Source organism: Eleutherodactylus coqui, chromosome 1, assembly GCF_035609145.1.
Source record: "Eleutherodactylus coqui strain aEleCoq1 chromosome 1, aEleCoq1.hap1, whole genome shotgun sequence".
In the NCBI taxonomy this organism is placed as follows: domain Eukaryota; kingdom Metazoa; phylum Chordata; class Amphibia; order Anura; family Eleutherodactylidae; genus Eleutherodactylus; species Eleutherodactylus coqui.
The window spans coordinates 468446999-468519087 of record NC_089837.1 but is presented as its reverse complement, the minus strand read 5'-3'; the positions used below and the strand labels follow the sequence as shown (position 1 = coordinate 468519087).

At 44.2% G+C, this 72089-nt stretch overlaps 1 protein-coding gene across 2 annotated transcripts; it reads right to left on the bottom strand.

Annotated features, from left to right (window-relative positions):
* Positions 1-40516: 40516 nt before the first annotated feature.
* LOC136585097 (chymotrypsin-like elastase family member 1) lies at positions 40517-66143 on the bottom strand. Of its 2 annotated transcripts, XM_066584365.1 has the most exons (8): positions 66096-66143; positions 61388-61479; positions 60017-60117; positions 51790-51915; positions 48357-48493; positions 46416-46561; positions 41996-42145; positions 40517-40626 (listed from the first exon to the last, which is right to left on the bottom strand). In XM_066584365.1, exons 1-8 carry the CDS (start codon positions 66133-66135, stop codon positions 40618-40620), a joined length of 801 nt encoding a protein of 266 aa, XP_066440462.1. In that variant the 5' UTR covers positions 66136-66143; the 3' UTR covers positions 40517-40617. The 2 variants fall into 2 exon arrangements, with proteins under 2 accessions (XP_066440462.1, XP_066440461.1); XM_066584364.1 differs by lacking the exon at positions 40517-40626 and having other exon boundaries at positions 41981-42145.
* Between the last annotated feature and the right edge of the window lie 5946 nt (positions 66144-72089).

The following is a 72089-nucleotide window of genomic DNA, read 5'->3' as shown; positions in this document are numbered from 1 at the left end:
GAAGCATAATGATACAACAAGGAGCTAGATACAAAAAAGAAAAAGCCTATATACTAAAAACTCTTTTACAACATATCAAAAACTTGGAACAAATAGTTCAAAACGACTCCACTGATAAAGCTCGTAGAGAACTACTGATACAAGACAAGACCTTAGAGACCACCTCCTTCTGGAATTTGAGAAGCATTTAAAATCCCATAAAGCTACATATTACACGGCTAACAATAAATTTAGCAAACTTATGGCGAACAAAGTGAAAAAAAAAAGAATAAAATCTAAAATACCATATGTAATTGAGCCAGGGACAAACCACAAAATTACTAACCCTCTAGAAATAGCTTCTATGCAAAACTGTACAATCTCCAAGATGACCGCTTAACAATACAACCCCACGAAATTAAAATAAAAGAATTTTTAAACAGTATCAGCCTCCCGACGGTGCCTCTAAAACAATTAGAAGACCATAACTCACCAATCACAGAACTGGAAGTTTTAAAAACAACAAAATCCCTCAAAAAAGATAAAGCACCTGGTCCTGATGGATACTCAAATGAATACTACCAAATCTTCAACAAAGAACTAATCCCACACCTAGTCAAAATTTTTAATGAAGCCATGATAAAGGACGTCTACCAAAAGAAATGCTCCAAGCCACAATAGTGGCAATACCCAAACAGGATAAAGACCCCTCCTTGCCAGCAAATTTTAGGCCCATCTCACTCTTGAACAGTGACACAAAAAATATACGCATAGCTCCTAGCCCAAAGACTTCTAAAAATAATTCCCCTACTAGTACACAGCGACCAGGTTGGCTTTACCCACGGTAGACAGGCACCCGACGGCACGAGACGAGTCCTGAACCTGATGACTCGAATGGTGGGTTCTGCAAACGCCTTCTCTGCTCCTCACTTTGGATGCAGAGAAGACGTTTGACAGAATACATTGGGGCTATGCATTTTCAGTTCTAGAAAAATTCGGACTTAAGGGGAGCATACTGAAAGCAGTCCAAGCCCTATACTCTTCTCCGTCAGCGAGAGTACTGATGAACGGAACTCTCTCTAGTTTCTTCCAAATTACTAACGGCACCTGCCAAGGATGCCCCCTCTCGCCTCTACTGTTTGTCTTGACCATGGAGCCATTCGCTGAAAAAATTTGGATTGACCTGGAAGTAAAAGGAGTCCCCCTCTCACTTAGACAACACAAAATAGGACTATTTGCAGACGACGTGGTATTGTGTCTGAATCAACCGATGCCCTCCCTTAGAGCAGTAACAAGAATAATTGACTTTGGACAAATCTCATTTTATAAAGTTAATTCCCATAAATCCCAGCTCCTCTGCCTTAATATACCAAAACCCCTGGAGGAAAGTATTAAGAAGGAATTCCCCTATGCATGGACAACAGAATCAATCTCATATTTAGGACTAAAACTTTCCCTCCCTATTAGCAACATGTCATCAACAAACCTTAAAATATTACTAGATTCACTACAAAAAGACCTAGCCAAATTCGATAAAACTGAACCCTCTTGGCTAGGAAGAAAATTATATAAAATGATGATAGTCCCCAAAATCTTATACATCTTTAGAACCATGACGATCCCCTGCTCCAAGAAACATATAAAAGACCTTCAAAAACACGTTAACTTTTATATGGAGGGGGAAGAGACCTAGGTTGGCTGCCTCCATACTGTACGCATCCAGGGAAAGAGGAGGAATGAATGTTCCAAACCTTATAGCATACTACAACGCTAACCTAATCCAACAAATCAGAGCCTGGTGATTTCCTCCAGAAGATATAAACTGGCCGTCCATTGAAAAAGCCCTGGGAGGAAACAAGGACCTACGAACAGTGTTGATAGTAGCCTCTCTCAATCCAAATATAAATTTACCAAATCACCCTACCATACAAGCCTCAATAGAAGCATGAATCCGCTCAGAAATTTCGAGCTCTCACTCCCCTAGGACTCAAGTCCCAATTCCAATTGAAACACTAGAATTGTTTATTCCTAATCTAAAAGTAAAAAACTGGAAGGAGAAGGGAATAGAGCACATTTCAGACCTCCAGGACAACACAGGCCTCAAACCATTCAACACTCTTCGTGAGGAAAAACAACTAATCAACTCAGACTTCTTCTAGTATATGCAAATTATGGTTCAAGATATCTTTATTGATTTTTGCATTATATGTAAAAAACTTTCTTTTCTTATCAAAATAAATCACATTTGTTACAATGAAATTGTTGTTAAACTATATGCTTTAAATCTCTTCAGACATCTATATTCCCTTGGTGGGCCCCTCTTTGGCCACCAGGGTTGATATTATTGCTGTTAATTACACATTACAATCTACCGCAACTATTAACCTATGAAACAGATACTGACATGTCTGCATAATCTGCATTTTCACTCTAAGAAAGGAGAAGGAAGAAAGAAAAAAGCAAGAGGGGGGAAGGAGGTGAGGATGAGAGAGGGTTAGGACGAGGGAGGGGGCGGGAGGGACAGACCTGTTCTGCTTCTGTTAATTTAATTGGTTTAGGTGGCAGCTCTCTCACTCCTGAGGGCCTGCAGCAACCAGTTGTGGGCGCGGTCGGGGAGGCGGGGTAGTTCCATTTGCCACCCATGCGGCCACTTCCTGTGAGTCTCGGAGCTGATTCCAGGTGTACCAAACAGCCAGATATTTGTTAGCGTATAGCTCCTCTAGATGCCTAATATTATCTAATGCTTCTAGCCACATTGTCCGAGAAGGCGGATCTGTGGATTTCCATTTTCTAGGGATCACCTGTCGCGCTGCTAGTATAAAGAATCTTAATAGTGAGCTTTTAGCCTGGGTCAGTGACCCAGGAAACATGGATAATAGTGCTAACTCCGGGGTTAAGTGTGTTTGGTTGCCACTGACCCACGCATGGCGAGCCCCCACCTCCCGCCACAGAGGGCCTATCAGTACACATGCCCACCATATGTGAGTAAAGGTACCTTTCTCAGATAGGCATCTCCAGCAGACATCCGGACATTGGGGGCAAAATCTGGCCAGTCTCTCCGGGGTCCTGTACCATCTCATGATGACCTTGTAATTTAGTTCTTGCAATTTACTCGAGATGTTTATTTTGAAAGTCAGTATATAGGCCTTCCTCCATGACTCTGCTGTGTATGTGACTCCCAGCTCTCGCTCCCATACCCTCTCTAAGTCCTTTCCTTTATCTCGCTTATCCTCTTCTAGCAAAAATTTGTATAGTTCTGAGATTGTTTTTTTTTTTTTCCGATTATGGATAAACTGCTTCTCGAATGGTGTCAGACATATTTAACTCTTCAGGCCTCCCTAGGGATCTTATGTAATGGCTTAATTGGAGGTACTGGTACCATGCTCCAGCCGGGGGTCTCCGATCTCCAATCACCTCACTCAGAGGCCTAAGTCCCCCCCGCCCCCAGCATGTCCCCCACCCTAGGAATCTCTGTTGGCCGTATGTCAGTCATAATCTTTGTAAGGGATGAGCCTTTGAAAAATAGTGGGATACCTGCGTTACCTACCAGGGGTGTCCGGGGGCCCGGTCTCGCTATTAGTTTTGTGGCTGGGCCTATCCAGGTCACCATGATATTTTCCACAAAGGGCGACAGTGCCAAGTTTCTCAAGTCCTTATATCCCGGTATCCATAGCAGGCCCTGTCCTTTATATGGTACCGCATCTTGCTCCATTCGCACCCAACGCTTTTGAGGGTTCCTGTGTGTTAGTTCTAAAATGCAGCGAGATAAGGTGGCCTTGTAGTATAATGCTATGTTTGGTATTCCCATCCCTCCTCGATTCCGCGGGCCAGTGAGTGCCCTCCAATTGCGTCGGTGTTGTCTGCCCCCCCATATAAACCGCATTATCGCCTTCCTAATTCTGTTTAGATATGCTCCCGGTAGTTGAATCGGGACGGTTTGGAGGGTGTATAATATTCTTGGTAGTATGTTAATTTTTATCGTACTTATTTTGCCGAACCAGGAGAGGGGCACCGTCCGCCATTTGTCCAGGTCCTCCTCTAGTTTAGTTAGCAATGGCTTATAATTTTTCCAAAACAGGTCGGCTATGTCAGGTGTGATTATAATTCCTAGCTACTTAATGCTGTCTTTATTCCATGTGAATGGGAAAGCAGACCTTATTGCCTCTGTTTCGTCTTCTGGGATGTTTACATTAAGGATCTCGGACTTGCTCAGATTCACCTTAAAGTTTGAAAGTCGGCCGAATAATTGGAATTCCTTTAATATATTTGGGAGGGCAATTCTAGGATTGGTCATGTAGATTAGCAAGTCATCGGCATACAGGGCTGTTTTCTGCTCGTCATTATTCATCTGCACTCCCTTAATGCTCTCATTTGCCCGTAGGGTGCTCGCCAGGGTCTCCATAACAATGATGTATAGATAAGGGGACAGTGGACACCCTTGGCGCGTGCCGTTTTTAATCTGTAGCTGTTATGATAGCTTTCCATTTACTCTAATACGGGCCGAGGGAGCGGCATATAGTGCCATTACCCATCCCAAGAACCGTGGGCCCAACCCGATTTGCTCGAGGGCCGCCTCCAGAAACCCCCACCCCACTCTGTCGAACGCTTTCTCTGCGTCGACAGTTAAAAGGCATAATGGCTCTCCTGTGTTCTTAGCCAAGGATAGGAGTGATAGCGTTCTTATTGTATTATCTGCAGGTTCCCTGCCGGGGACGAATCCCACCTGGTCCCCATGTATCAGATTGGGGATATGGGGCTGGAGGCGGCCCGCGAGCATCTTAGAGAATAACTTCGTGTCGACGTTCAACAACGAAATCGGCCTGTAGCTTCTGCATTGGGCCGGGTCTTTCCCGGGCTTGGGCAGGACCGTGATTACTGCCTGCAGGGCCTGTTTCGGGAAGGGGCAGTCCCTGGAGATAGCATTAAAGGCTTCTAGCATCATGGGAGCCAGTTGGTCATAGAATACTTTAAAGAAGCGGGGTGTAAAGCCATCTGGGCCTGGGCTCTTACCTATCTTTAGTGACCTTACTGCCTCCTTCAACTCCTGTGGCGTAAAATCGCTTTCAAGGATCTGTTTGTGGGGGTCCTGTATCTGATTACCCGTGTGCTTTGCTATGTATGTATTCCTTTCGGTTACTAGTTCCTGCCCCTCTTCTCCCTGTCTCTCTTCTAAGTTATATACAGTAGGTCCTGATAGAAAGTTTGGAAACTTTCTAGTATGCCAGTATTGTGGTGAACCAACCCCTCTCCTGGTTTGTTAATTGCAAATACATACGACTGCTGTGTCCTAGGATTCAGGGCTCTTGCTAGTCCCTTTCCGCACTTATTCCCAAATTCGTAGAACCACCCTTTTGATTTGTCTCGCTGACAGAGAGATGCTTGGTCTAGTATGCGAAGTATTTCCATCCGCTTAGAGGATATTTCCGAGGCGATGTCTGTCGGCAGTGACTTGTCAGTGGTCTCTAATTTATTGAGGTCCGCCATTAGTACCTCGAGCTTGGCCGTTCTAATTTTCTTTAGTCTTGCCCCATGTGCTATAAATATTCCCCGTAGAACGCACTTAAGGGCCTCCCATTTAATAGGGGTTGGGGTGGTGTCTGTTTCATGGTTAGTTCTAAATTCGTCTATGGTTTGTTGTATCTCCTGTTTACAGGCTGCGTCATCCAGCAGGTTGTCGTTCAAACGCAAACTGAATGACGTACTGTCCCTTCTGCCTATCCCCAGGGAACCCCAAACTGGAGCATGGTCCGACCATATGAACGAGCCTATTGTTGAGGAGGGGGATCTATCTAGTAACCCATGCGATATGTACAGATAATCTAATCTGTGATAGCTATTGTGTGCACCTGAGCGGTAGCTATAATCTTTCTCCCCTTGATGTAGTGTCCTCCACATATCTATCAGTCTAAGGTTTGCTAGTTTTGTTCTGAGTTTGTGTGTGGATGTTGGGGAAGTCCCCGACTCCCCCCCCCCCCCCCCCCCCCCGGAAGAATCTCGTGCTGGATCCATGCTGAGGTTAAAATCGCCTCCCAGGATGGTACTGGATCCGTCTGCGAATTCCGCCAGTGCCCCCAACATCCGGATGCCGAACTGCTGCTGACCCTGGTTGGGGAAGTAAGCATTTGCCACAGTTAAAACTTCATTGCGAACCAGTATCTTTATAAATACAAATCTCCCGACTTCATCCACCTTTGAAGATATGAGTTTGTGAGGTAGACTTTTATGGATAGCGATTGAGGTACCGCCCGCTTTTTTAGTTGGGTGTGGGCTATGGAACCATGTGGTATAATGTCGATGCTTACATTTGGGGATTTTCGTCTCCTGAAAGTGAGTTTCTTGAAAGAGGGCTATCATCGTTTTTTCCTTATGCAAGTGGTCAAGGATTTGCCCCCTCTTGGCCGGTTTGTTCAGGCCCCTCGTGTTATACGAGCAGAATTTTAGGTCCGCCATCTAGTTTCGATTTGAGTGGTGTTTCTTACTAGTCGGTCTGTAGGATTAGATGGGTGTTTGGAGATCAGGTGGGGGAAGACGACAGAGAGAGGTGAAAGTAAGAGATGGGGGTATGAAGAAAAGAGGGGAGCTGCGGGGCAGCCCCCGTGCAGCCTTAGATCGCTGCACGTATAGGGTAGGTGAGCTACTGGCCTAACATTTGCCAGTATGTGCACTGAGTGCATTTGGTCACCTAGGATGCGAGGCGTGAAGGAACAGCTGCGTGAGCCGCGCTCTCCCGCGTCCCACCCCAGGCGTGGTAATTTTTTAATATTCAATAGGCCTCTGCTCCGGGCCTTGTTTGCTAACTACTGAGACACCAATGTTACTGTTAACATCATCTCTAACTGCTACAACATTTTAACAAAAACTAAACAACTTCTTGCTCCACGAGCTTGGTTTGGGGAGGGTCGGTGGTGCTTAGGCTGTCGTGTTGTTATCCTGAGGGGAGGGGGGGCAAGTAGGCCCCGTAATATCCCATGTCCATTGTTCGTTCTTCCTTCCTCCCCGCCAACGGTCCCCTTGGCCATTACTTAAAAGGTGGCACAGAATGAAACAAAAGGGAGAAGAGCTTTGCTGCTGTAGACGCTGAGCCATAGCACGTATGAAAAGTGAGTCAACTAGGAAGCAGCCACTTCTTGTGGCTCCCGTGGTTGAGATTGTTTCAATAAGGTCTGAGGCTCTTAAGTCAGGTGGTGTTGTCTGCTGGAGTACGCCTCTCTTGGCGTGATCTTGTTAGGATGGTTTGCCACTGTTCCTGGGCCATGGGTGCAACTACTGTCAGTTTTTCAGGCCACTCTGGCAACGCTATCATTGGCAGGTTCAACGTGCCTAGGAAGTTTGGTAAATCCCCTAAAGAACAGAACGTGGCCGTCTTCCCGTCCTTCCTGGCCGTTAGAGAAAAGGGGAAACCCCATCTATATGGGATTCCTTGATTTTTCAGGGCTGTTAGGATCGGTCTTAGGGCCCCTCTTAAACGTAGGGTATGTCTAGCCAGGTCCTGCAGAAGCATGATCGGTTTGCCTTTGTAGTTCAGATCCCCTTTTTCTCTGGCCTTACGGAGAATGATATCTTTTATTTTGAAAAAGTGGATCCTGCAGATAATGTCTCTCGGCCTATTGGGATCCGTTGGCTTGGGGCCCAGGGCTCTATGAATGCGGTCGATTTCGATGTGGCGCTCTGCTGGGTAGTCTATTAACTGCGGGAAAAATGATTGCGCCCATGCTTCTAGGTGTTGCCCTTCTATTTCTTCTGGCAGGCCGCGTATTCTTAAGTTATTCCTGCGGTTCCTGTTTTCCAGGTCATCAAAATGCATAATAATGCTTGTTATCTGGTCGGCTTGTGCCTGTATAGCTTGCCTGTGTGTTTCTAAAATGGCCGCCGTACTTTCTTGTGTCTCCTCAACCTGCAGGATTCTATGGCCCAGGTGCTGCATGTCTGCGTGCATTTGTTCCATTACTTGCTTATTGGAGACTTCCAGCCTCTGGAAAAGACTGTCCAGCTCTGACCGTGTGGGTATTGCCATAATACGGCTTTTCCACACTTCCTCTCCCTCTGCTGCTGGTGGGGTTCGCACCCCTTTTTTGGAGTGGTGCCTGTAGTGTGGGGTTCAGGGGTCTGCAGAGCTTGGGACCATGTTTGTGGCTTATGATTCTCCCCCTCCATGTGGGCTGGGGCTAGAGGGGAGAGTGCATTGTGTGGGATGCTTGGGCTGCTGCCCGCACTACTCACGCATCCCCTGCCTGGGGGGGTGGTCGGCGGAGCTTCCCCCTCTGACTCCGATGCACTCCTGTGACCTTCCTGCTCCTTCGCTCTGCTTCCCAGCTGTTTGCTCTTATTTGCAGCCGGTGAGGGCTTGCCATGCCGCTGCTGCTTGTCTCCTGCAGGAGCCGGGGCCGGCGCTGCGGTCTCGTGCTTCGGCGCTCCCGCTCTCGTGAGAGCGGCCGCCATCTTGGAATTTTCGGGGCGCTTCTACCGGAGCGCCGAGAAAACGCTCCAGGGCGCCTTTTTTACCGCTCGTCGCGGGTCCAGAGTTTCACGGCTGCCTCCTCTGCATTCTCCTGCGTCTGTGGGTTCTTTCTGGTCGCTGCCTCAGAGCTGTCGACTGGGTGGTGGGCGCGGGAGCTCGCTCTGGATGCGACTCACTCCGCCATCAGCCAGGACACGCCCCCCCCCAGTATATGCAAATTAAAAGCTACCTAGCAACTCGCCCACAGTGTTCACTTTCAACGTCCAACTACATGTACGAACTATTATTCAAAAAAGAAATTCCTAAAGTAAGAATCAGAGGCATATATATCTTCAACGGAGAAGCGGAAGAAGAAACCAAATACAAAAAAGCACACCTTCTTAACTGGGAAAAAGATATAAAGACCACCTACAAACTAGAACAATGGGCTAAAACCTTTAAATGGGCCTACAAAAGCACTGCAAGAACACTGCAAACACTCTGGAGGTACATCACAAAGTTATCATTAGGTGGTACTACTCACCCACAAGAATTGCGAGATTATTCCCAGGTACCTTGGGGTTGTGTTGGAGAGGCTGTGGAGCAATGGGATCTATCCTTCATATATTCTGGGAATGCCCACCCATCCTAACTCTATGGCACTCAGTATTTGAACTAATCGCAAAAATCACAGGAAGCAGAATTAAACCCAACCCACAAATGGCGGTTGTGCTACTGGATGTGGAAAAGGTTCCCCCTCAAAATAGAAGAATACTAACCCACATCTTACTGAATGTCAAATTACTAATTGCGAGGGAGTGGAAGTCCCACAACACACCCTCAATTCAAAACGTAAATCAACACCACATCAGAACACTGCTCGTACGAAAAATTGTATGCCCTAAGACACAACAGAATGCAAAACTACAGGAAAACCTAGGATCATTGCCTTGCGAGCATCAAGAAAGGAAGAATATAACGAACACTAAATCCTGACAGGAAAAAAAGTGACTGGCTATGACGAAGAAAAGACGACTCCGGAAGTGTACCCTAATATTTTCTCCTTGTTACACCCCCCCCCCCCTCCTTACCCGATTCTGTCCTTCCCTTCTACCTAGGTGTTTGTTAATGTGTTTATGTGTATTTAAAAAAAACCTGACTTCACAGATCTAATATAAGAACGTGAAACATATGTGAAACAATTGGAAATCTTATCCTGTGAACTCAATAAAAATGATTGAAATAAAAAAAAAAAGGGGAGAGGTAGTGGACTTATCGGGTATGGAGCCTGTCAAGAGGACAGGACTCCACATCAAAAAAGTCTACTTCAGCCTCGTAAACTCTCAGGTTTATAACCCTGATAGTATCAAGAGAGCAGCAGAGGGAAGACATCCGGGGTGTTCAGCCTCGGTAGCATACAGTCTGAAAAAAACCCACTTTTTTCCCTTTTGCACTACTTAGAAATCCGTGAGCTAAATGTTGTGGTAAAGTAAAACTTACGTCACTAGGGGGATCTGGAATTAACAATTTCCCCCTATTCCAGTTCAGCTTGTAATGATTTGAAGGCTGAAAATCGCAGGGTTCCTTCTTTAATTTTTTTATTGACGAATATCCGATAAAATACACACGTGTACATACAGATGAATGGCTGGCAACGTATTTCAGGGTTACACCATACCCCTTTATCCAACCTAGTCCTAACTGTTATGTCACTTTTATATGAAGAGATAAGGATAGCAGCGTTCATGTGTGAAGCCACGGCGCTCAGGTCTGATGTCAATAGCATAGAGATTTACCCATTATACGTGTTGGATAGCAGGGGAGTGACTTTGCATTCCATTGCCGCGCCAGTAAAGTGACACACGGCGTGATGACACACCATAGTGTGCGTCACAACATCCACAAGGTCTAGCGTTATTAATAGAGATGAGCGAGCACCAAAATGCTCAGGTGCTCGTTGCTCGAGTCGAGCTTTCCGCGATGCTCGAGAGTTCGTTTCGAGTAACGAACCCCATTGAAGTCAATGGTCGACTCGAGCATTTTTGTATATCGCCGATGCTCGCTAAGGTTTTCATTTGTGCAAATCTGCAAAACCCAAGAAAGTGATGGAAACGACACAGAAACGGATAGGGCAGGCGAGGGGCAACATGGAGGGCTGCATCTCAGGTTCCCAGGTCTCACTATTAGGCAACAATAGCGGCAAGAGTGCCCCCCCCCCTAACAATTTTTACTTCGGACAAACAATCATTAGCAAGGCACACCTTAGCTAAGCACCACACTACCTCCAACCAAGCACAATCACTGCCTGTGGGACACACCGCTGCCTCTTCTTCTGGGTTACATGCTGCCCAATCCCCCTGTGCAGGCTTCAGCTTGCCCTCATGCCACACGCTGGCCTCATAGCCACATCCCCCTCATGTCTATTTATAAGTGCGTTTGCCATGAGGAGGAACCGGAGGCACACACTGCAGAGGGTTGGCAGGGCCAGGTAGCGACCCTCTTTAAAAGGGCGGGCGATAGGCCACAATGCTGTAGAGAATCGATGAGAAATTGACGTTCGATCTTCATTCCAATCCTGGGCCACCTCCGTCAGGAGCTGCAAACGTGGGCATAAAGGGGACTCAGCTGCCAGCCCAGCACTTCTACACATCTCCACAATGATACTCTGGGAGGGTGTGGAAAGTACGTGAGCGGGCCCTGGGCCAGCCTCTGTCCGAGCAAACACCTTGTGTGGCCCAAGGTGCTGCAAGTGACATAACAATGGGGACTCCATGTGTCCACACACTACTCATTCTGTTTGGGTGTAGGATACCTCATCGACAACGCAAGGGGTAAACCATCTGCACTCTGCACCCTACCCAAGTCTGTCAGTGTTTGGGGGACAGACAGGTAAAACACCTTTATGGGAAGTCTGTGTGCACCCGCAGCATGGGTGGCTAGCAGGAACACACAGACAGTACATGAAGAAATCCCATTGCAGTGCCCCGGATAGCTGAGGTTACGTGAGAGGAAATACATGTGGGTCTCGGCCCACAATCCATGCCCTAGTCAGTCGGGCTTTTTTGGGGGGCCAGATAGGTAGAACACCGCGATGGGAAGACTTAGTGCACCCATAGTATACACAGACCCCTGTAATATTCCTGTAGCAAAGGTATAAGCTGAACCCAATAACAGTTATGTGGCAGAAGTCTAGGGAGACCCCAGTAACATTTCTGTAGTAACAGTATAGACAGACCCCAGTAACATTTTATTAGCAGAAGTATAGGCAGACCCCTGTAACATTTATGTAGCAGCAGTATTGGCAGACCCCTGTAACATTTGTGCAGCAGCAATATAGACAGACCCCAGTAACATCCTTGTGGCAGCAGTATAGGAAGACCCCTGTAACTTTCTTGTAGCAGAAGTATAGGCAGGCAGACCCCAGTAAAATTTCTGTAGTAATAGTATAAGCCAAACTCTGAAACATTGGGATACCATGAGCGTAGGCGAAGGCCGGAAAAATTAGTTGGATAAGAGTGTAGCGTGGGTGCCAAAAATTAGTGTACCAAGAGTAAAAGTGTACCTCTGAAAAATTTATCAACTGAGAGGGCAGGTGAAACCCATAAACATCTTTTTTAAAGATACAGCTCACTGTTGCTTAATTTGTAACAGAGCCTGGAGGCAGCCCTGTTGAAAAAATTGCTTCATGTTAGTCTCAATACTTTAGAAACTTAGAAAAATTGTAAAAAAAAAAAATTGGTAGATGTAGATGAGCCTTTTAGGCTGCAGAAAAAATGGCCGTTCAGCGCGATGACATGTTGTTTCTGGAGGAGGAGCATCAGGAGGAGGACTAATGTCAGAGACAGATTGACAAACCTAAATGCCCCGTTTAACCGGTGATATAGAGGAGAGTGCTTTTATCTGTGGTTGCAGTGAAAGAATCTTTAGGTTCTGCTGCTCTCCGCCGGTGGAGAAGAGGAGTCTAGGGAAATCCAGGCTTTGTTCATCCTTATGAATGTAAGCATGCCTGCACTGTCAGTTGACAGGCGGGTACGTTTGTCTGTGATGATTCTCCCAGCTGCACTAAACACCCTCTCTGAGAAGACGCTAGCGGCAAGGCAAGCCAGCACCTCCAGGGCATACAGCACAAGTTCGTGCCACGTGTCCAGCTTTGACACCCAATAGTTGTAAGGAGCAGAGGCATCACGGAGGAAAGTGGTACGATCGGCTGCGTACTCCCTCACCATCTTTTTACAGTGCTCCCGCCGACTCAGCCTTGACTGGGGAATGGTGACAGAGTCTTGCTCGGGAGCCATAAAGCTGGCAAAGGCCCTGGACAGTGTTCCCCTGCCTGCGCTAAACATGCTGCCTGATCTCCGTGCCTCCCCTGCTACTTGGCCCTCGAAACTGCGCCTTCTGCCGCTAGCGCTGTCAGATGGGAAGTTTACCATCGGTTTGTCCACCAGGGCCCTGTGGTATTGCATCACTCTCGAACCCCTTTCCTCTTCGGGAATGAGAGTGGAAAGATTCTCCTTATACCGGGGGTCGAGAAGGGTGTAAACCCAGTGATCCGTAGTGGCCAGAATGCATCTAACGCGTGGGTCACGAGAAAGGCAGCCTAACATGAAGTCAGCCATGTGTGCCAGGCTGCCAGTATGCAAGACATGGCTGTCCTTACTAGGAAGATGACTTTCAGGATCCTCCTCCTCCTCCACAGGCCATACACGCTGAACAGATGGGAGGCAAGCAGCATGGGTACCCTCTGCAGTGGGCCTAGCTGTCTCTCCCCCCCCTCCCCCTCCTCCAAAACGCGCTGAGATATAGTCATGAGGGTGCTCTGACTATCAAGCAACATACTCTCTTCTCCCACCTCCTGTTCTGACCGCAAAGCCCCAGCCTTTATGCTTTGCAGCGAACTTCTCGGCAGGCATAGCAGAGGAATGGTGACGCTAATGATTGCAGCTTCGACGCTCACCATCTGGGTAGACTCCTCAAAGTTTCCGAGGACCTGGCAGATGTCTGCATCCAGGCCCACTCCTCGGTAAAGAATTGGGGAGGCTGACTCCCACTTCGCTGCCCATGTGGGAGTTAGTATTCCACTATTGCTCTACCGGTCGGCTGAATGCTTCAGCTAGGAATAATGGAATAGGACCCCAGTTCTATTTTGTTGGTTTTCGGAACTGGGGCCATGATTAAGAGGGACGGCCGGGGGCATTCGTATTGTGCCGCTAGAGGTGAAATTCTTGGACCGGCGCAAGACGAACCAAAGCGAAAGCATTTGCCAAGAATGTTTTTATTGTTGGAGGAGGAGGGGGAGGGTTTAGAGGAGGTGGCATAGACCGCCGCAGATACCAGAACCGAGGAAGGACCCGCAATTCTGGGGGTGGGTAGGATGTGAGCGGTCCCAGGCTCTGACTCGGTCCCAGCCTCCACCAAATTCACCCAATGTGCCGTCAGGGAGATATAGTGGCCCTGCGCGCCAGTACTTGTCCACATGTCCGTGGTTAAGTGGACCTTCCCAGTAACCGCATTGGTGAGGGCACGATTGATGTTGCGGGAGATGTGCTGGTGTAGGGCTGGGACGGCACACCGCGAAAAATAGTGGCGACTGGGGACCGAGTAGCGCGGGACTGCCGCCGCCATCATGTTTTTGAAAGCCTCCGTTTCCACAAGCCTGTACGGCAGCATCTCCAGGCTGATCAATTTGGCAATGTGCACGTTTAATGCTTGAGCGTGTGGGTGCGTGGCGGCGTATTTGCGCTTGCGCTAGCGACAGCTGGACGGAGAGACATTGCTGGATGGGGCCGCGGACAGCGGAGTCTGCCTGCTCATCAGAATGTATCATTTTCATGGAGTGAGGAGGCTGGGAGGAAGGAGGAGCAGCAGCGAGAGGATTCAGAGTTGCAGCAGTGGACGGCGTAGAAGACTGGGTGGTCGATACATTGCTGGATGGATTTTCTGCTATCCACGACAGGACCTGCTCACACTGCTCATTTTGTAATAAAGGTCTACCATGTGGACCCCAAAATTGTGATATAAAGCTGGGGACCCCAGAAACTTGCCTCTCTCCCAATCCCGCAGCAGCCGGCTGCGATTCACCTGGACCAGGAACTCAGCCTATTCCCACACCCTCACTTGGACCTCCGCTTCCTCGCCCGCTTCCTCGCCCGCGTCCACGGCCACTTCCTCTAGGCCTACCCCTACCCCTCAGCATGGTGTATTTCAAATACAGCAGACACAGAGCGGTGTAAAAAATTAGGCATTTATTGGCCTGCACTTGGAGGCTGACAGCGGTTGTGTTATGCACGCTGTAGGCCCAAAAACTCCCAGCAGCCACGCAGAAAACTGCACACGGTCAAAGGTAGCACTAAGGAGGATTTTTTTTCAGCTTTTCTTTTTGAAAAAGCCAACAGCCTAGATAACATGTATATGTCTTTCCCTCTATCAGCGGCTGTGGCCGTACGCTGTGCATGAAGTTGACGGGACGCATAGAGCGGTGTAAAAAATTAGGCAATTATTTGCCTGCTCTTGGAGGCTGACAGCGGTTATGTTACGCACACTGTAGGCCCAAAAAATTATACGCTGGCCTGCAGAATGGCCTAGCTGGCTAATAGTGAGCCACTACAACTCCCAGCAGCCACAACAGTAATGCACACGGTCACAGGTAGCCCTAAGCAGGAGCTTTTTTGGGGTACTTATTGACAGGATTCTACACTAGCACTGTCCCTGCCTCACCAGTACTGCCCCTATACTCTGTATAATTGGCTGCAGACTGAGAACGCAATAGTCTGCACAGCCCAAGATGAAAAAAAAAAACAACAGTAATGCACACGGTAAGATGTGGCCCCAAGAAGGACCGTTGGGGTTCTTGAACACGCCAACACTAACTATAGCACCAGCAGCACCCTCCCTAATTTCTGCCAGTGTGTGTCTGAGGCGTGCAGCGGGAGGGACTGATTTAAATACACGGCGGTCACTTGATCTCACCAGCCACTCACTGCAGGGGGGTGGGATAGGGCTGGAACATCACAGGAGGAAGTTGTAATGCCTTCCCTGCATGTCTATTGGCCAGAAAATGGTGCAAAACATGCAGGGAAAAAAATGGAATTGACTCGAGTACCGCATGGTGCTCGTCTCGAGTAAGGTGCATCTTGAGTACCCTAATACTCGAGCGAGCATCAAGCTCGGACGAGTATGTTCGCTCATCTCTAGTTATTGTGTGTTTCAGCGTGTGTTCCAAAGAAAGCCATATTGGCTGTTACATACTAAATTCTAGTGCTATAATTTCATTCATAACTGTATAGGGAAAATATATAAATACAGTAAAATTAATAACATTAAGTATAAAAATGATGCCTGTAGTCCACCATCAGGGCTAGAGGCTATGCTCCATCATTAATAATTTAATGCATCTACCCACAGGCAGGCAATTGGGCTTATATTAGCTAGTGGGGTTACAAGTAGGACTCAAAAGGTCTCCTTTCTGAAACTCAGTGAGCTTAGACAAATTACTTATAGACAGCGAGCAAAAAAGAACTTGAGTTAAAGAGCGATTGATCCTCTAGCATAGTCAGTATTCCCTAAAACAGATTTCAGCTGGGCTCAATAGCGCTATTATCAGCTAGACAACATCGGCTTGTATAGAGCTTTGTATCACTGACTGAGCTAATACTAAGGTGAAGCTGTTTGGTAAAATATGGGGCTATAGTAATTTCCCAGTTGAAGGTACTGTGCACGGTAGGTGCACAAAAATTGGATTAAGAAACGTACCAATCAAGAAGCTCACCTGTGACACATAGCTGCACCCTCCTGCTCAGCAGCCCGACAACCATTTTAGGCAGACGATGGTCTGCTCTTCAGCCGCAGGTCATCTATTTGTTAGTACTCAAGACAACATATCTGCTGAACTGGGTCTAATCGCACACTTGGGTGACAGTATTCACTACTCCCTATTTCTGTGTAGGTTCAGGGATTCCTGATTAACTTCCATCGTGGCAAGGAAACACGTCGAACCACGGCCAAAAGTATATCATAAACACTGCAATCTAGCCTACGTACTAAGTGAACTGAGAAATTAGTGATTGCACATTCATTACACATCCACGAACCAGTGTATAAGAGAAATTATATGAAATTTCCACACAATGCCTGAGGCAGTCAGACTCCTACTGTCTTCTATTAATTAGACAGGTCAGGCATATATAGTGACTCTGACCCCTATTAAGGATCCTGCTAATAGACGTTCCTATTAGTGTTCTTGTCTGAGTTTAATATGCGTTTGTCTGTTTTAGTTGCCTGCACGGTCTCCTACTTATAGGGGAGCAAGATGCATGCAACTTAATTTTGTGGCGCTTTTAAAGTTTCAATAAAATGTAATTCTTTTATTATGTCTATACTGTGAAGGGCTTTTCATTAAGTATAAAAATCTTCTATTCAAGAACATTACAAAAAAAATCTATATATAAAGCTATACTCACATTTATAATCTATACTAATTATAATACTAAAAATCATGATTAGGAAATGTAACAATCCTAAAATTAGGCTGTTACTATGTTCATTAAATCAGTAAAAGGAGAGTAAAAGTAGGAGAGGGTAAGACAATAGCTTTAAAAATTCTCCAGAACTTCATTTCAGCCGTTCGGCTGTAAGGTATCTAATGCATAGATGCCGTACATTTCTGTATCTGTGCTTAGTATTTGTTCTATAGGGGTTACCCGCATTAGGAAGGCATTTTTCTTGTGAAAATTTACAAAGTGCCTCAAAACCCCATGTTTCATATATCCGTTTTGGATATTCCACCTATGTTTATTGAACCTAGTTCGTAGGGTATTAATAGTGCGTCTTACGTATTGAAATCCGCATGGGTATATATTTAAATTCACATGTTAGAAATTTATTTTATAGCTTTTTTCAGCTTCTTAATCTGTACTTGATGTGGCCAAGCGGATCTCCTTCCTCTTATTGCAGATATTGTAGCAGTATTTACAATTTTGGGGATTTCGGCAATTATAAAACCCAGGAAAAATTTGAAGAAAAGCTACAAGAAGAAAAACGACGACTAACTGCGTTTTTCTAACTCTGCCAGGAAGACATCTTTGCTAAAACAATACTATATTGTGATGTATCAAAGTATTTTACCTGGGATTCTGCAAATTTTTTTCAAACGCCGCATTCATGGGAAACACGGGGAAGGCCATTTATGTTAGAGAAAGCGAGGCACTGGGACGTGTTTATACCGTGCATCCAAATAACTATGAATGAGTTTTCCTGCGTCTATTACTCCACGCAGTAAAGGGCCCCACTTCATTTGAAGACCTCGGGTTCGTTAATGGTCAAGTTTGTGCAACATTTCGTGAGGCATGTCAGTTAAGGGGATTGTTGGAAGACGAAGCACAATGGGACAGTACAATTTTGGAAGTTGCTGCTGTGCATTAACCTTTAAGATTGAGGAATCTATTTGTTATAATCCTGATCGAGTATGGACCTTCCAATCCGGGGCAGTTTTTGGAAAAGCACAAAGAAAGCCTTGCTGAAGATATTCTGATATACATGCGCGCTCAGCATCCAGAACTGACCTTAAATTATACCCCAGAAATGTTTAATCAAGCTTTGATTATGCTTGAAGACAAATCGCTGCAAATGCCCGGTAAAGATCTCAACAAATTTGGTCTTCCCAGTACGAAAAGAATTACCAAAGATCGAATTAGCAGAGAATTGCTTGGAGAGAAATTGCTTAGAGAGACAAGCAACAATGTCAACAAATTGAACCAGTAAGTGTCTACCAATGAACCTTTACTGATTCCAGAGCAAAGAAGCATATACAATAGCATCTTGGACCGAATTGAAGGAGGTGCCGGAGGGATTATCTTCCTTGATGCATCAGGTGGAACAGGGAAGACGTTTGTCATCAACCAACTACTTGCCAAAATTCGACAGCAATCAAAAATTGCAATTGCAGTGGCATCATCATGTGGAATTGCTGCTACATTGCTTCAAGGTGGTCGGACTGCTCACTCAACCCTCCAACTGCCCGAGTCCTGCATATTGCAAAATTCCGTTGTGCAAAACCAGCAAAGCGACTGGAGTGGAGAAGCCAGAGTTCTATAAGAATGCGAGTTGATCATATGGGATGAATGCACTATGTCACATAAGCAAGCGATGGAAGCCCTGAACCACACTCTGCAAGATCTTTGTGGCAATTGCACACATATGGATGGAGTTGAACTACTACTTGCAGGAGACTTTCGTCAGGTGCTCGCTGTGATTTTGAGTACAATGGTGGATGAGTTTAATGCTTCTCTAAAATCTTCTTGCCTCTGGAAACATGTAGAACTACGACTTTCTACAAACATGCAAGTTTATTTATGTTTATTTGTTTGCTGTTTCATTGGCACTATAATTAAAATAAATCTTAAATCTTGGTATTTGTATAGCGCCAACATATTCCGCAGCGCTTTCAGGTAATTATTACTTATTACCCCGCACCGAACTGGGTTCTCATTGAATAAAGCAGTCATGGTTTATATTCACAAGACGTCCTTTTTCCTCCATACTATTTGTTTCAGCCAAGTGTAACCACCAAGAGCGAGTGGTAGGACGTGAGTATACCTTACTGCAAACCGACATTTCATTTATATGAAACCACCAGCAGCGACTGAAGGTGAGATGCTACTTTCAAATTGAACAAGTTTATTTAGAAGCTGACGCATCTGCTGCTCAATTTGCTGATCAACTACTTAGTATTGGGCATAGAAAAAGTCCCACTTGAGGCAACAAGTGGGCTAGTTAGGATTCCAGACACTTTTTGCGATGTGGTAGATACAACTAGCGAGCTTAAAAGCAGTGTGTTTCCTGGAATTGATAGTAACTTGAAGGATCACCATTGGTTATGTGAACGTGCAATTCTAGCACTCAAAAACAAAACAGTCAACGCCCTCAACCTACAAATTCAAATAAGGAGCTTCCGGGAGAAGAAAGGCTGTACAAGTTGATAGATACAGTTGTGGACTATAACAAAGCTGTTCAATACCCCACAGAATTTCTTAATGCCTTGGAACCACCTGGAATGCCACTACAAAACTTGGCACTGAAGGTTGGGTCTCTAATCATGCTTCTAAGGAATTTGGATGGCCCAAGACTTTGTAATGAAACAAGGTTGTATATTAAAAGTATGTTGCCTCATGTTATAGAAGCCCATTCATTCCCAGAATGCCAATCATTCCGTCGGATATGTCATTCGATTTCAAGCGTCTTTAGTTCCCGATTCGTTTGGCATTTTGCATGTCAACAAAGCACAGGGCCAAAGCTTGAAGGTGGCGCAAATTAACCTGGAAGACTCCAGCTTTAACCACGATCAATTGTACGTGGCGTTTTCAACAGTTGGGAATGGAAAAACTAGAAATATTGTGTATCCAAAGGCCTTGCAGGAAAAGTATATAATAAAAATATTAAATGCAAGGATCATTGAATTTGTCTATTTTAAGTTAATACATTAACAGCATTAATCAGCATCTGTGTCCTTCCAAATATTTATGCATACGTTCGGATATCACCTTTTCTTACTTAAAATGTCACATTTTGTATTGCACACATTCTATAGAATCATAGAATAGTAAAGTTGGAAGGGACCTCCAGGGTCATCGGGTCCAACCCCCTGCTCAATGCAGGATCACTAAATCATCCCAGACAGATATTTGTCCAGCTTTTGTTTGAACACTTCCATTGAAGGAGAACTTACCACCTCCCGTGGTAACCTGGTTCCACTCATTGATCACCCTCATTGTCAAAGTTTTTTCTAATATCTAATTTGTCTCCTCCCTTCCAGTTTCATCCCATTGCTTCTAGTCTTTCATTGTGTAAATGAGAATAGGGCTGATCTCTCTCTAGTGTGACAACCCTTCAGATATTTGTAGACCGCTATCAAGTCTCCTATCAGCTTTCTTTTTTGCAAGCTAAACATTCCCAGATCCTTTAACCGTTCCTCATAGGACACAATTTGCAGACCGGTTACCATCTTGGTAACTTTTCTCTGAACTTGCTCCAGTTTGTCTAGGTCTTTTTTAAAGTGGGGTGCCCAGAACTGGACACAGTATTCTAGATGAGGTCTGACTAAGGAAGAGTAAAGGGGAATATTGACCGCACGTGATCTAGACTCTATGCTTCCCTTAATACATCCCAGAATTGTGTTTGCCTTTTTGGCTAATGCATCGCATTGTTGACTCATGTTCAGTCTATGATCTATTAGTATACCCAAGTCTTTTTCACATGTGCTGCTGCTTAGCTCAATTCCTCCCATTCTGTATGTGCTTTTTTCATTTTTATTGCCCAGATGTAGGAATTTGCATTTCTTAATCCTCCTAGCTTTGTGTCATCAACAAATTTGACCAGTTTCCTATCAATTCCCTTCTCCAGATCATTTATAAAAATGTTGAACACCACTGGGCCCAGGACAGAGTCTTGTGGTACCCCACTTGATACATTCCGCTACTTGGATGTGCAGCCATTTATGACCACTCTGAGTATGATCACTCAGCCAGTTCTGAACCCACCTAACAGTTGCCTTGTCAATCCCATATTTGGTAATTTTTTTAATAAGTATAGTATGAGATATGTCAAATGCTTTACTAAGGTCAAGAAAAACTATATACACCGCATTTCCCTGATCAACCCAGTCAGTGATACTATGAAAGAAGGTAATTAGATTAGTCTGGCATGACTTATTTGTTTCAAACCCATGCTGGCTCTGGTTAATTACTCCATTTTCATCCAAGTACTTGCATACATGCTATTTAATGATTTGTTCAAAGATTTTTCCCGGTATAGAAGTCAGGCTCACAGGCCTGTAGTTTCCTGGATCCACCTTCTCTTTTTTTTGAAGATAGGGACAACATTTGCCCTTTTCTAATCTTCTGAGACTTCTCCTGTTCTCCAGGAATATATCGGGTACCCGGGCTTCTTCTTAATAAATTCCAAAGCCAATTCCCCAACTTTGTCTGGCATGGCAAAAAAGAACTGAATAGCAGCAAACATATTAGCATTATGATTTGGCAAAGGAGTAGCAATTCCCTAACTAGAGGCTTATTATAAGGCAATAATTGTCAATCAGAGTAAACAGTGGACAACACCATCACCAGCCCTAGGTTAGAATAGAGAGCAATGCTAGGCCTAAAACCTATGGAAACACTGCTGTGGGCGACCTCCCTAACCCATTACCAGGAAAGACAAACATTAAAAATTACTAACCCAGACCAACCTCCAACCATGCGCTCTTCCTTAGAAGCCTGAAGCACATTCCTCACAAGCCAAGCTACCTCACCCCAACTAAAAGCACCAGAAACACCTCTAGAGGTAATAGAGCACTTCATCAGCGACCAACAAACTCATGGAAAAGTAAGGGGATCACTCACATTAATGATTTAATAGAAAACGGAAGAGTTAAATGCTTCCAAGATGTACAAGGAGAATTTGGGCTCAAAGAGGAAGAGAGACTACACTATTTTCAGGTCCGCTGCTTCATGAGCTCATTCAATATAAGCAAAATAAGAATACCTAAAGTAAAACTAACACATTTACAGAAGGACAACCCAACAAAATCGCTTCCTCACCAGAAATATTTGATTATCTGACAGGCAATCTTGACAATAGCAAAAAAGTACATCTGCTGAAAAGGGACCTGGGAAAAATATTCCCCATAGAAAACTTGGAAATCGTTTTCAAATTAGCTTGCCAAGTAACAAAACAGCGATACTCGAGACCTTCACAAAAATTGTTACTCGATGGTATCTCATACCAACAGCTTTAAAGAATATAGGGGGTTACAAAAAGATGACAAATGTTGGAGGGGATGTGGGTACTCCGCGTTTTTTGGGGATGTCCAAATGTGAAGCCTTATTGGAAAGAGGTATACTTTATGTTGAAAAAAATAGCAAATTCTTAAGTAACCAAAAATCCTAAAACGGCGCTACTTCTACTAAACCTAAAGTGCTACCAGCTGGTCCCGAGGAATATTCTTATGACGCAACTAACCTGTTAGCTAGGAAGTGGAAAACCCAATCATTACCCAAAGGGAGTGACCTTCACATTACAGTATCAGCCCACAATACAATGGAAAAGCTGATGGTGATAAGATCTAACGCTTTTCACAAATATCAGCAAATGTGGAACATATGGCTCATACACTACCCAAACTAGTCATAAAAGAGAGCCGACTAGTAAATGTTTTGTTGTTTATTAAAATGTTAAGTTATAAGAATAAATGTAAGCACTTGAATGAAAATTACTAAAATCCACGTTGAGATTTGGGTCTATGCTGAGAAGTACGATTGATGGACATTTTCATGTTATATATATTGCAGCATTACTGTATTGATTTGTCTACTTTAAAATAAAAATATTTAAAATAATATTTATGTGTATCAGGCATCCTGGTTTATCTTTCCTCATGGACATGTAAAACGATATCACGGGTTGCAAACTGTTAACCTGTAAGCATGGCTGCATCTTCATTTATCAATGGTGTGTTATATCGTCTTTCGTGTTCCCCACTTGGTCTACGGTGTGGGTGCGTCACTAATTTATAATCTTCTCCCGGTATTCTGTCTAAAGCAGTTTTGAAAGTGGTGATAAGATGCTTGAGTTCATGCAACATTCTTTGGATTTTTAGAGCAGTATCTTTTTCAACCCCTTGAGTATTTTGACATCTGCGGTCTGCTTCATTAATTTCATCCCTCATGAAATAAATCTGTAAGAACTTATGTTGCTGAATATTTGTAGGAAGCAAAGAGCCAATTCTATGGTAAATTTGACCTTGGATTGTGAAAGTAGGTGAAAAAACAGGGATTATGACTTCCCCATCCACACCAAATGACGTCACCTGGAAGCACGAATTGTATTTCCTAATTCTATCTACAATTCTATCTATTGTATTTCCGAATTCTATCTAAAAAAGCGCTGTGATGCACTGCAATCGTACAAAAGTAGTTTTTAGCGGTTCCTTTGGCTCGCCTAGTGATGGAAGCAAAGTTTTCCTAACAGAACAACAAATACCAACAGTTTCCTCCTTTTTTTAGCGCTTTCCAATGCCTACATTTTTTATTCATTCTCCCTATGATTACTAATTGATATTAACATAGTCAATCCATGGGTCATAATGAAATGTAGTATCATTAAAAGGCTCCCACATGCTACGTACAAACACGTGTCTCTTTCTGTGACTGTCATTCAGCAAATAAAACACGTAGTCTTCGTGGGTCTTCAAGTGTCTCTGCAGCTGTCAGACGCGTAACGCTCACCATCTAATATCTGACGGGCCCGAGTTCGCTCTAGGGTCTCGGCAGCTCGAAGGGATGCGTGATGCTCAGCACCTAAGGTAAGGCGACCCTGAAATTGCTCCAACGTCTTGCCAGCTCTAAGATCCGGTGGCCCTGAGCTAGCTCCAATGTTTTGCCAGCTCTAAGAGATGAGTGATGCTCAGCATCTAAGGTCCGGTGGCCCTGAGATTGCTCCAATGTCTGTGTAGCTCTAAAGACGCGTGACGGTCAGCATTTAAAGTTTTGCAGACGTGACATTGCTCCAATGTATCTCCAGCTCTGAGGGACGCATGACAATCCGCATCTAAGGTTCGGCGGCCCTGAGATTGCTCCAATGTTTGTGTAGCTCTAAAAGACATGCGACAGTCAGCATTTTAGGTTTTGCAGACCTGATTTTGCTCCAATGTATCTCTAGCTCTGAGGGACGCGCGACGGTCAGCATCTAGGGTTCAGCGAACCTGAGATTGCCCCAATGTTTCTGTAGCTCTAAGAGACGCTAATAATCTCAAGTCCGACGGGCCTGAGACCGCTCCGGGGTCACTACTGCTGTAAGAGCAGCTAGTCTTTCAGCTTATTGATGCCTTCTTGCCTCAGAGTGGTCATCAGATTCTTGGGCTGTAGTAATTTTCACAGCTCGAGCTCTGCTAGAGCTACATGTTTGATCTGACTTTCGCAGCATACTTAAAGTAGATCAAAAAATGGATAGGAAATACGATTATCAAAAGGAAACCATTTCTTACACAATTAAGGTAAAATAAAAGCTGCACTGATTGGTTGGTATTTCTTATACTGCCGAGGTAAAATTAAAGCTGTGCTGTGATTGGTTGCTATGGGCAACACAGATTTTCTTTAAAATCTCAACCAATGTTAATGTGTGTTTCGTTCAAGTTGTAAGGCAAAATCCGTTTGTGTCGTACAGCCCAGCTTTCATTTGTTATACTACTGAGGTAAAATAAAAGCTGCGCTGTGATTGGTTGCTATGGGCAACAGATTTTCTTTAAAATCTCAATCCATGTTAATGTGTCTTTCATTCAAGTTTTAATTGCGGGCATTTGTGGGTACCTTTGCTAGCTTAGTAATCACATACATGGGGAAATATTGTCTGTCTGGGGAGGCCTAGCTTATGATGTGCACCCCCTTCCCTTCCACTCCATCGTATATGTGGTCTGCCCTCATGTGTCTGCCCATTTGTGTAGGCATAGCTTATGATGTGCACCCCCCGTCCCCTCCGCCTCACCACATGGCGGGGAGGTGTGCCTGCGTGTCACCAAATAAATCTGTGTTGTCAAGTTCGTTAGAGAACTCTAAATTTTGGGGATAAAATATAGCCTATATCCTTCCTCAAGATGCAAGCTATCTCCCTGCTAAATTTCATCAAAATTACTTTAGTGGTTTAGCTGTGAAAAGGTAACAAACAGACAGAGCAACTTTCGCATTTATAATATTAGCATAGATAGAAGTGGAATATTCTCTGATAAATTGTTGGGCATACAAACTAGCTTAGAATATTTGCCAGTCGGGCTGAAAATAACCAACAAATTATAATGAAAGAAAACCCTGGATAAAAAGTGAAAAGAAAAAACCTAAAAGATAATGAAAAATCCAAAAGCAGAATATCAAACACACTGCTCCCAGAAGGGAATTACAAATACGGACTAGAATAGTATGTAACGGCCTGTATCAAGGACATAGCCCCCTGGGTATAGCAGCCTCACGTGTAGTTCATCAGGGATGAGGTACCACTGTAACATTCCCAAAACCTATATATTAATTCCAGAAACCCCTGTGTGAATAATAAACAGCCATTGTAACACTATTGCTGCTTAGTAAAACCTTCATGCTTGTTGGGCATACACAGGTCCCAATAGGGGAACAAATCTTAAATGAATAGGTCACAAAAATATTCAAATATGGCTGGCACTTGCTGCGATCTCACAGACACACTGTGACTGCTCAACACAACCGCAATACATTCGATATAGCCCCAGGATATTACAATAAGGCACATGGTGCACTTTAAGAAAGGTTCTGCACTCAACCAAAGATGCAAATGTGTTTCCAGCATATAATATGCGGATAACAAGCGCAGACTTGTGCATGGCCGGAATTAATTCCAGCGATCCCAAAAAAGTTTTGAAGCCCTTGAATATCCAAGAGGAATTATGTCTAAATTCTTCTGCAAAGCTCGTGAGGCGGACAGAATTATTACACCCCGCACAAGAAAGCATGAAAGTGAATCTCACTTTATTACTAGGTTTAATAACCTGTGGAATAAGATACATTCCCTTCTCAATAAGCACCGGTGAATCCCCTGCTCAGAACCTCGGATAAAGGGGTTTCAGGGAGCCCTCACCCTATGGACCATTTGGTTAGAAGTCACTTCATGGAGACCCGTGGTTGCACTTAATGGGTCTCTCGACTTTGTGGTTCTTAGGTAAGTGAAAATTGCTAAATATGTGTATACATGGTTTTTACAACTGAAGTGATGAACTCTAGTAACAGTACTACTTCTTCCCTAATGAGTTTCATTCAGTCCAATTATTTATTGGAACAAACTGGGCTGATGTAAAAGAGCAAAGTACGCCCAAAGTTTGTATTAGGACATAGAAACCCTGCGCCAAAAAGTATTCCTTATGCAAAGTGCATGAAATAATATTTACTGGGGCATAGCGTGAAAGAATTTATATTATGACGCAGAAACAGCATAAAATATTATTTAATGGAGCAAACTGCGGGCTATAGTTTGTATTATGACATAAATCCTGCCCCTCCCCCCCCAAAATACTGACTGGAGCGCAGTGCGTGCTGGAGTGTGTATGAGGAGGTGAGATGTTTTACTGGAGCGCAGTGCGTGCTGGAGTGTGTATAAGGAGGTGAGATGTTTTACTGGAGCGCAGTGCGTGCTGGAGTGTGTATAAGGAGGTGAGATGTTTTACTGGAGCGCAGTGCGTGCTGGAGTGTGTATAAGGAGGCGAGATGTTTTACTGGAGCGCAGTGCGTGCTGGAGTGTGTATAAGGAGGCGAGATGTTTTACTGGAGCGCAGTGCGTGCTGGAGTGTGTATAAGGAGGTGAGATGTTTTACTGGAGCGCAGTGCGTGCTGGAGTGTGTATAAGGAGGTGAGATGTTTTACTGGAGCGCAGTGCGTGCTGGAGTGTGTATAAGGAGGTGAGATGTTTTACTGGAGCGCAGTGCGTGCTGGAGTGTGTATAAGGAGGTGAGATGTTTTACTGGAGCGCAGTGCGTGCTGGAGTGTGTATAAGGAGGTGAGATGTTTTACTGGAGCGCAGTGCGTGCTGGAGTGTGTATAAGGAGGTGAGATGTCTTACTGGAGCGCAGTGCGTGCTGGAGTGTGTATAAGGAGGTGAGATGTTTTACTGGAGCGCAGTGCGTGCTGGAGTGTGTATAAGGAGGCGAGATGTTGTACTGGAGCACAGTGCGTGCTGGAGTGTGTATGAGGAGGTGAGATGTTTTACTGGAGCGCAGTGCTTGCTGGAGTGTGTATAAGGAGGCGAGATGTTTTACTGGAGCGCAGTGCGTGCTGGAGTGTGTATAAGGAGGCGAGATGTTTTACTGGAGCGCAGTGCGTGCTGGAGTGTGTATAAGGAGGCGAGATGTTTTACTGGAGCGCAGTGCGTGCTGGAGTGTGTATAAGGAGGCGAGATGTTTTATTGGAGCGCAGTGCGTGCTGGAGTGTGTATAAGGAGGTGAGATGTTTTACTGGAGCGCAGTGCGTGCTGGAGTGTGTATAAGGAGGCGAGATGTTTTATTGGAGCGCAGTGCGTGCTGGAGTGTGTATAAGGAGGTGAGATGTTTTACTGGAGCGCAGTGCGTGCTGGAGTGTGTATAAGGAGGTGAGATGTTTTACTGGAGCACAGTGCGTGCTGGAGTGTGTATAAGGAGGTGAGATGTTTTACTGGAGCGCAGTGCGTGCTGGAGTGTGTATAAGGAGGCGAGATGTTTTACTGGAGCGCAGTGCGTGCTGGAGTGTGTATAAGGAGGTGAGATGTTTTACTGGAGCGCAGTGCGTGCTGGAGTGTGTATAAGGAGGTGAGATGTTTTACTGGAGCGCAGTGCGTGCTGGAGTGTGTATAAGGAGGCGAGATGTTTTACTGGAGCGCAGTGCGTGCTGGAGTGTGTATAAGGAGGCGAGATGTTTTATTGGAGCGCAGTGCGTGCTGGAGTGTGTATAAGGAGGCGAGATGTTTTATTGGAGCGCAGTGCGTGCTGGAGTGTGTATAAGGAGGCGAGATGTTTTATTGGAGCGCAGTGCGTGCTGGAGTGTGTATAAGGAGGTGAGATGTTTTACTGGAGCGCAGTGCGTGCTGGAGTGTGTATAAGGAGGCAAGATGTTTTACTGGAGCGCAGTGCGTGCTGGAGTGTGTATAAGGAGGCGAGATGTTTTACTGGAGCACAGTGCGTGCTGGAGTGTGTATAAGGAGGCGAGATGTTTTACTGGAGCGCAGTGCGTGCTGGAGTGTGTATAAGGAGGTGAGATGTTTTACTGGAGCGCAGTGCGTGCTGGAGTGTGTATAAGGAGGCGAGATGTTTTACTGGAGCGCAGTGCGTGCTGGAGTGTGTATAAGGAGGCGAGATGTTTTACTGGAGCGCAGTGCGTGCTGGAGTGTGTATAAGGAGGCGAGATGTTTTACTGGAGCGCAGTGCGTGCTGGAGTGTGTATAAGGAGGCAAGATGTTTTACTGGAGCGCAGTGCGTGCTGGAGTTTATTTACCGACATACAAAAGGCACAAAATATTATTTACCTCAGCACTGGAGTTTGTATTATAATTTTTGAAACTGCACCATGATGACTGGAGCAAAGCGCACGCTAGTCTGTACAAACTGTGCGAAAAATTATTGACTGGTGTGGAGTGCGTCGTGGGGTTTGTATTACTACAGCGAACCGCACATTATATATTTACATACAAACGGCATGAAAAATGTTTTACTGGAGCGCGGTGCGGGCTGGAGCTTAGATAATGACACAGGGACTGGCGCAAAGTGTGTGCCATAACCTTTATTATCATGACGTAGAAAGTGCGCAAGAAAAATGATTCACTGAAGTCCGGCAGGTGCTAAAATACGTATAATGAAGATGAAACTGTACAAATAATTATTTACTGGAGCAGCTAGGATTTGTATGGGATTTACTGGATACATGTGTGCGGTAGAGGTCATATTGTGGCATTGAAGCTCGGCAGATAAAATTATTTAGCGCAGCAGTGTGAGCATCTTCTCCCTCGCGGGCAGAGGCAATAATGGCGCGTCCTTTGGAATCACTGAGCTCTTTGAGCCTTTTTAAATTTTTACCTTTCAGTGTAAGTGTAGATAAATTGTATGTTTGTGTGTGAGGAGCGGTTACTCAGGTCAGTTATATATATATATATATACAGAATATGAAAAGAATAGAAAAGGAGAAAAGAAAGTACTGGATAAAAAAATTAACAAGAAAACCCGTCAAAAAAAATATCTGACTGGCGGTAACCTGAACTGTAGCGCCAAAACGCACTACAGGAAATTTACACTACAGTTTACTGACTAAACCCGGGCTCGCACAAGCGTCCTTGAACTGCGTATGATACGGCGGTGTATGGCCGCTTCTCATGCTTCCATTCACACTTGCATATATTACGCACGTAAAAAGAACGCAGCATGTTGTATATTACCGCATATTACGTGCGTGCAGCCCTATTGTTTTCTATGGGTGCATTCAGAACATTGCGAACCTTCAGTACGGCTGTTTTTACGCATAGTGCGAGGAAACATGGGAAGTTTAAAAAAAAAAAAGAAACAAGGAAGCCGGAACAGAACGGCGTGCAGAAATACGCTGTTCATGCGCACACAAAAACACAATCAGTAGGGAGGGATGCGCAGCTCCCAGCGCCGGTAACACGCTATCGTTTTTACACAGCATAATACCGTACAGTCGTGTGAACCTGACGCAACCTAAACGTCTGCTACCCTAACAGCCTGCTTTTGTAGGTAACTAAGCATCCCCAGCTCCTGACTCCGGGTATTGCCGACCCTTTATTTACTATCTCAGGCTGGACTCACACGGGCACATTGGCGCACAAAGAATACGCCCCATAGATCTCAATGGACTTATTTTTCTTGCGCATTTGGATGCACAAAGGAAATCTACACCTTGCACTATTTTCAGGTCCCCATAGAACTCAATGCGCACAATACGCTAGAAGCGTATTCCACTGGAAGAACAGCACACCTGGAACTCATTAGGACTAATTAGCCATTTAAATTGGTTTCTTTTTTCGTGGTGCGCAGATGGACGTGCCTAGCGGGTGCAAAGCACACCGATGTGCGTACAAAAAGGCACCATTCATTCCGCAAAAATGTAACGCTCATTTGCGTGCAAACGCATGTCGCTCGTGTGGAGGGGGCCTCAATGTAGGGAGCAAATCCCTAAAAACGGCCATAGCAGCTGATCAGGTATTTGCTTCACCAATCAGCGTTTGCAGGACGCACTGGTGGTGCCATGTAATAAGGAAACATGCGCTAAAACCTCAGCAGAGCTGCTAATCAGCAATGCCTGTCACTGCTCAGGGGTCAGACAGGAGGGTGAGGGGGCATGAGGCACTTAGAAATGCTGCAGGTGATCACAGTAGGTAATGAGCGCACACTACAGCAGATGGCAGCTTTAGATTGTGGGGAACCACGAGTCCCAGCAAGTCACACTGCAGAGCAGAACGCCACACGTCCTCTCTAGAGGCTGCTGCTAAGCAAAATGGAGACTACGAGAAGCTTCCAGAGGTTTCCCCCTCCGTCTTTAGCTGTGATTGGTCAGGCTATACAGACTGACCAATCAACGCAATGTGGGAGGTGGCACCACTGCCTTCATCACAACGGAGGATGTTACTGATTGGTGCTGTTAGCCTAATAACCAATCATACTGCAGCCCGCCTGTTTTGCCCTCTGTAATTGGCTAATCTGCACAGCAAAGTCACGATTGGTCAGTCTGTTCTAACCAGCCAATCAACCAGCCAATCACGACTCTCCTGCGCAATGAAGGAATACTAGTAATAAATAAAATGGCTTCTGCCTCTGCCCCCCCTTCCCTCCTGCACATTAGAGCAGAGCTGCTGCTTACATGACATTAGAGCTGGATAGCAGCTCCCTTCAATCATTCTCCTCCTCTGTAGCTGCCAGGGGAAGAGGAACAAATAGTGCAGCTCATTTCATAAATCTCTCTATGACCAGATTCACACATGGGGCTGCGGATTTGGGCACGCATTAGTGTAGCGTTTTGCAGAACGAACAATGCCTTTTTACACACACGTTGCGTATTTTACCGTACGTTTTGCGTCATGTTCATTTGCATGCAGCAAACAAAGACGCACAGACTGACATGGCTGGTTAGGGCTTGTTCACACAGGTGACATTCTCCTGCGATGCGCACAAAACCGCACAGAGAAAATCCATTCTTTTTAATGCATTTATTCACAACAGCGAGGAAACAAACCTCTCCATGTTTTATCTTTGGGCGTTCCCGCAGAACACCTCGCCTATTGTTTTTAAGGGGACATTATAAGCCCAGCGCATGGCGCTCGCAGACCGTGCGCTGTGATGTTTCCCATTCAAGTCAATGAGGAACATTTACGATCCTGATATCGCGTTCGCCCATGTATTTGTATCCTTGGGCTGCTTTCACCCCCCCCCCCCCCCCCAAAAAAAAATGACACAGGATTTGTGCATTGCAAGACGCACAAATCTCGCGCAAATATGGACCCCATTTTGAATGCGTCATATACAGGAGCGATTTTATTTTTCCTATGTTGCGGTGCGGGAAAAAAATGGCAGCATGTTCTACCTTTGTGCGTTCCCTCGGAACAGATCGCCCACTGTTTTTAATATGGTCTAGAAAACAGATCAAATGGCGCGCGATCCAAAGGGAAACACGCTGATCCGGAGGATCGCTGCTTCCCAGAAGTGAAGGGAGGCGGTTTTGATACAAAGAACCTTGTATCCGCAGGGACGTCCCTCGAGTGCGATGTCAGGCCGGGTTACACGGCCCAATATTACACTCAACCGTGTGAAGCCATCTTTAGTCTAATGAGTGCTGGTGTAATTATGCACGCATCACGCATCTCCTTGCGTATTGCATGCGCATTCGCACTGTCATTGACTTCTATGGGGACCTTTTGTGTGTAAATGCGTAGGAAAATAGAGCATGCTGCGGGTTCGTTTTTTTGTGCGACTGAAAAACAATAGAAGCACGCGCATGTCAACGAACCCATTGAAATCAATGGGTTTTATTCTCTGGATATGGCGCGCTTTAGGCTGGGTTCACATGGGGCGGATTTGCTGCATTTTTTCCGTTATTTTTGTCTTGCGTATATTCCGCGTTTTTTTGGCGCGGAAAGTCCGCGAGCGTTTTTTTCCGCAGCGCTTTTTTACTTTTGCAGTGGATTTTGCTGCGTCCATAGAGGTCTATGGACAAAAAAGAGCTGTGGAAAAGTCAAAAGAATGGACATGCTGCGTCTTGAAAAAACGCACCACAGCTGCATTTCTGCGGCTTTTTGCCCAAACACATTTGCACTGCAAACAGCGGTTTTGCCGCAGTGTGGATATGCAACAGCAAGGCGCAGCAAATCCAACCCATGTGAATCCAGGCTAAATGTTGCATGTGCAAACCTGTCCGTGTGAATCTGGGGTAATGGCGCATTCACACGGGTGATTTTCCCACATGATTTCTATGCATTGAGCGACTGCCTGCTTACTGTGAATGGAGGCTGGAATGATCCCCGGCCGCTCCGCCTCCATTCACTAACGCTAATCATTCCTGCGTAAAAGCACAGGAACACTCATCGCTGGGACGACCTGTCAGGCATCTTGCGCCTGACAGGCCATCCCATGTAAAAGCACCTTTAGGGCTCCTTCACACTGCGAATTGGGAGATCGCCACGAGAAAAATTGCAATTTTGCTCATGAGATGTTGAGCTCCAGCAATGCTTTTTCTTGCAAAAAAAAATCGCTGCTGCTTGCGATTTTCTCGCGATAGACAATATTAATGTTAAAATCGCATCATTTGAAAGTCATAAGTTCGTTCTTTGTGTTGCGATAAAAAGGCGACTCCACAGGGGAAAATGGGAGATTTAAAAAAAAGCAAAACACAGAAAGATAGGGCATGCCGCAATTTTTTTTCACTCCACATGGCACAAGTGAAAACATTGCAAATAAGCAGGAAACCATTGAAAATCATTGGTTTCATAATTCATGACCTATGTGGAAGGGTCAAGGTTGTGTATATATATATACATATATATATATATATATATATAGCATTTGCGGGCAGGCACAATATCAGTATGTATAATAGCAGGTGCGCAGCGTACTATGCACTAGTAAACTTACGCAAAAGAGAGAAGCACATGTGAGCATACAGAAATAGATAAAAATATCAAACAATATCCAAGCGCAAAGAGGCAGATGTAAATCATAAAAAAGTTCAGTCATCAATAAATTTTAATAATATATATGATGTGTGTGTGTATATATATACATTTTTTTTTTGCTGGTATAGGTTTGAGCCTTTGACAATTTTATATGTTGGTTGTCAATTTTTGTGAGATCATCGGCCCCCTGCCATGAAATTACTGAGTACTGATGGCTTGATATGGCTTTTAAATGTAATGAATAGCAATAGTGCACTGTAGTAGACAAGTACTGCAGTGTATTATCTGAGCAATCATAAGATTGTGGGTGTATATCCCCTACAGGGACATCAAAAAAGTGAAAGAAAGGTTTAACATATCCATCTAAAAAAAGCCTTTTTGTGCAGTTTAAAAAAAAATTAATTAAAAAGGTCATATGTTTGGTATTGCCATTTCCGTAACGATGACCAGTACAATAAATTAAATACACTTCATATCCTGTATGGCAAATGTTTAAAAAAAAAAACATGGAAAAACCTAAAACAATGTTTTACCATTTTCGCATCATCGTAATTGCATCAACCCGCATAACAAAGGTATTGTGTCATTTACACCGTACAGTGAATGCCGTAAAAAAAAAGAAGCCTAAGGCTGGGTTCACACAGGGCGGATTTGCTGCGGAATTGCGCCGCGGCAAATCCGCCTGCGGCCGCTAATCTCGGGTTTGGACAGCCATGTGGATGAGATTTCTCAGAAATCTCGTCCACACGGGACGGCCAATCCGCTGCGGTAAGTCAGGCAGGAACCTCGGCTGCGGCGACTGCAGCCGCGGCTTTAGACAGCGTGTCTATTTATTTTTTCTTTCCGCTGTGGCCGTGCTCTCCTCTATGGGAGTGCCGGCCACAGCGGAAGAACGAGCGGCCGGGCCGCTTCAAAGCCGCCGCGGGTTCTTCCGCGGCGGTTCTCCCGGCGGAAATCTCGCAGTTTTTGCTGCGGCCAAACCGCGGGATTTCTGGCGGGAATCCGCCCTGTGTGAACCCAGCCTAAAGAAAATGGAAGTATTGATGTATCTATGGATCACTTAAGGGCTAATGCCCACGGCCAGATTTCTGCCGCGTTGTCCCGCAGCTGTTAGGTTCTGTTGAACCTAATAGCTCAATGTTCATGCTGCAGAATTCCGCAGCGTGAAAGAAGCCGCGGCATGCTGTAATTACCGCAGGAAAACGTATGGAAGCCGTCCGTCCTGTGATGCTTCCACTATGAGCACAGCGGAAGTATCGTGTGATTACTCCCCACTGCAGGCCGTGTCACCGCCCACTGTCGACGCGTCATGCACTGTCCTGCACATACACGCCGGCTCGCCAGACGGGACTGCGCGACAGGTCCAGAGAGGTGAGTGTGGGGTCTTTGAGGGGCGCAGTGTCGGATTCTGCTGCGATATTCCACTGGCGGAGTCCGACATGGCCGTGGGAATGAGGCCTAAGTGACCCAGAGATCCAGCAGGAATTTACAGATGGGTCACAGCAGTAAAGAGAAGTTGGGGGACCCAAGCTGAACTTTTGCACCAGTGTGACAAGGCTCTCTCACTGTGTTGATTTACATCTGCAGCCATTAGTCCAATCAACCCCCAGAGATCTCCTAGATAGCAAAAAGTCCTTAAATTAGTCAAAATAATTCTACAAGAAGCTTCATTTCCTTGGCTAACTCCAGATGTCGTGTCTCTTTATACCTGTATCGCTCATGCAGTAACTATACAACATCATTGGCAGAAATACAGTGAAGATAATACAGGGACATGTGAAGTTATTGTTAAAGGGGTATTCTCATCTCGGCTTATCAGAGCAGGGATGGAAAACTACTGGCCTGGTTACTGGCCACCCGGACGGATCCTGTGGGGGAAGCCGAGCACTTAGTATTGCAATTTTTCCACAGCGCTCATTGAAGCTTTGGAAAAATGGCATATCTGTACAATTTTCACTTTGCACCATCCAGCTCACATTCATTTTTGGGAAACACTTATGAGATCAACATGAGATTCGCTACACCTTTTGGATTTCTTTAAATGAATTCCTCTAGGGGTATAATTTCCAAGTTGTGCTCAGTTTTTAAAGGGTTTCTACTACTAGTTCCTCGTCGGCTCTGGAAATGTGGTATGAGGTCCAAAAAGTATTTCCAAAATATCTGCCCTCCAATTACTAATAATCCTTATTTATATAGCTCCAACATGTTCAATGGCGCATTACAAGTCAGACTGCACTACTGCAGCCTCTCAGTGGAAGGGGGGACCTGCTGGAGGACCCGAGGAACTTATTTCCTGCTGGATGTTGTCAATTTTCTCTTTGGAATAAGCCACCAGATTTGCAGCGCTGAGATCCATCATGGGGGACAGTACTTTAGGGCTGAGGAGGGAGTGGAAAGAGTCAGAGTCTTTTTGGGTTATGGGATATTGAGGAGATGAGAGCGGAGAAGTAGGTTGTAGGTTCTCAGCATGCATTTGTAGTGGAGGAAATCTGCAGATGCTTGTGATTCTCTCTATTGGCGTTCAGCTCATCCAGAGCACCGGCGAAGGAAACGTGTTTGAGGCGTGAGCCGGGGATGCCACCATCTGCATTGGGAGGGTCAGGGCATTGGGGAGGGGGGGGGGGTGCTGCTTCCTCCAGTACTTTTTTGAAGTTTATTGTAATGTTTAGCAGCCAGATCGGGACAAGATAAGGAGGAGATCGGGCACAGCGGTGACTGTAAGGAGTCTGACAATTGGTGGGTATAAACGGCCTGTAGCTTTCTGCATGTGCAATAGGTAAGACTGTCCTTAGAGTAGCAAGCATACTGAATAATAAGGGAAAGGAAGTTGTGATGGGAGAGTGGGAAGGAGATTGAAAAGTGAGAAGCAGAACAGACAGAGCATTTCTGTACTTGGAAGAAATTGAGCAGCGACTTGTAGGGTGCTTTTTCATCTGTTCCATAAAAATGAAAAATTTGGCGCTAAAACTGCATTTTATTGGAAAAGTTGTAATTTTTCACTTTCACGATCCAATGTTTGAAAAATTCGCCAAACACCTGTGGGTCAAAATTCTCAGTACCCCTGTTGATGAATTCCTTGAGAGGTCTAGTTTCCAAATATGAGTCACTTTCAGGGGTTTCCACCGTTTGTGGTGCCTCAGAAACACTTCAGAGATATTCCAGCAAAATCTACGCTCCAAAAGCACTCCTTTTTAAGAAAAAAAAAACCCAGTAGTGAACAGAGCCTTAGTGGCACTCATAACATTTATACTGGATATCTCTTTCCCTATTCGAGCATCTGGTCTTATAAAACTGACAAGGAACAGTTTCCCTCTACACAGCTGCCCCCTTGTGGTTATTTATGCGTAATACACTTTTTACTTTGGTTTTGGCTTATGTTCCTGTTACAAGACCCGTTAAAAAGTCGGACATTGACTTGTAGGAAAGCTACCCTCTAATAGGTGGCGCTGCCGAGGCATTGTACAATCTGTAATTTGCATACACTTTTGTCTGTTACACGTCTAGAAGAGACAGTAAACTGAACATAAGGGAAAAAGCAGGAGGTAAATCCATGAGGCCTATCACACGAGCGTTTTTGCACCGTGTATTTCACGTGCTCAAAATCTCATGCTGCCTGTCCTATTTGCTGCATTGCAGCGCGTATTTCGCGCACTAAATCACTCACGGTTTTTGTGCACGTTATACGCATTGAATAGTACCCTTTGATTTTAATAGGTTCGTTAACATGAGTATTCTTTTTCATGCTATATATGATCACGTCAAAAAATACACGGCATGACCTATTTGGGTGTGTATTACGCACCACAAAAGGCCATTAAAATGACTGAGCGGGCACATATACGCAGTGAATACACAGGGAATTTGCGCACTATTTCAATGAGCTTCTCTGCGGCCCTTTTTGACTGTTCAAATATGCAATGTATGTGCGTACATAAAAACATGGGCGTGTTTAAAAAACATGGACCCAAATGCGCTTACACCCATGTGAACCAGCCTTAATAGTGGCCCCAGTAATAATAGTGACCATCATAGTGGCCCCTGCAGTAACAATAGCCCCCATAGAGGTCCCAGTAGTAATAGCAACCTCCCTATTACTGCTGCTGAGTCTGGGACCACTAATCTCTTAGTGCGGCGCATGCAGACATGGGAGGGGATTGGTCAGTGGTCACAGACTGCACTACCGCTGCTGGACTGGAGCTGCAGGTGGAGTGAGTAGCATTCCTGTTAGTTTTGATGCACAACCAGCAAGCCACAGAAAATGAGGCAGCGGGACGAATTTGGCCCGCGGGCCTCGCGTTTGACATGTGCGATCTACAGCAACACAATACTAAAGCACAACTGTTTCTAAAACTTATTTTATGTCATGTCTCCTGAAGAAATCATACCTGGAGAAATAGTTTTAACCCTTTCCAATCCACTGTCTGACATCTAAAGACATTATGATTTAGGGCTGTACTGCTCCGATGTTGGAAGACGTCCGTCGGGGTTCTCTTACTGTATACTGCCAGCCTCTCTGTTGTCGAAGCCTATCAAACGTGTCACCTCATGCAGTACTGGCTTTAGCCAGCAGATACAAAAAAAACAGGATACAAGGAAAGCCAGGAAACAAATTGGATTGGAAAGGGTTAAAATTTTCCTGCACCGCATGCAAATGGATGCAGACCAGTCCAGTGGGGGGCCGACCCATCTCCGCGGGCTAAAGCCTTCTTGATAAAAACACCCTTTTCTGCTAGTGGGACATGGATGACGTCAGAGACATCATCCATGGAGCGATTCAAATCCTGTGCATGCTCCGGGAGTTCGCCGACTGGATGTGGATGATCTCTCTGACATTATCCTCATTACACCAGCAGAGAGGGGAGACCACCGGACCAGTCTGCATCCATTTGCACGTAGTGCGGGAAAAAGTTAAAATGCTATTTCTTCAGATATGACTTTATCAGGAGCCATAACAAAATAAGTTTTTGTTAACAGCAGTGCCTAAGGGGGTATTCCGGAGACTGGGCAAAATTTTCAACATTTCCCTAATTTTTCCACTTATTGCATTATTATTCCAAATGTCCTTTTAAAACATCAAATTGAACTCCTGTAACTTTTGCTGCCGACCCGCACCAGTGCCGCTTTCCTGCTAACTTCATATTTTTATAGTTATTTAAAATAGCTGTCAGGGAGTGCAAAAACTACATCTCCCTCAATGCCCATTTGTATGGTCATGAATGCACTCATCAGAAACTGGCAGTGGTGACATTACAAAATTTGAGGGCACTGAGCATGCCCAACCAGTAAAACAGCGGAGTGTACAGGTCGTAACCATTGGATATCTATGGAGAACTAAGCGGAGGGGAGATCACTGGTAAAGGGTTATTATATTGAAAAACTATTATGTTATCGCCTTATGAAGCATATAACTTTCACTTAGAATCACCGGAATACCCCTTTAAGTACTTAAAATTTAAAGGATTTTTTCCTACAGCTGTAATCCCTTACGGACGTCCCCTTTTTTTTTCATTTTCGTTTTTTCCTCCTCCTTTTTAAAAAATTGTAACTTTTATTTATTCATGAACGTCGATGTCTGAGGGCTTGATTTTTGCGGGAGGAGTTGTATTTTTCAATGGTACTATATTATGTACCATATAATATACTGAAAAACCTTTAAAAAAATTCTTAGGGGAGTGAAATGAAGAAAAAAAAATTCCGCAATCAGTGGGTGCGTTTTGTTTCTACAGTGTACACACTGCAACAAAAATGACCTGATAACTTGATTCTATGGGTCAGTACGAATACTACGATACCAAATTTATATAGTTTTCTTTTTTGCTGTACTATTTTTTTTTTTTTTTCAAAAATATAAAATTTTTAAAAATTATTTTCTGCCACCATTTTCTGACAGCCATAACTTTTTTATTTTTCCATCGACATAGTTGTGCAACATCTCATTTTTTTGCAGGACATCCTGTAGTTTTCGTTGGTACCATTTTGGAGTACCCAAGACTTTTGGATTGCTTTTTATTCAAGTTTTCTTGTAGACAGGGTGACCGAAAAAGCTAATTTTTTACGTTCTTTTTTGTGACTACGTTCACTGTATGGGGTGAATAATGTGTTACTTTAATAGATCGGACTTTTATGCACACAACAATACCAAATATGTATTTTTGTTTTATTATTTCGATTCTTCTATTATAAATATGGCAAAAGGTTGTTTTTTTATTTTTATCACTTTTTTAAATAATTAGTAAAACTTTATTAATCTTATTTTTACTTTTTTTTTTTTTAGTCCTCAAAGTTAACAAGAACTTGTAATGATCACCGCGTGATCTCTCTTCATGCATACCCTTCTGCTGCAGGACATAACCTTATGTCCTGTGTCGTTAAGGGGTTAACATCGTTAGCAGTGGGGGGACAAGGTGTGTGTAAATTAAAAAAACACACATACTCACCTCCCGCTGCACGCTGCTTCCCCACCGCCAGTGCTCTGGTCCACTGTTTATGTTGGCAGGAATGGTCACGTGCGCTTACCCACATGACCGCTGAAGCCTATATAGGCCGGACAGAGACGTCATCAGTGATGTCACCAGTAAACAGGCCTCTGGGCTTCTATATTAGGTTTACGGGACATCACCAGGCCTTCTGTCCAGGTGATGTCACCTGTCAGATTCTACAGTGCAGGACTACTGAAACGGCAGTCCGGCACTGCAGTGAGTATACTTCTTTCATATAGTTTGGGGCATGGGGTGCCCAAAACTGTATAAAAGGAATTACTCGGAAAACCCCTTCGAGTATTGTGTCACTGTGGGCAGTTTAATATGTTTGAAATTGATGACAGTTTCCCTTTAACCCAATCCACTGTCTGACGTCTTCCAACATTCTGATTGAAGCCTATACAGCTCCGATGTCGGAAGACGTCCAGTAGGGTATTCTTACTGTATATTGCCAGCTGCTCAGTTGTGTGGGGCCTCTTCGGCATGTCACATACTGCAGTACTGGCTCTAAGCCAGTAGATGGCGCCATTGTATAATGGCAGAAAGAGAGAGCCCCCCTAGGAAACCCCAGATCCAAAATTGGATTGCAAAGAGTTGAAATAAACCACTCAAGGCAACAAGGAACATGACAAGAAAACTAACACTAACGTTGTGTCCGCTGAAGTGGCTGTTCATTCCTGTGTGCCAAGAAAAGCTACCCCTCTGGACATAAAGTGAGATGACTCCGTTTACTGTATGCTGTATGTCCTTTACAGGACCTCAAAGAAGCTTTTGCCTTGCTCTGCTTTCAGCAGCTCTCTCTGCCGTCTATTGGTTTGCTCTTCATTTATTATGTTAGTGGCGTTATTACAGTCACAAGTTCTGTTTTGAGGTTACAATTGTAGAACCAACTGACACTAAAGGCTCTGTGAGAAATAAGTTTTCTAAAAGAATTTTATTGAAAGATAATTCCATGATGTCCCGCTGTGAATCTGATTTAATGTGGTGAACCCTTTACTTTCCAAATGTCTGAGGTTGAGCCATTTAGATGTTCTGAAAGAAAAAAGAAACGCGCAAATGTAAAAATAAATCCAAGCAGGGTCAGATCTACATGTCCCCATATTGTAGAGTCCCTCAGTATCACTCTCCAAAAATATCCTCACATCAATTGGCCCCACATCTAATTGCCACCAGACTATTTGCTTGAAGTAATTAAATACACTATCCTACCAAAAGTAATTGGACAGCTGAACAAGAATCAAAGGTAGTATTTATCTACATCTGTTAATACTTAGTGGGGCTCCTTTGGCCCTAATGATATCGGACACACTCCATGGCATGACAATGATTATCCTTCAGTCCAGGCCGACTTTCGGTCACTTTATGGCTGATCATTTTCCATGCTTTTCTGTCCTTGACCTCTTCTTTCAGTTCTTCCATGTACATGTTTGTATCAACCTTAATTGCGTCCAGCCAGCGTGTTCTTTGTCGTCCTCTTCTTTGTGACCACTAACTGTGCTAAGCATCAGTGTTGGCTCGCATATGTCCAAAGTATGAGAGCCACTGTTTGCTATATGCTCCGTGGCATACTTTCTACTAATATCTGATGCACTTCAGCTGGTATTTCCCTTCATTCATCCTGCAAACGTCTGGCGAGATCTGTCAAAGAGGGACACTGTTCATATTTCCTGTCCCGACATTCCAGTTCATCCCAAAGATGCTCAGGCGTCCGGTCGGGACTTTGATGGCAAGTACAATCATGGAACATCCACATCCTTAAACCAAAGTAAAGCAGCATTGAATTTGTGACAAGACGGGTTGTCTTGTTGGAAGTATTACTGACCATTTCCATAGTATTACCACATTGTCAGCAGCACATTATTGTCTAGAATGTCAGGGCACAGCTCCGTGTTCATTGTTCTTGCCACTACAACCAACAGACGAAGACCATGCCACGTAAAACCTCACAGACCATAACAGAATGTCCGCTGTACTTACCTGTTGGCACAATGCACTCAGACAGAACTGGTAACATTGCACAGAATGTTCTTCCATTGCTCAGCAGTCCAATGACTATGCTCCTTGCACCATTGTAGACTAGCAGATACATTGTATAACCTCTATATCCAATACTATGCAGTTCCCGTCACAGACTATAATTGACATCTCCAAGGGTCTGCAGCTTGTATAGCATGCTAATAAGACATGATCCATTCTACTGATCAGGGTGTCAAAATACTTTTGGTAGCATAGTGCAAGATGGCCTTCTTGGAAATTGGGAAATTTGCGTACATTTTTGTACACTACTGCAGAATACAAAACTGGGTAATAAATGTGATTTGTGATAAAATAAGAAAGTTGTTAAACTGCTAGTCTTCTATTCCTGTGAAAAATTGCTAGATGTTATTTAGTGTGAACTTACACTCGTGATCCAGGGGATGTAAGCAGACACCCTGGTGAATACAGTAGGCTTTAGCTTAGCATTGCATCCCTGGGAAGACACAAAGCTGGCAATACCGTGAACTTGGTAGACACCATTGACTGCACAGTTCAGAGGTCCCCCAGAATCTCCCTAAACAGAAAAGATGGATATACACATATAAACTATTTTTTTTACAGATATCCTAAAATATGTGAATTTGTTTTTCACAATAAATTATATTTACCATGAGGGCTCAGTCACACGGGCGTTTATTGCCGCGATTTGCGCATGCGTCCGGCGATTTTTTTAAAACCATTGCTTTGCAATGGTATCGGACACATGAGCGCTTTTTATGCGCTCGTCCGATAAATTAGAGAACAGAAATCGCAGATCGCACCTATCTGCGATCTGCGATTCCTGTTCTCTTCTCTATATGCGCTCAATGGGGCCGGCGGCAGCAGCGCCGACCCCATTGAGAACATATAGAAGACAAATCATTCTCCTCTGCCACAGCTGTTCCAGCTGTGGCAGAGAAGAACGATGTTTGCCCATTGAATTCAATGGAGCGGCAATACAGCCGCTCCATTGAAAGCAATGGGCTGCCGGCGTGCGCGGGGTTAATTGTCGGGAAGGGGTTAAATATATAACCCCTTTCCTGCAATGCATCCTGAAAAGTGAAAAAATAAAAAAAAAGGATGTATTCACCTGCTCCCGGCAGCCTGAGATCCCCGCGGCGGTCCTGCAGTGGGTGTGAAGGGGGTGTGACTCAGGCTTGCCCCTGATTGGCTCAGCCTGAGCCAATCAGAGGCTGATCTCAGTCACACCCATTCATGAATTCATGAATGGGTGTGACTGAGACTTGCTTCTGATTGGCTCAGCGCTGAGCCAATCAGGGGCAAGCCTGAGTCACACCCCCTTCACACCCACTGCAGGCCGGCCACCGGGATCTCCAGCTGGCGGGAGCAGGTAAGTACATACATTTTTTTTATTTTTTCACTTTTCAGGATGCATTGCAGGAAAGGGGTTATATATTTAACCCCTTCCCGACAATTCATCCCACACTCGCCCGCAGCGCTTGCATTCAATGGAACCGCTGTATTGCCGTCTCCATTGAATGCAATGCGCTGGACAGCTCCGGCCCGTTTCTAATGAAACGCGGCTAGGAGCAGATTTTCGGCCGATTTTTGGGCCGATTTTTCGGCGCCGGTCACGCGATTTGCGCATGCGCATCCGTCATGCGATGCGCAAATCGCGTGAAAAAACGCCCGTGTGACTAAGGCCTGAATAAGTGTAGAGTAGGCCAGTAAGCACAGGAACAATTATTGCTGGGACGACCTGTCGGGCATCTGTGCCCGACAGGTTGTGCCATATAAAGGGGCCTTAAGTCTCAATAGAAGATCTGTCAGTGTGCTGGACTGAGGGAGTCCTTATCTCTTCTTTCCTTTCTCTCAGCCACTTTATGATGACTATAAAGCTTTCTTGTGATCATAAATTAGGTGACATGAAGGTGCAGGCCAAGAGAGAGCAGAGGGAAACCAAGCTGTCCGTTCTGCTTTACTGGCTGATCTTCTATTGACACTAAGGCCTTAGTCAGACGGGCGTTTTTAGCCGCGATTTGCGCATTCGCATGCGTCCGGCGATTTTTTAAAACCATTGCTTTGCAATGGTATCGGACACATGAGCGCTTTTTATGCGCTCGTCCGATAAATTATAGAACAAAAAATCGCAGATCGCACCTATCTGCGATCCCTGTTCTCTTCTGTATATGCGCTCAATGGGGCCGGCGGCAGCAGCGCCGACCCCATTGAGAACATACAGAAGACAAATCATTCTTCTCTGCCACAGCTGGAACAGCTGTGGCAGAGAAGAACGATGTTTGCCCATTGAATTCAATGGAGCGGCAATACAGCCGCTCCATTGAAAGCAATGGGCTGCCGGCGTGCGCGGGGTGAATTGTCGGGAAGGGGTTAAATATATAAATTGTATACTCACCTTTTCCGCTGCAGCCGGAGTCCAGCCGCGGCTGCTGTCAGTTCTCCTGAACTGCTTCTTGGCACTATTCAGCCGGCGGGGCTTTAAAATCCCCGCCTGCTGAATGATCTGCCTCTGATTGGTCACAGCCCTGACCAATCAGAGGCTGAAAACACTCACACACCCATTCATGAATTCATGAATGGGTGAGTGACTGCTGCCTCTCAGCGCTGAGCCAATCAGGGGCAGGTCTGACTCACATCCATTCATGAATGGGTGTGAGTGAGGCAGGCCTCTGATTGGCTCAGCGCTGAGCCAATCAGGGGGCAGGTCTGACTCACACCCCCTTCACACCCACTGCAGGACGGCAGCGGAGCTCCGGCTGCCGGGAGAAGGTGAGTATACAATTTTTTTTTATTTTAACACATTTTAGGATGAATTGCAGGGAAGGGCTTATATATTTAAGCCCTTACCGACAATTCATCCCGGGCTCGCCCGCAGCGCATTGCTTTAAATGGAGACGGCTCTATTGCAGTCTCCATTGAATGCAATGCGCTGCACAGCTCCGGCCCGTTTCTAATGAAACGCGGCTAGGAGCAGATTTGCGGGCGACTTGCGCGCATCGGTCACACGATTTGCGGATGCGCATCCGTCATGCGATCCGCAAATCGCGCGAAAAAACGCCCGTCTGACTAAGGCCTTAGACTGCAGTTTCTAAATATAGTGATATAGAAAAGCTGCAGAGAACAAAACAGCACCAAATTATTAATTAAACCTTATACCAAAAATGATTGGCAGACCAAAATACATGCATTTAAGTGAAAAAAATTGCTCCCCAAAGGTGTACATAGCCTTTAAAGCTCATGTGTCACAACTGAAAACTTGTAATAGGGTCCTCCTCCACCTACAACAAACCATTTATATTACTAGTATCTCCAAATTACATTACTAGTATCTTTTAAAAGTGGCCAAGCAGTCTTTGAACCGCTTAAGTGCCAGGGTGCGACTGCTTCTTTGCACCGCCTAGAGCTATGACCATATGCTCGTTCAAGGCCTTAGTCACACGGGCATTTTTTCACGCGATTTGCGGATCGCATGACGGATGCGCATCCGCAAATCGCATGACCGGTGCGCGCAAGTCGCCCGCAAATCGCCCGAAAATCTGCTCCTAGCCGCGTTTCATTAGAAACGGGCCGGAGCTGTCCAGCGCATTGCATTCAATGGAGACGGCAATAGAGCCGGCTCCATTTAAAGCAATGCGCTGCGGGCGAGCCCAGGATGAATTGTCGGGAAGGGCTTAAATATATAAGCCCTTCCCTGCAATTTATCCTAAAATGTGTAAAAATAAAAAATATATATATATATACTTACCTTCTCCCGGCAGCCGGAGCTCCGCGCGGCCGTCCTGCAGTGGGTGTGAAGGGCGTGTGAGTCAGACCTGCCCCCTGATTGGCTCAGCGCTGAGCCAATCAGAGGCATGTCTCACTCACACCCATTCATGAATTCATGAATGGATGTGAGTCAGACCTGCCCCTGATTGGCTCAGCGCTGAGAGGCAGCAGTCACTCACCCATTTATGAATTCATGAATGGGTGTGTGAGTGAAACCTGCCTCTGATTGGTCAGGGCTGTGACCAATCAGAGGCAGATCATTCAGCAGGCGGGGATTTTAAAGCCCCGCCGGCTGATAGTGCCGAGAAGCAGTTCAGGAGAACTGACAGCGGCCGCGGCTGGACTCCGGCTGCAGCGGAAAGGTGAGTATAGCTGTGGCAGAGAAGAATGATTTGTCTTCTATATGTTCTCAATGGGGTCGGCGCTGCTGCCGCCGGCCCCATTGAGCGCATATAGAGAAGAGAACAGGAATCTGTTCTATAATTTATCGGACGAGCGCATAAAAAGCGCTCATGTGTCCGATACCATTGCAAAGCAATGGTTTTATAAAATCGCCGGACGCATGCGCATGCGCAAATCGTGACTAAAAAAAAGCCCGTCTGACTAAGGCCTCATAGTGATAAACGGATTCGCCCATTATGTAGAAAATACACCTATTAAATTATGGGTGAAGATCAGTAAATAATTGGAAACACTATGGTATATAAAGCAGTTGAAGAACAAAAAATTGTATCTAATGCCATACTATGTAAGTTATTTACCCAACACCTAGAATGAAGGGGAAGCATCACATAGCCAGTCCCTCTACCCTAATAAGCCACAGCTCTTTGATTACCAGATTTATGAGCTGTGCTGCTCGGCATTGAGTTCAAAGAACTTTCCTTGCATATGTACCTGGAGCCACCTAGAAAGTGTGCAGAAACACTTTAAGCTATATTTCTGCTCCACAATTTTCCTAATAAACAGATTAGATCATATTTTTAATTTTTTTTCAATCCCTGTATGGATTAAATCTGAGAAAACAACAAAGAGAAAGTATAACAAAAGCCCAAGCTTACATTGCATCCGGCCTGGAGTCCGTTACCGCCGGCACACACCATGGCAGACGTCACACCGCTGCCCCAGTAGGAGCTAGTAGAGCAGGTGGAGTAATCTACAACGGGCAGAGGGGCCTGCTGGAGGATGGATGGCAGAGAGCCACCAGCTAGGAAAATAAAGCAAATGTTATTCAATTAAATTACTTCTATAATTGGCTAAAATGACCCCGCCTCAGCTGCAAGGATGTGATCTCAAGTTATATTGCTTTCCCAGACAAACACACACTAGCTTAGCGGGAACAGTGTTGCCATAAAGTACAAGAGTCCTATCTTCAAACTCAATCAGAGCTACAGTATATCTACATGTAGTTCACATGTCCTCATGCATGGATGTGTGCTGGAAATGGGAAAACTAGACTGACCTACTGAAAAATGGGACCAAACTGAGTTTTTTTTAAGTATGATTTATTGGGCTGCGTGTGAAATGCTGCAGGGCAGCAAGTAGACTAAATGCTATTAAAATACAGTATTATTAATATTCTACTGGTTATTCATTTTGTTTGCCTGCACTACCTACCACGTTCCTCAATCCTATGAAGGACTGTTTAGAGCTAAATAGATAGTGAATTATGACATGTCTCCTTTTTTAGTAGATCGTTGTATTCTTCATAGCATAACAATTTGAGAATGCCTTTTCTTATAACATTGTGTTGTGCTGTTTCTCTATTATTCTTCCTATACATTTATGAATAAATTGACACCTATGTTACCATTTGGGGGTGTTTCCCAACACAGTTTGACATTGTCCAATCAGTGCTTACAGTATCAGACTGTGTAGGGACACACCCATTTGATAAAGGGAATGGTGACACCCAGTTGTCAATTTATTGATAAGATTCTAGGATGAGAGAAACAGCACAAAAAGTTATATAATGTTGAATAGGTGCTCTGAAGAGGGCATTGTTTTCATCCTACCTACATATATATAAAGGTGAAAATTTGTTTGTATATATGTGTTTGTTCTTCATAGGCTCCTACATGCCTTGATGGATCTCAACCACACTTGGTACACATACTCTTCATGATCCGATTTTAAATACTGGACGGGGGGGAGGAGTTCATCTGTTTGTTGCTCATAGCAACCAATCACAGCACAGCTTTTATTTTAATACAGCAACGTAAGGAAGGATGATTGGTTGCATTCGATGTACAACAAACATTTTTTTTTTAAGAGTTTCAAAAAAAATCAGGCCCGTTATATGAGCTATGCTAAAATAGGAAACTCTCTAATTCAATGTGGTGAATAATTTAGACATTTGATGGAACCAGAATGCTTACAAAGAAAACCCACTGGACAAGTTCACCCAAAAGCAAAGAAGATACAATTACTGTGAGTGAGAGACAAGTGAACAACATGACCAATTACTTAACAATGAGTGGAAAAGAGCCAGGACATCAAGGGCCGCAGAGAGGTATAGTCCCGAAATCAAAAGGAGAAAGTTCAAGCCAGTTCAAGAAGAACAAAAAGTTACTGAATAGATTTTTTAAAAAATATATATATATTATAGACTGTAAAGTGTTAAAAAAAATAAATGATTTTTAAAAATGGTGGATGTTTTTCTTTACCTCTCTAAATTGAACAAAGACAATGATGAGCATTTCTAAGTAAGAACTAGCATTGGAAAATATATAGATAGATCTATAACGGGGCAATTCTGGGTATATAAACTAGTGGAAATAATATTAGCTTCTTCATGTTATTAGCACCAGGAGTATCAGGAATTGTAATCAATTGCAACGTTCATATTGAAAATCTGCCTGCATTGTAATTGGTTATTCGCAAACTACTAAGTAACTTCAGTTCTGGAGCAGAAGGAACCTGAACCAATTCAGGTGACTTGAAAATACTACATTTTGAGTCATCCCCTCTTATATGTACTATGGTACTCAATGAGAACTTACTGATGATTCTTCCCCATCCGGTAATTGTACAATCATAGTTGTTGGCCAGGACAGCGTTCTCAGCTGGGAGTGAAGCCAGTTGTACATATTTGTCCAAGGTGGCACTTTTAGCCAGGAAAAGGATTGCAATATCATAACTGAAAGGAAAAACATGATAGTAAGTATTAACGCTCCAATCAATAATCTTATCTTCTGTGCAATCCTTACAAATCTTTGACTATATAAAGTCACATGAAGACATATACATACTTGTTAAACTCTTGTGATGCCCTCACTAAACGATCGAATGAGCAATCATTTGTCCTCTAGTAGAGTTTGAATCACCCTGTATAAAGGCCCGGTAATCTAGCACTGATCTCGTTGATAGGCACTTGTCTACCGGAGCAAACTGTTCCACATAAATAGACCCTTACTGATCACTGCTTTCATTCCTTCTTTGATACATTTTGTACAAATCTATATTAATATTAACAATAAGCCTAATGGGATTGGTCCACAAACAACATCTATCACCTTCTACAGGACAGATAATAAATGTATGATCAATGGAGGTCCCAGTGCTGGAATCCTCAACACTCACAAGAACACAGCTTCCAGGTTTGTTGCTTGAATGGAGTAGTGATCATGCATGTGGTCTATTTCTCCATTCATTCCCTATGGGACTAATGTCAATAGCCGAATACAATGCTTGGTTATCTCCACCAGCCTCAGACAGTGAATGGAATGGTAATTCACATGCATCACTGTTGCTTCATTCAACACAGGGATGTCAGGACCCTGTCTTTGTCATTGGTGGAGGTCCCAGTGGCCTAAACCCCATTGCTTTTTGTTAGAAGGGACTCCAGCATTAAATGGGATTTTACCAACATAGTATGGTAATTTGCTAGAATCTGCCATCACTTTAATTAAATTAATGTAAATTTGGCCTGCAGTGCCGAGCCTGGCCACTGCAGTGAGAACAGCGCTATCTGCTTGCTGCAGAAATCAGTTCAATGCATGAGTGCTCTATCCTGTAGAACAGCTGATCAGTGGGGGTCCTGGGCGACAGTGCTCCGCCTATCTAATATTGATGACCTATGCTGAAAATAGGCCATCAATAGTTTACAACTAGACAACCCCTTTAACTTAGAATTCTCAAGTTCTCAGTTTCATAAAGTAGGTAAACAGCAAGACTGTTTCATGAGATTTAGTGTGTATCAAGACAAAAGCAGAAGAATGGTAGAGTAGGAGCACCATCAGTCAGATTGAGGTCATAGGCCTAATGCACACGGCCGTACTTGCACTGCGGGATCCGGAGCTCCGGATCCTGCAGCATTTCCATGCCCACGAGCGGAAATCAACTGCGATATTCCGCTCGCAGAGTGGAAATCATGGCATGTCCTATTTCAGTGCGAGTTTTGCACAGGCTCTGCACTGCACATGCGCGGCTGTGCGCCAACCGGCACATCCACAGCGCAGAGTGTAGACGTTGGACAGGTAAACTGGAGATCCCTGCAGAGACACAGGGTCACATCCCGCTGCGAGGATCTCGCAGTCGGAATCCGACTCGGCCGTCTGCACTCGGCCCTATTATGAGAAATAATATAATAATCATGGAAATATTTTATCTGGTGGATTCACTAGTTTTTCTGCACATATTCTACTGGTACATTTATGATAAACTAGCTGATATACCCGGCTTCGCCCGAGTTAATTTGGTACTGGTGTTTATCTGGTGTTCACACAGAAAATCTTATGAAGTTGTGGTTACTTTAGAGATACCGAGGAAAAAAATATGTTCACCATTTTACATAGTTCTTTGTGTTACCCAGGAAACACCACGGGGAGGTAACCATGCGACGTTTCCTTTATATAAAATGACATTAGGAAGTGAGAGAATTAGATTACGTACATACAATTTGGACGCTAATTCTTTGGCGCTTACAATTGAATAATCGAGTTGGGACCCATTAACTTTTCCTGTTTATGACATAATCAATGCTCGTGCCAAATTTTAAGTTTCTATGACACCGGGAAGTAAGAGAATTAGATTACGTACATAAAATTTGGACGCTAATTCTTTTGCGCTTAAAATTAAATAATTGAGTTGGGACCCATTAACTTTTCCTATTTATGACATAATCAATGCCCGTGCCAAATTTCAAATTGCTATGACATCGGGAAATGAGAGAATTAGATTCCGTATGTAAAATTTGGACGCTAAATCTTTTGAGCTTAGAATCGAATAATCAAAAAAGGACCCATTAACTTTTCCTATTTATGACATTGTAATGGAAATTATTTGATTGTAAGGTATTATAATAATTATATGAATTTAAAAATACGCACTGAGACACCCCATTGAAATATACCAGGAAAAGTTACTTCATAAACTAGGGACATATGTCTAGATGAGATAAGAATATCAAGAGGCTTCCACATGTTAGCTGAAGGGGCCCTAGGAATATCAAGATACTAAGGGAGGGGTTGACGCCTCACACTAGGAATAAAAGAATAATGTTCATAAACTAGAAATATGTGGATGTGTGTATATATGGATATACATGTATGTATATATATATGTGCATATGTATGTGTATGTATATATGAAGGTGCACATGTATGTATGTGTGCCTATATGTATGTAAATGTGGGTATATAAGTAATATTTATTATTACGCCACAGAGTCATATGAAAAGGACTACACAAAATGGCCGACCACATGCTTAGCTAAAGTACAAGGTATACATATGTATTGATAAGATAAGAATTTCGAGCCACAGGGGCCCCTCGGCACTCTGTGAACATGTTACTCAATACTGACTTGGGAGTTTCTGGGTGGGATGAGAAACTAGCCAATAAACGGACATAGTTAATGCGACCCACCTATGTTGGGGGCTATAAATAAAGATGCCCGACATCGATTTGTTGGGAATTCTTTGATGAATCCATAACTGTGTGGGCTCTGTCATTTAATTCCTCCGTCATATGACGTACTGAACTCTAGGTGTGGGCAGCCCTACTGCACGGGTCACCTAGACTTCAGTCGCAGGGTACACTCTGCTGTCCCTCATCAGGCTATCGCCGTAGCATGGGTCATATGACGTCATTCACAAGGTACACTCCGCTTCCCCTAGACGGCTATATTTTTTTGCCGCAACAACATAATCAATGCCTGTGCCAAATTTCTATGACATCGGGAAGTGAGAGAATTAGATTACGTACGTAAAATTTGGACGGTAATTATTTTGCGCTTAGAATTGAATAATCGAGTTGGGACTCATTAACTCTTCCTATTTATGACATAATAATCAATGCTCGTGCTAAATTTCAAGTTTCTATGACATCGGAAATTGGAGAATTAGTGGGGAGTCAGTCAGTGAGTCAGTGAGGGCTTTCGTCTTTATATATAGATATAAAATGATACTATGTAAGAATATAAGCTTCTCTTACCCAGAAGACAGCTTTTGGGGGTCCCAGTTAGTATGTATCTTGATGCTGGACACTGCAATGACCTGCTCAGTACCTTCACTTACACTGAGGTTATGGTCTCCAAGTACCACACGGAAGCTGATATCCCTGTTTAGAAACAAATTCCATAATTTACTTGTTTGCGTTTTCGATAGCAATATCATGTGTTAGGACTAGAGATGAGCGAGCATACTCGCTAAAGGCAATTGCTCGAGCGAGCATTGCCTTTAGCGAGCATCTCCCCGCTCGAGACGGAATGTTCGGGTGCCGGCGCGGGGGAGTGGTGAGTTGCGGCAGTCAGCAGGAGGGAGCGGGGGGAAAGAGAGAGGGAGAAAGAGATCTCCCCGCTCTCCCCCGCAGCTCCCTGCCCGCCGCCGGCACCCGAACCTTTTGCTTCGCTCGAGCAATTGCCTTTAGCGAGTATACTTGCTCATCTCTAGTTAGGACCCATTCACATCCCTTTTAACCCTCCAGCGTAGATACTGTGCTATTTTATCTAAGAACATTTTGGTTGGCATGCCAGAAGCTGGAGAGACATCATTATACATAATGGAGTCTATGTGGCGCAGTTCAGGTCCTTCCTATATTTTTGAGGATAGAACCAAAAAATGGAAATCAGCCTGAAGATGGCGCTGATGTGATTGCAGCCTTATGCTAACTCTGTGTAGTTGACTATGCATCAAGCAGAAGAGTAAAGCCAATACTAAAATTTTACTGGAAGAAAACAATCTATAGTAGGACGCCCCCCCCCCCCCCCCAAAAATAATAATAATAATAATAATTTTGACTTTTTTATATATAGTCAGTTTATACATTGAAAGTAATGACTTCATTGTATACTCCGGACTGAGTTGTGGCAATATTGGAAGCTGGACCAGTCGTAGATAGTTCTTTCTTTACACAAGACAAAGATTCTGTTTCCTTTCTTAGACCTGTATCTATATACATTGGTTATGCAGTGGCCTGTTTGCACCCACAATTATTCTTATAGGACCGATAACCAAATTTGCTGTAATAAAATATAGTATGTTGAATTGTCAAAAATGAAGATATATAGCATACAGAAATGTCAATTTATGGATAATGCCAGCACTATAGGCTTATTTGAACATGTTTGTACTTTCTTTTTTTTTTTTAAGATTCTCTACTTCAACGTAAAAAGTAACTTACCTTTTAGAAAACTTCTGAAATGTCATAACTTTTTATCACAAATAAGGGAGATGGAACAAAAGCTAGCGCTCCTGACCAACTTTCCATCGGTGACCGCCTGGGTGCCGAGACCTCCACCAATTGCTAAACAAAGAGGTAAGGACCTACCCCGATAACACCAAGAGGAGTGGGACCCGCTCTCAGGCAGGAGGCAGTCGGGCCCCGCTGCCACTACTGGTGACAGCTAAGAGGGGACACCGGAGGAAGAAAAGGAGATCTGCACGGCAGCCGGGAGGGAGAGGGGCTCGGAGGTGCGGAGGAGCGCAACCGCCTGGAGAGAGAAGAACACTCGAAGAGGAGCCGCCCCAGAGAAGAGCAGACAGGCCCTTGGCGACGGCAACAAGCAGAAAGCTCCCCTGCACTGCTGGGAACCTCCGATACCCCCGAGGCTCTGATTGACGGCGCTGCTGACCGCTGGAAGAGGAGGGAGAGCGTCGCCACACAGTCTCTTGCTGAGGACAGAGTCCTGAGGACGCCGAGGACCGCAGTGAGTGTCACTCCACCTCCCCTACTCACCCATACACCTCAGAGACTACACCACAAAGCTGTGGCTGTATGGGGGATATTGATGTGGTGCTGTTGATCTAGCACCGCACCAGACGACCTCCATATTACAAGACACTGCCCGCACTAGCGCCGTAGCGACGCCACCGCAGGCACTGCTGACCAGGCCTCACCAATAACAGCCACCGGTCACTAACGGCCCTAAAGGTTACAATGACGCAACATTGGAGGGACATAGAGCCCTATTTTTTAAGAGAGTCAACTCTCTGCCCCCCTAGCCTCCTCAGCAATCATCCTACCTGCAAACATAGGCGGCCATTAACCCCTACTCGTCCCAAACTGTAAATTCACCAACGCAACTTTCCAGCAGACGCATGCCCGGAGGTTCTATGCCAATGTATTGACCCCCGATCGCCTGGTGGCATGTGATACCTTCAAGCCGCAACCCACTACCTATCCAGCGACCTAATCGTCTCTACCACTACAACCAGCCTACTATGCCAAAATACGGGAAACATCCTAAACCCGCTCCACTTCACAATCTATCTCAAACAATCCCGAAAATTTTCCGCTTCCAACCAACTTCAGATATGGAGGACCAAGATTCAGATCAACCGTCCACTTCCCAAAATAAGGCTCCAACCCCACCAAACCTATCCCAAGGTAGCTCCAGCCCTTCTAGCCTCAACATTAAAGAACTATATGAGAACATCCAAAAGCTATTCAAAAAGGAGCTACAAGAAGCAATATCCGAATTTTCAAAACAAACACATGAGCTGGGCCAACGAATGGACGAAATTGAAAATAAAACTGACGAAATTATAGAAGCAATCGATCTTGACAAAAACCACATCTAAGAGAACCAAGAAAAAATTGAACAATTAAAGCTTAAGCTCGAAGATCTTGAAAACAGGTCAAGAAGAGCAAATCTACGCATTAGAGGATTACCAGAGCGTTTCATATCACTTAAATAAACCGTGTTAAACATCTTTCAAGCCCTTCTACCACAAGCAGACGCAAATCTATTCCGAATGGACCGCATACATAGAGCCCTCAGCAAACCTCGCAACCCAAACCAACCTAAAATTTCACTACTCGGAGGCTCGAGATATGATCCTAGTGGCAGCAAGAAATGTATCCCCACTCCTGGGTACAGAGCAAGGAGTGCAGATATTCACGGAGTTAGCCCCGTCTACCCTTGAGCGCAGACGACAACTGCGCCCCATCACCCTGCACTACAAACAGTACAAGTACGCTACCGCTGGGGCTTTCCATTTATGCTGTCCTTTAAAATTGAAGACCAAGAGCACATCATTCACATGCTATCTGAAGGGCAAGAAACACTCCAGGCCGCAAGTATACCAATTGACGACATCAAAACCTCAGGACAACAGCCCCCACTATCTCAACGCCCTGCAAGGCTTTGGGACAGAATACGCCAGAGGGCCCCGTCCCCTGCCCTCTCAAGGAACTTCACAGTGATGACCGGGACCATAGTAGAGCACATTGAGATTTGTATAATAAGTAATGACCATTAGATGATCACCTGAGGTGCCATATTTTTTCCTATTCTTTTTGTATTATTTCCTTACACCCCAGGTGTGCACTGACGAGACGCCTTATTATTTAGCAGCAGTAGAGTTAAATGAGATTCTGAGTTGCATCCTTAACGGCCTATTGGCCGCTACCAGTTTCCCACAAGATGCCACCACTACGGGACTACATGCTGTCCGACTGGTATATGCGATTCAGGCCGGTCCCATACAAGGACCCCCTTCGCATCCTAGTTATTTTCACGTTTAAAGTTCTTATGAAAATTTTCAGTATTGTTTTTCTGATTGTTATATTTGATACAGGGTACTTCAATCTCTCTCCAACACCACATCTCACTCTCCAAGGGAACCTTATAGCTCCCCCTTCGTGTGTAGAGTACTAAGCCATAACGTCCGGGGTCTAAATTCCCCTGAGAAACGTAGAAAGGCCTTCATCGATTACGAAAGACATAAACCTGACATCATCTGCATACAAGAGTCCCATTTCTCGACCCCCGTCTATTCCAAAATTCTTCAACCCTAGATACCAAGCACCTTACCATGCTCAATATGTCACAAAAAGGAGAGGGGTGTCCACCTTGATCCGAAACTCCCTCCCCTTCAAACTGACTACTTCTTTAAGCGACGATCAGGGTTGGTATCTGATACTGACGGGGGAACTATGCAACGACGCGTCGTTAACACCTACACACCCAACGATAATCCAATAGAATTCTTCCTAACTATCTGCAACATCCTTATCCCCCTAGAATACACCAGAATAATTTGGTGCAGAGATTTCAACTTCACCAAGGACCCCAATATTGACTCCACTTCCCCGGCCCCTCCCACAAGAGACAGGGGACTGAGGACTAGGTTCAAAGAAACATTCCAGCTATTAACATTAGCAGACACCTGGAGGGAATTCAATCAGAGCAAGAGAGGATACACCTACTTCTCTCCAGTACACAAGCACCACTACAGACTGGACTGGATCCTCACTAACTCACTGACCCCCCCCCCTACTATCTTTTTCTCACCACCTTGTAAGTGCATGGTCAGATCATGATGCAGTCCTAGCCGAGTTTCTATTGTCCCCTCAAACACGAATCCCATATACATGGAGATTAAACGAAGCCCTCCTCACTAACCCCATACTAACCACCACGCTACAACAGAAACTCGAAGATTACTTTCACCGCAACACTTCTGAAGACAGAATTAGACATCCGCTGGCTAGCTCACAAGCCTGTGATACGAGGTGTTCTGATAGCTATGGCCTCACAGAGGAAAAGGGAGAAAACCAGAGTCCAAACTACTCTAGAATACAAAATTCATAAATTAGAAATAGCCTACACTCAACACCCCTCTTTCTACCTAAGAAAAGCCATCCAGGATGCCAGACTGGAGTTAAACGCACTACTGACCCATAAAACGGAAAGAGCACTTGCCTGGACCCAGGCAACGTACTTTTAATATGTGAACAAACTGGACACACTCTTAGCGAGAAAACTCAGGGAAAAACAAACCATTAACACAATTCACAAAATTCAGTCTAGGCGAGGTCAACTCACTTCCAATCCCGATAAGAAAACCTTCCATCAATACTACCAAAAATTATATAAAGACCAGCAAACCCCATTGGAGAACCACATCACTGACTTCTTCTCACAACTTAAACTACCCCATTTGTCAGAATGCGGCCTATCGGATCTCAATGCCAACATAACCGAAGAGGATATTGATTGGGTGATCAAAAGCCTCAAACGAGGCAAAGCTCCAGGACCAGATGGATTTACGTCTTTATATTATAAAAAATTCACCCCAATATTAAAACCCCATCTAGTCGGACTTTTTAACTACATTCTCTGCCAAGGCCGTATCCATCCAGACTTTCTACAAGCCCTAATCACAGCCATCCCAAAACTAGGAAAAGACCACACTCTCCCCCTCTAATTACAGACCCATTTCCCTTCTTAATGTAGACCTAAAACTTTTCACCACCATAATAGCCAATAGGGTTAATAGACTACTCCCTTCACTAGTGCATCGGGACCAGGTGGGCTTTATTCCAGGTAGGCAAGCCCCCAATAATGTAAGAAAAATTCTTAATCTCATTTATATTGCAAACAACACCAAAACCCCCATGTCAGTATTAGCATTAGATATAGAGAAGGCCTTCGACTCCCTTTCATGGTCCTACCTCCAATTAGTCCTTAATAAAATAAGATTTACTGGTCCATTCCTATAAATAATCTCAGCTCTCCACTCTAAGCCTACGGCATATCTTAAAATTTCATCGACTCAGCCATCTCCAATACAAATCCTGAGAGGCACCCGCCAAGGATGCCCACTCTCACCTGCTCTATTCACGCTGGCAATGGAACCATTGGCAATTGCTATCCAAGAAAATCCCAATATCACTGGACTACAAGTAGGCACCACCAATAACAAGCTGAGTTTATTTGCCGACGATCTGCTCCTAACTTTAACCAAACCACTAACATCCCTACCTAACTTGCTGGAGTTGTTAAAAAAATTCAGTCTCATCTCTGGACTTAAAATCAACCAGGCAAAATCAGAAATCCTCCACTGCAATACCCCTTTACCACGCAAAAACTAATCAAAACCAATTTTCAATTTAAAACTCAACGCCATTATCTACCTTATCTGGGGATCAAGCTTACAAATACACTAGACTCTCTATACAAGTGCAACTACGAACCACTCTTCCGCCAACTAGGACTAGATCTAGAGAAATGGGATTGCCCATATCTTTCATGGATCGGTCGTATCCACAGCATCAAGATGACCCTACTCCTTAAACTGCTTTACTTGTTCAGAACCCTTCCTATTCCTGTCCCAGCACCATACCTCCGAGCGTTTAAAAAAATATATAAAAATATTCCTTTATATGGGCAAATAAATGACCCAGAATTTCTAAATCCATAATGTGTCTGCACAAGAAATACGGAGACCTTTCAGTTCAGTGCATTCTGAAATACTATAAAGCCGCCCGCCTGGCGCAGATTCCACCCATCTATGATGGTCACCAGGCCTCATTATAGGCCTCTATCGAGGAAACCCAGTTCTCCCTGTACACTTGGCCAGCCCTACTTTGGACAAAAGTTCCTCTTCCGACCGGTTTCAGAACTAATACACCCTACACCTTTTTCTACATTTTTCTATGGAGATAAGTTAGATTTAAGCTTAACCCTACACCCACCCCATCTCCACTTACCCCCCTACTGCACAACCCAGAATTCCCCCCTGACCTAGATGCGACTCAATTTACATGGTGGAAAACAAACAACTTGACATCTTTGTATGATTTCCTTATACATGACAAACTGATCTCAATGTCCACCTTCACTAATCAACATAGACCGCCTCCACAAGAATGGTGGAGAAAAATACAAGTCTTCCACCATTGGTCCTCTATTTTACCCCCTTCAACCAAGACTGAAATGACTCACATGGAGGCCATGTGCAAATTCTGCCCCACACACCCAGGCACTGTTTCCCATTTCTACAATATGCTGAACAAATCACTACAAGACTCCAAACACCTCTTCTTGTTACAGTGGGAGTCTGACTTACACTCCTCCCTGTCACTAGAACGTTGGCACCACTGCTGCGAGACCTTAGGCAAAAACAGCTGGAAAGTCTCTTTGACAGAGACGTCTATAAAAGTCCTGCATAGAGCTTATCTAGTACCAGAGAGATTGAATGCGATCTACCCAGAGACCTCTAATCTGTGTTTCCGAGGATGTAACGACGTGGACTCTCAACACCACATCTGGTGGTCATGCCCAGTGGCACAGGCTTTTTGGTAAAGGGTCTCTCACCTTATAGCTTCTGTGACTGGGACGAGCCTTAGACCTGACCCCTTTGTATTACTGCTAGGAAACGAACCGTCTGGAATGCGCAACGCCCCCTTTAAACTATTACAATACATTACAATGGCAGCATGAATTTCAATAGCACAGCAGTGGCGTAAACCAACACTCCCATTCGAACTCCTTGTAACCCGCATCAACAAAACCCTTTTAAACGAAAACCTCATAGCCATACACCAAGACAAAATCCAGCAATTTGAGTCCCTGGATAGCTTACACCAATGTACCGAACCTACCCTATTTTGTGAGATTATAGGCAGAAAATGAATAAGACACGCTTCAAAAATAATAAGATTGGCACTAGAGCAACTCCACATCCATATACTGTCCTCAATCTATAACACAACAATGAGTGGGAGATATCGGGATCAGTTCCCTCCTTTCTCAGTGATGTATGATGAAATGTTGATTTTTCCAGACATGCAATTGAAAACTTTACCCTGTCTTTTGTTCCTCTTTTCTTTCTTTTCCCTTACCTTTTCCCCTCTTTTCCAGTATTATCTAATTTTTCATAGCCTTTTTTCTTACCCCTTGTTGTATTAATACCAATGGTTCATGCCCATCTGAAAAACGGGATCTCTGTACTCCAATGTTAAGACTTGACTATATCCCCCTGCGTGGGGTCTTCGAGGCAGAGTGTTGCCAACTTAAAGTTCAAACCCAATAAAACTCTTTGAAACATAAACAAAGAGGTAAAAAGGCTCAACCGAGTGCTGTGCCTCTTGGTGTACGAACTCCTAGACGTTTGATTGAGCTCATACACCGTTTCCAGCATAGCAAAAAATAGCCAGTCAGGGATAGCACTTCCGTCCCTTCATTTTAGCAATCTGTGGGGGGCTCTCACAATCCAAACTCCGAAACATCAAACCTTCTAACATGTTACTTTGACAATCCACAGAAATAAACTAAGAAATGCAGTAACTTCCATTAGTCCAGTACATGTTATAGCCTAATCAAAAATGGATGTCGGTATAGTTGATATGGATTACTATGTTTATTAGTCTTTTTAATATTTTCATTCCCTGTATGTTGCCAAAGCATGAACATTTTTATACAATACCGCACCTGTCAACGCAGTGAGCAGCCGTCAGCACACGGTCAGCGCGGATCAGGGAGCCCCCACAGGTGTGGCGCCAGCTGCTGCCAGACCTGTATTGGAGGGATATCTGTATATAGAAACCACAGTTATTACTATACAGTTAAAAGTATGAATATTTTATCACAGGATGTTACACTGTAGGTCTACGCCAACAGATAGTTATCTGCTCTGCAGCCATGCAAGAACATAGATGCTGGAGGTGCTACATACTATCAGCACCTCGATAAGTGTCCATAAAGGGACCATGCAGAAGCAGCACAACGTGTAGCTCAAGAGTAGTCACCTTTGCTGTTTTCAAGCCCCCATAAAATATAAAAAATTCTACAGTTTTTTTATTGCCCCTCACTTTGACCTCATTGTGTGACCTTTGATGGATGATTTTGGTGTCATTAGATTTGTTACATCCTCACCACCCCCGTAAAATCATAAATTTTGATACATTGAGTGGCTGTCAGGCAAGGTCAAAGTTTCTATGTTGAGTCCAGCGGCGCTGTTGTGCTTGAGCCAACAGCGCCGCAAGGAAGAGTTAGGGCTCCTTCTCACTAGCAAAGGAGATATGAGACCGTGAATCACGGCCTGATATCACCCTCGTAATCCATGTGGAAACCCCTGGATGCGAAGCATTTTCACATGGAAACAGTCTTGCATCCCTGTAGGGCGGAAGTAATCCCCCGATGCGGCTGTCAGAGCCGCGGCAGGGTAATGCGATGTTCTCCCATTGTTTTCAATGGGGCCAGTGCAGCAGGGAATGACATCAGAAAGTAGCTGAGGCTATACGCACGGAATCCGCACTAAAATACAGCACCCTGCAATTTTTCGTGGAATCAGCAATTTCTACCTGCACATCTGAGCGGACCAGCAAAAGTCCATGCCTTTCAATGCCTGCATATTAACCCATATCGTCCGTACAGATGGTGATCATGGAATCCACAATTCAAATCTAGTCGTCTAATACGGGCCTAAGATGGCATTCCTCCACTTCTTGTTATCTGTCTTGGAGTCTGTTACTACAGACAGACTTCACTTGACAACAGGCAGTGGAGAGCAAATTGGAAGAAGGGGAGACATCTAGTGGCCACTGTTATAAGTTATCACACTGGCTATCACATACACATAGGTTGTCTATAAGTGCGCTTAAGTGCATATCTTGAGTTCTACAAAGGTAAAACCTTCATGTTAATGTGTGTAATAATAGACTTTCCTGGAAAATGATGACTCATGGGAGCTTTATTTGGCTAATTGAGCAGCTACCAGATCTATACACTGTTTTTCTTGGCTACTGTATATGCCATCTAGCTGGAGTATATTAGTGTAATTTGTTAAAAACAGCCACTAACCTGCCATGGCCAAGCATGGGCTGCAGCGTTTGTGCCTCCTACCACTCTAGCGTTTTCTTCTACATCCTCAATGTACTGCTCGAAGCAGTGTCCTATGGGGAATGAAGAACAAACACAAATAGTTGATATGTTTCCCATTAAATCACGATATGTATGGTCCTTTAATGGGAATGGTCTGCAAGGCCAGACTGATGTGTCTTGTAATGTCCCTTATAATTACTGTAAGGATTGAGGTTACAAGCTTCATTTAACCCCTTCCCTCCCCATGACGTAAGGGTACGTCATGGGAGCGGGGTACTTCCCGCAAAATGACGTACCCTTACGTCATAGGGATAGCGCGAGATCACATATGATCTCGCGCTATTCCGCAGCGAGAGACGGTTGTCAGTCACAGCCAACCTCCCACTGCAACAGCGGGGGTGCATCTGAGATGCGCCCCGCACTGTTAACCCCTTCCCTGCCGCGATCTATGTAGATCGCGGCATGGGAAGGGTTCACAGAGGGAGCGCGCTCCCCCTGGGAAGTTGCTGGGCTCTCGCGATATAATCGTAGAGAGCCCGGCCTGTTGCCATGGCAACAGGACACCAGACACTGGCGTCCTGTGTTGCCAGTGTCTAAGATCGCTGTATAAGCGATAAGCCCTGCCATGCCTTATCACAGCGATCATCGGGGCACTGTTGTAAGTCCCTCAGAAGGACTCATATTGTGTAAAAAAAAAAAAAAAAAAGATTAAAAAAATGAATAAAAAATAATGCTTTTTCTCATATTAGCATAAAAAAAGGTTAAAAAAATTTGAACCCCACATATTTGGTATTGTCGCGTCCATAACGACGTGTACAATAAGCTGCACATGCTTTTGACTGTGTACGGAAAAAAGCGGAAAAAAACGCTAAAAAACTGAGGCAAAATGCCTCCCTAAAAACACAATAAAAGCAATAAAAAAACGTATGTACCCCAAAATGGTACCAATAAAAAATACAGCTCGTCTCACAAAAAAAAGCCCTCACAGAGCTCCGTAAATTAAAAAATTAAAAAGTTACAGGACTTTGAATGCAGCGCTTTAGAAAAAAAAAAAAAGATTTCCAAAAAAAGGGTTTTTATTGCAGAAAAGTGGAAAAACCTAAAAAAAAATGTAAGGATTTTGGTATCGTTGTAACCGTACCGGCCCACAGAAAAAAATGTATTGTATCATTTATGCTGCATGGTTAACGCTATAAAAAAAATAAAAATCTATGGCAGAATTGATGCGTTTTCTCTGCCTGCTGTCATAAAAAAAAAAATAAAAGTTTTACAATAGAGTCTATGTACCCAAAAGTGGCACCGATAAAAGCTACAGTTTGCCACGCAAAAAACAAGCCCTTATTCGGCCGCATCGACAAAAAAATAAAAAAGTTATGACTTTTGATAAATGGAGAAGAAAATCCGCCAAAAATCGTTGCGTCCGTAAGCCCAAAATAGGCCATGTCATTAAGGGGTTAATGGGAATCTGTCACCTATTTTTAGCCCTATAAGCTAAGCTTATGGGCTCAAAGTAGGTGACCTGTGGAGTCCGAGGATGCAAGCTTTATATTTGCGTCCCCTATTGTTCCCCTGGTGTGATCGGCAAAAGTCGGCACTCAATGCATTGATCGGCGCTGCCAAGTAGTCCGCCCGTTCTAATCTTATAATATCCAAACTGCTTAGCAGCTCCGCTCAATGCACTGCAGCGGTGGCTTTCAGGGCTCACACCAGGCGGACGACAGGCAGGGAGAATATAAAACTTACATTACCGACTCCAGGAGTCACCTACTTTCAGCCGATCCATACAATCTGGATGCCCGCTGTTTCTGAGAGCTGACACCCACATGCAACAGCGCTCACGCTGATTGTGGCTGTTAACCCTTTAAATGCCTCTAATTCTGACAGCGCATATAAATGCCTCAGGACTGCTATTACTGATTGCCTGTCATATCGTGGTATAATGTAATACCGTGTTACCATCATAAGTTCATGCCCCCCATGAGGACTAAAAAAAAAATCGTTCAACATTTTTTTTTATTAATTATTGAAAAAAATAAAAAGGTAATAAAGTTTAATCCCTCCCTTCTTTTCCAATATTTATAATATTTATAAAACCCAAGCACATATTTGGTATCGCTGGGTCCATAAAATTCCGATCTATCAAAATAATGCATTATTTACCCTGCATGGTGAACGTCTTTGGGAGTAAAAAAAAAAGCGCCAGAATTGTACATTTTTTCAGTCACCTAGTCTCTAAGAAAAAATGTAATAAAAATCTATAAAAAAAATCATGTCTACTCCAGAATGGTTCCCATAGAAGCTACAGGATATCCCACCAAAAACAACGCCCTATGTTGATGAAAAAATAGTTATGGCTGTTGGAAAATTTTATTTTTTTCAAAAGAGTTTTTTAAAGTAGTGCAGCAAAAAAAAAATTACTGTATAAGGGTGACTACCCACTACAGTTTTTTTTCACTGCAAAATTCGCAGTGTTGTTTTCTGCAGGGGTCTATAAACTTGTAATGTTAAAATCGCGCAAAAACCCCCCCGCAATTTACCACAAGTCCATAGACCCCTGCAGAAAAAAACACTGCGAATTTTGCAGTGAAAAAAAACTGTAGTGGGTAGTCACCCTAAATTTGGTATTTTAGTAATCGTGCTGACATATAGAATAAAGTTATGGTTTTTTGCTGCAGTGTGCACACCGTTGAAACAAACCCCCCTTTCCCCAAAGATGACGGAATTGCAGGTTTTTTTTTGTTTTTCTTTCATTTCACTTCACTTAGATTTTTTTAAAGTTTTTCAGTACATTATATGGTACATTTGAAAATACAACTTGGCCTTCAGAAAACATGCCCTCAGACAGCTATGTTGATGGATAGATATGAGTAATAATTTGGGGAGGAAAAATTGAAATGCCAAAAAAAAAGTCTGTGTCCTTTAGGGCGTAAAAAGAGAGAAAAAGAAGAATTTTTAGTGCATTTGGCCAGGACAAACAGTCCAAGCTTCAAGTTTCTACAATACCAAACTTTTAGCACAGATCGACCAAAACAGGATTCTACTGTTTTGGTCTACTCAACACTACAGACAACATACCTAATCTATTACAGCTCACATACACGAGCGTGTGCTTTATGTGTAAAATACATGTATATTTGCTGCATAGCTTAAATCTCCATAGCCTATATTGGTGCATAGCAAGCACCTAAGTAGGACATGTTGTGTTTTTCACTTCCGCAGGTGTGAAAGGCCCAATAGAAATCCATCGGCTTTTAGCACTGTGTAATACGAGGGTGACATGCGCCTGTGTCTTAGACGATAACAACCAGAAGGTTTTAGAAGAATGATTTTGGTACAGTATATAACGTAAGCTGATAATTCCTGAGCCAACTTCAGCTACAGAGACATTTTGGTAATAATGATGTGTCTGTTACATACATGTTATTTCTGTCTGAAAGCTTTCATATAAAGCATTTTAAATTGTATTTTCTAGAATTGATAACACAGCATATCATACGTCTGTTAAATGTGATTGTTCTCACTATGAGAAACCAAGTAATCTTGTAGATATGATACATTTTAGTGGCTAACAAAAATACATGATGTTACTGTGAGCTTTCGAACCTCTCAGGGTTCTTCCTCAGGCACAATGTACACACATGAAAATGTACAGGCACACATGAAAAGGCACAGACATAGCGAGACTAATCTGCACTTAAAACAATACCAGACAAGATGAGCAGAGAAGTAAATACTTAAGGCCCATTTAGAGGAGACGAATGTCGGGCAAATGATGCCCAACACTCGTCCCCGCAAGTACCCGCTCACATGCTTTTGCAGAGGAGCAAGTATTGTTGCTTCACAGTAGGGCGGCTGCAGGAGATTTCTGTCCTTGCTCTCCCCCGCCCCTCTCCAATCACTTAACATAGTGGCCGCTCAGTACTGAACAGCTGCTATTTACACTTATCACTCAGGACTTTAAGCTACATAAAACTGACCGCTGATCGTTCAGGGGAAACAACAGCTGTTTAGTACTGAATGGCCGCTATGTTAAGTGAATTGAGAGGGGCGGGGGAGCGCGGGGAGAGAAATCTCCTGCAGCGGCCCCACTGTGAAGCAACGATACCCCCCCCCCCTGTGCAAAAGCACTTGCAGGAACGAGTGTCGGACATTGTTTGCCCAACATTTATCCCATCTAAATGGGCTTTAAGTCCGCTGATAAGGAATGTGGCGGTTTTATGATCTCTAAATTGGTGTTGAGGGACCATAAAACTACAAAAGTATTTACTTCTCTGCTCATCTTGTCTGGTATTGTTTTAAGTGTAAATTAGTCTCGCTATGTCGGTGCCTTTTCATGTCTGTACATTTGTATATTCATATATGCCCCATCCAGATCTGTTTCTTTATGCCTGAGAAAGGATCCTGAGAGGTTCGAAAGCTCACTGTAACATCATGTATTTTTTGTTAGCCATTAAAAGGTATCATATCTACAAGATTACTTGGTTTCTCTTACGGGGAACAATGACATTTTGCTCTACTGGGTAACACTGGACCAAACCTTTTTTCGTTATACTTCTGTTAAAAACACATACATGAAAAACAGTAGTATTTGAAAAAAATGTTAAAGGGGAACAACACAAAACCAAACCCAATGTAGAAGTCTACTGCATAATGATATACATCTGCATCTAATAATAAAGTCGCTTACCGCACAGGACGAGGGCAGCAAGCACAAGAAGCCTCAGCATTCTGAACAGGTCGTGGACAGCTGCTGATTGTATTACGGCATGAACTTTTATATTAGGCCTGGCCACAAGTGCTGGGAATTAGTTTAGATGTGACAGGTGCTAATGTGCTTATTTTTGCTGATTAGATGGTACATTAAAAAGGACGAATTGCAACATTTTAGATAATTTTAGCAAAAATAGAAATAGTAAAGTTAATTTCATCATGATATGTATCCACAAAGTACGCTTTGTTAAAGGACATCTGTCAGCGTCTCTCGGGCTACTACACGCTGACATAGGGACAGGTTACACATACTTCCCCCACTACTCATAGTGCATCAGGAACTCCAAAATCAGCATTTAATATCACTGTGTGCCATTTGTAAAATTAGGCTATTATTGGCCAATGGGCAGTTTTTTACTAGAGAGTGGACCTGGGCTTTTTGCAATATGCAGTCCTCCATGGCTTTTGATTGGGTGCTATTGTCATACTTGAAATGTCAATCAAGACCTAGGGGAAAGGGCTGAGCATCACATAATCACATAATGCAGAAAGCCAAGGTCTATTCCTTAGTAATGGACTGCCCATCAGCTGATTCTAGCCTAATGTACATAGAACGACTGCTGATTTGGACATTACTGATGCATTATGAGCAGTGAGGAAAGAGTGTGTAGCCTGTCTACTATGTCAGCATTCCTGCCACGGTACTGGTGTAGTAGTTGGACAGACAGATATATTCAAAGGGGTTTTCCAGGTAGTTGTTACTGATGACTTACCTGGGGATAGATAATCAAATAGCTGATCCGCTGGGGTCCGCTGCTTCGGACCTGGACTGATCATTTGTTTTGGCACCGGCAAAATACATAGGGTACGGAGCGGAAAGTAGATGCTCCAACCTCTGTGTAGTGGCCACTACTGGTAATTACAGTTGCAGTTTTCATTAAAGGGGTTGTCTCGCGAAAGCAAGTGGGGTTAAGCACTTCTGTATGGCCATATTAATGCACTTTGTAATATACATCGTGCATTAAATATGAGCCATACAGAAGTTATTCACTTACCTGCTCCGTTGCTGGCGTCCCCGTTGCCATGGCTCCGTCTAACTTCGGTGTCTTCTTGCTTTTTTAGACGCGCTTGCGCAGATCTATCTTCTCCATTTGGCTCGGCTCAGCATCACCGGCATTTTGGCTCCGCCCCCTTGTACGCGTCATCGCGAAGCTCCGCCCCCGTCACATGTGCCGATTTCTTGCGGGACGAGTTGTAGTTTTCAATGGTGCTATTTAATGTACCATATAATATACTGAAAAGCTTTGAAAAAATTCTAGGTAAACTAAAAAAAAAAAAAAAGACATTCCGCCATCTTTCACTGCATCTTGTTTCTACGGCGCACAAACTGCAACAAAAATGACATGATAACTTTATTCTATGGGTCAGTACAATTACTACGATACCAAACTTGTATAGTTTTTTATTTACTATACTACTTTTTTTTCAAAGACATTTAATTTTTTCCAATTATTTTCTGCCGTCATCTTGTGTGCGCAATAACTTTTTAAATTTTCCTTCGACGTAGTTGAGCAAGGGCTCATTTTTGCGGGATGTCCTGAAGTTTCCGTTAGTACTAATTTGGAATACATATGACTCTTTGATCGCTTTTTATTGCGTTTTTCTGGGAGATAGGGTGACTGAAAAGGTGCATTTCTGGCGTTCTTTATTTTTTTTTTCGGACGACGTTCACTGTGCAGGGTAAATAATGTGCTACTTTGATAGAGCGGACTTTTACGGACGCTGCGATACCAGATATGTATTTTTATTTTATTTAGATTTTTTAATTATAGATATGGCAAAAGTGGGGTGATTTAAACTTTCATTACTTTTTTTTGTATTTACAACTAAAAAAACTGTATTGATTTCTTTTTTTACTTTACATTCAGATCCCCCTGGGGTACTACAATATGCGATGCTTTGGTCGCTCCTGCAGTATGACGTAATGCTATAGCAATTTCACAGGCAGCCTATCAAGCCACCCCACGCGGATGGCTTGATAGGCAGTCTCTCAAGGCAGCCTTGGGGCCTTTCAGAAGGCCCCCGGCTGCCATGACACCTGCATGGCTCCCCCGATCGCATATTTTGGATTTCAGCCGCAGCTCAGCGGCGCTGCTGATTTGAGCCACCTAATTGGCTCTTCGGCCCCACGTGACTACGCAGCGTGCCTACGCATTGTCGTGCACAACATACTACAGTGAAGCACAGCGTGCACGCGGATTGCCGTGCACAGCATACTACAGTTAAGCAGACGTGCACGAGGGTCACGTGATCTGTGCTTTGCCCGCGCGTTACACAGGACTACTCGTGTGCCCAGGGAGTTAAACATTTGGCTGCGTTTTCTGGATATATTGTGTGGTTTTGGCCAAGTTTTACGCCGGACTACTGCAAATTTCATGCTGAACTCACATTTGGCAGCGTTTTGGAAAGGAATACTCGGGCTTGGCTCGGACAAAAAAAAATTAACCCTGCAATTGGCTTAATTCCGGGGGTTTGCATAGTTATTGGCTAATACATTTCTAAACATCTATCTGCTACACACTGTCCCTGCTTTTCTTCACTACTACTTTAATAGATACAGACATCTTATTTGGACAATTGGTATGTTTCTCCGAAGGTTTGTTCAGTTAGTGCTAATTTGGTACAGTATTGTGATGGAACCTGTACGTTTGCTAGAAAAATAAATTTTAAAAAAAGAAATTAAATACTCAAATCTAATTTAATGTCTTTTTCGGCCGATAAGACGAATTTAAGACAGCAAGTGTGTGTGTGAGAGAGAGGGGGGGTGGCTGAGTAAGTGGGTGAGCAGGCGGGCGGCTGTGGGAGGAGCAGAGTGTGTGTCTGTGTGTGGCTGCTGGGAGTGATGGTGGCTAAGCATGAGTGGATGTGTGCTGAGAATGGGTAAAATGTAATTGTTCTCAGCAAGAGAAACCAAGTAATCTTGTAGATATGATACCTTTTAATGGCTAACAAAAATACATGATGTAATAATAGCGAGCTTGCGAACCAACGCAGGGTACTTCTTCAGTCTTATGGATTGGATCTGAAGAGGCATGCATATTTATACACACTTATAACATACATACTTATGACAAGGCCACAGATATGGATGTGATTGGTTCGCACTTAAAAGGAATTCTGCAACAGCAAACAAACTTTTTTTGTCTAGGCACTGATAGCGGAGTGAAAGTTTTATGGTCCCTAAATTACTGTTGGAGGGGGGGAGAGGTCAGCAGGCTAGAATTGCTACAAGAGGTACACAGGCATTTTTAGCTAAACACTGATAAGGGAGTAAAAGTTTATGGTCCCTGAATTACTGTTGATGGGGGTCTTATCTGTATAATAAATGTCTCACACTTCCCATTCACGCATAAATCCTGAGAATGGGTGTGATGTTGCAGGAGCAACCATCAGTCAATCGCCGCAGGGGTACTCTTATACGGCGAGTATATCCCAAACTATATTTTAACTTGAAAAGTTGGGGGTCATCTTATACGCTGGAATTAATTTTTTTCAAATTTTTTGTGTAAGAAACTTCGCCGCAGCGCTATAAACAGTGTCAGACACCCATCCCATTGGTTCTACCAATTTACTTGTCTTATGACCAAATGAAACATATTTAACATATTTTACCGTGTGCAAGAGGCCCCCCAAAATGTGAAAACAAGATTTAAAACCTAATACAGCACAGATTTGTAATCTGTACTGTGGTATGTTTAAATACTGTCCCTAGTATCAGTTCACAGGTTGGGCCCCCTTGGCGCTGCGGAGCGGAGAGCCACGGCGGCATGTAAAAGGTGCCCGAGCCATTAAACCTCTTCCTACAGACACAACATACACACAGTACACATAGACATAACATGCAAACATTCCATTGCCTCACATACCAACTTAGAACATACATAAAACACAGATTATAAGTACCCGACAGACTTCCTGCTTCATCTGTCAATCAGAAGTGTCCTCTGTGCGGTCCTCACTTCAACAGGGCCAGAAATACCTCTGGAGAGCAGAAGTCCCGACCCCGTTGCTATAGGGGCCTCACAGAGGCCAGGTCTGATTGACAGCTGAAACAGGTTAATTGGGTGTTTATAAACCGTGTTTTATGTATGTCATGTAATGGAATGCCTGTATGTTATGTCTGCGTGTATCAGTAGGAAGGGGTTTGACGAGTCGGGCACACTGTACATGCCGCCGCTGTCCGACCCGTGACACAATGGAGTAGTTAGGAAAACCGGGCTAAGGGTGCCCACCCACTAGCGTTTTTTTACTGCGAAATTCGCAGCGTTTTTTTTTTTATGCAGGGGTCTTTGGGCTATGGGGCATGCAAAGCTAAAATCGCGATCGCGCAAAATCGCGATATCGCAGTAAATCGCGATTTTTACATTACAAGTCCCATAGACCCCCTGCAGAGAAAAAAAACCTGCAAATTTCGCAGTGAAAAAAAACGCCAGTGGGTGGGCGCCCTAAAACAGCAAAATTTTGATGACTAACGGGTATAAGATGCGGCCTGATTTTTGGGGTTGCATTTTTGTTAAAATACATTGTCTTATACACTCAGAGCGGCTATACTTGAGTATGTATTGTGGCTGCTGCTACAGGCACAATACATACAAACACGTACATAAATACATACACTTATCACCATAACCCCGATCCTCCATACTGCTCCTCACCCAAATCACTAAAACTCCCATCCTCCATACATTGTCGTTCACTACCACTCCCATTCCCCATACACACACAGACAACATTATTTTTATATATATACACACACACGATGTAATGAGCTTCATTGAGTGTCGGGGCAGCAGCACATGACATCAATCACCTCATTGCTGAGAAAAAATATCTGCGAACAGCACTTCTCCAAATACCAATATGGTGGGACCCAGAAGTAGAGTGCAAGCCGCAGCAAGAGTCTGGATCCAAAGACTCCAAGGAAGTACAGGTAAATGAAATCCACGGCAGCATAGCAGGATGCAAATAAAATCTTCTCTTTATTCCTCCAAGTCACCCATGTATGCAACGTTTCGATCTCATTGAGATCTTTGTCAAGCATAACACCCATAAAAACAACACCCCCTATATAGAGGTACAAAGTAATAACAGCTGTAATGCCTTAATAGCATGTGTAGCAAGTTCCATGTCTGCCGGCGTCTCCAACCTCTGAGCGTCTCTGCAGGAGAGCTGCGCATGTGCAGAGGCTCAAATCCCGCGAGATCATGAGCGGCACTACATCAGCCAGCAATACATCAGGCCGGATGGAGAGAATCTCCCCTGTCTCGTTGTTATAGAGAGTATCGGCGTCATCAAGCTCCGCCCCTCAATCGGAGCCGGAGCAGCAGTACGGCAGCCAGCAAAACATAAGGCCGGGTAGAGGGGATTTCCCCTGTCTCGTTGCCATAGAGAATATCCGCGTCATCAAGCTCCGCCCCTCAGTCGGAGCCGTAGCAGCAGTATATGAATGGACTATATAGAGATACCCAGCGTTTTAATGCAATAGTAAACATGTGATTAATGAAGAGCATAGATAGTTAAATGCCCCATAGTACCCAATTAAGCTTAAATCTATTTACTAACACTAAGGGTGCGTTCACACGAACGTATATCGGCTCGGTTTTCACGCCGAGCCGATATACGTTATCCTCGTGTGCAGGGGGGGGAAGGATGGAAGAGCCAGGAGCAGGAACTGAGCTCCCGCCCCCTCTCTGCCTCCTCTCCACCCCTTTGCACTATTTGCAATGAAAGGGGGCGGGGTGGGGCTAAGTCACGAGAATTAGCCCCACCCCCGTCCCGCCTCTCCCCATTGCAAATAGTGCAGAGGGGCGGAGAGGAGGCAGAGAGGGGGCAGGAGCTCAGTTCCTGCTCCTGGCTCTTCCATCCTTCCCCCCCCTGCACACGAGGACAACGTATATCGGCTCGGCGTGAA

Coding starts and splice junctions, on each gene's coding strand:
- LOC136585097 (XM_066584364.1), bottom strand. CDS start 66,135: ATGCTGAGGCTTCTTGTGCTTGCTGCCCTCGTCCTGTGCG. Junction 61,480..66,095: donor TGCTGCCCTCGTCCTGTGCG/GTAAGCGACTTT, acceptor CATTCCCCATAG/GACACTGCTTCGAGCAGTAC. Junction 46,562..48,356: donor CGGATGGGGAAGAATCATCA/GTAAGTTCTCAT, acceptor TTATTTTCCTAG/CTGGTGGCTCTCTGCCATCC.